Here is a 54994-nt window from a genome sequence, read left to right on the forward strand (position 1 = left end):
GTATTTCATTTTGGTGGCTAGTCTGTCATATCTTGCATCTCAGTATTTTTTTCTACCTAGAAGTTCAACAATATGTATTCAGTTTGGTGGCCAGTCTGTCATATCTTGCATATATCTCAGTATTTTTTTTTTTTCACCTAGAAATTAAACAATATGAGATATGTCATGTAAGTTATACATGTACATTACTACATGATGTATTTTACCTTAAAGGCATTATATAGCATTTGCAGATAAAACAGACTCGGGTTCAGTGCTTCAAAATAGTTCTCAAATGTGAGTTACGGATAGAAACAACCAATGCAAAAAAAGTTAATCAGTGTAATCAATGTTCATAAAATGTGAACAATATTTTTCTAGAACAAACCATCTACAATAATGGTAACATGGTTTGTGAAAAAAAGTGATACTCCCTTATGAGCTTTTTAGGCTTTATCACAAAATGTTTTATATGGTACACAACTGACCTACACTGTATAATCTAGGCCTACACACATGCAGGCCTACATGTATGCATCAAATGTGATAAATAACTCGAATATTTTTTAAATCACTGCTCCAAACGGTAAATAACTTTTTTCCACTGTTTTCAGCATGCCATCTACTGTATGCTGACCAGTGGTAGACTGCTTTGTTCATTCTGAATAAGAATATGCAGACTATAAATAACTCTTGTCTCTGGCTAGCTACCAAAGCAAGTTTTGTTCTGTCTCCAAACAATCACTTGAAGTTTGAACCTTTCTGTTTTACTCTAAGTCCAATCAATTAAAACAGGTCAAACACTCCAAAACAAAAGGTTTTCATTTCAACCAAATAAAAAACAAATTACATAGGGTTCGTACAGTAGCCCTAACACAGTCAGATCTAACAGTTACTGTAAAGACCCTGGATTAGATGTTCTAAATTCAATTCAATTCAATTTATTTGTTCAATTCCACCAAGAAAACAAAGTACAGAAATTGTAATACCTCAGTATTGGGTGAAGACAAGAAATCAATGATTACTAGACACATGATGTAAATCAAATGCATGAAATAATCTTTGTGTCTGTGTGAGTGTGTGTGTCTATGAGTATTATACACGTCTATAAATATAATAATCATTCTGAAGATGGAAAAAATGCAAAGGGTTACTGACATAATTTAAACAAAAGATTCTGTCCGGAATGCCTGTGTAGTTGGCTGAATACACATCACGCTTCTATACGCTGTGCACTGTCACTTGCACACACACACACACACACACAAAATGCCACGCCATGGCATGGGCATGTCGACGAACACGAGAATAAAATTTACACTTAGAGGTCTAGTTTTTTTGGTTATGCTCTACAGCATATTTGGAAGACTGGCATTTAAAACTTCTGATCCACGTTTGTGAGAGCGAAACTGAATAGCACAAAGTATTTTTTACACACGTAACATTGATTCATTGCTCAACACAATGACTTCGTAAAATTGAAGATCGGGACGGACGTAGGACATACGCGCACAAACACCGCTGCTGAGACACAGAAGAGAGCTTTAGAAACACAAAATATACATTTTGTTAAGTCAGCTTGATTCAAACAAATAAGAATAAGATAGCAAATAAATAGTTACCCTGAATTTTCTGCCATTGTTGAGTTTCAAATTAGCCTGAATGAGTGATCCAGAGGAATGTGATCACAGTCTTTCGATACCCTTCGCTCTGGATGCTTACTTCAAGCTTTATGGTGTCGTGTATAATTTCAGTACAGTGTGTGTAGAAGTGTGTGTGCAGCAAGTGAGCACTCGCGATCCGCGATGAACGGCACGTTTTGACCCGTTGTTCTCTATGGCTAGATACTTAGTAGCTGTTGCTCGTGATCCGGGTAGTAACAGGCCGCACGTATGTGCGTGGAAGTGTGTGCGTCTTGCATACTAGTATTGCACAATACCGTACCCGCAGCGGAAAAGGAGATCATTGGTCACTAGACACAGAACACAGTCAGTAGAACAGCGCCATCTCTCGTGCCAGTCAATATAACTGCATTGATACACGTGGATTAAAAATGTTAGTACAGTTACTGTACTTTATTGTAATACATGAGTACCGGATCCGGCCAATAAGTAACTCGATACTCTTTCACAAGAGCCAACCTTGACACAGTTGAATATTATGGCAATCACTTATTATACCTTGGATGTCATAGTATAGGCTTTCCCGCCAAATTTCATCAGATTTGCATTCGAACTACTGAAAAGTTGTTCAAATTCAAGCAATTTTGGTCACTTATCTGATACCACGGTTCATTTTTATTCTGTGAGCATTCAAATTCGTTTCATGTCATTCCTTTTAGATTCTATTTCATTCAATTAAGAGGGAAGTTCATTCAAAGTTGAGTTTCACGGCAGCTGGATAGACGTTCAATTTCTTCCCAAGTACGAATTTCAATTTCACTTATACAGGAACACAATAAATTTCGCACACTGAGCGCTCAAATTCAATTTACATAAACAAGTACATGTATAATCATACAAACGCGTTTTCATCGGTCCTTTTTTCCCCTGTGATATGCTGGATTATATAATTTCATTTCCATTTCAAAGTTTCATTTCATCTATACTAATTCTAATTGTATTGTGGGTATTTCTTTCCTGTCGACCTCTACTTCACTTTCAATCTATTCCCTATCAGTATGGATTTAACATTATTTTGTAGGGAAAGGCCATATCTCAGTATGTCCACATTTGTATTATATTTTAAATTTTGGATTGCATTCCTGCCTTCCCCGTGTCCATCATAAGTTACCACAATCGGTTCAGCTGCGTAGTCCTATTTCACCCAAGGGTATCGCCAGTGGTATTGCCTTGCTTGTTATCAAAAAGACTATGCTTCACTCGCTATATTCTCTCCTTATTCGAGATATTCTGCTCTATAGCAGCCGCTCAAGCCGTGTATGAAAAATGTATAAAATTTATGTTTAAAGTGGAGTTATTCTAGCTATTAGCTTTTATCAGGCAAAAGTCCCATTTTAAGGTACATGCATATTCAAGCATATGAGTAACTACAAAGAATATAAGCAGAGACGAAAAACACTGCCCATAATAGTGTTTGCCTTTCTTCATGGCCGAGCTGATGGGAATTTGAATGCGTTGCACGCGCATTTTTAATTTGGACGCCCCTTTTACACGTTTATTTGAGAAACTCATGAAATCGCATGCTGACGACATTAAATTGAATGAACAATAAGTTATCTTTTTGAATGTTGATCTCGGTGATCATTCAAATTCACTCGAACTTGAATGATCGCATTGTTAAATTTAATGCAAATCTGATAAAATAGACCGGGAAAACCTATAAATGAGAGGGTATTAAAAAAATGCAATGATTAAAAAAAACTGGCTCAGTTGTTATATTTCTTAACTTAATAATGAATTCAATATGCTCATAATTTTCCCCATCAGTATCAGTCATGAAACAATTACCAAGCTGTATTTTTTTTTTATGCCACTCCTCCTTCACTATACATATTTGTCATGCATTGAATAGTAAATGAATTTTCACTGTAATGATTTGGTTGTCAGTGCTCAATATCCCCATGTTCACACACTGGACTCGAAATGAATGAAGTGGATGTGGAAACTTAAGATATATGCACTGAAAATGCCTTCATACTTCTGCTTTGAATTCATCTGTTTTGTTTGTTTCCCTCAACATTTTGGTCATTTTATCATCAGACTTTATAAAAATGACTTTGCCTTTTGAATGGATCTGTATATTGAATCTTTATGCTTATGCCTGACCGATCCGGGACACGGTCACAAGGGTCGTCTTTTTATTTTATTTTCTTAACCCCTTAAGTCACATTATAAGGGCTATATACAACACCCCGTCCCCTGGTTCAACGGACAATCAATGTGTATTGATCTCATAATGTAAATAATTATCATCTATATAATTTCAGAGTTTGAAAATAAAAAGTATAGAAAAGAGTGAGAAAAAGAAGTAAAGAACCTATTATGGAGTTAAAATACAAGAACAGATGTAACATTTTTTAATCAACTTGAAATATTTGACATTGAATTTCCTAAAAAGAAAAGAAAATTCTTAAGATTAATATTTGTGATAATTTTCATACCTTCCTAAAAAAATACTCCTTGCCATGTGACGATAGCAGTACCATTTTATTATTTTTCCGTATTAAACATGTGCTGATGACCCATCTTTATAAACTTTCTAGACGGCGATTATCTGTTTTGGAATTCAAACTCTTCAATAATACGATGCAACAGTTATACCGGGTGTCCCAAAAAAAGCGGAACGGTGGATTTTAAGTACCTTGCGGTCTAAAAGTTATATATCTTTTGACATCATTAGAAAGAGCATCTTCCGCAAAAGACTATGATACCAAAAACATTAAATTTGGTTCATTACTTTTTATTCTACGCCAATTTCTGAAAATGCAGTCATTGTCAAATTTCGCCGGATTTTTGCGACTTATGAGATAATAATTTGAGCGCGACACGCGATCCATACGGTGAACATTGTGTAAGCTCGGTGATCCATGTCAACAAAAGATACAGCTTTCACATTGGGCACGGGCCAGGAAAAAAACAGTGTGTGTGTGTGTGTGTGTGTGTGTGTGTGTGTGTGTGTGCGCGCGCGCCCAATATGAAAGCGTTATATCTTTTGTTGACATGGATCAACGAGCTTACACAATTCACCGTATCTATGGAACGCGTTTCGCACCCAAATTATTATCTCATAAGTCGCAAAAAATTGAAAATGACTGCATTTACAGAAATTGGCGTAGAATAAAAAGTACTGAACCAAATTTAATGATTTTGGTATTATAGTCTTCTGCGGAAGATGTTCTTTCTAATGATGTCAAAAAATATATCACTTTTAGAACGCAAGGTACTGAAAATCCACCGTTCCGCTTTTTTTGGGACACCCGGTATATGCAGGGCCGGCGGAACGGGGGAGGAAGGGGGGGGGGGGGGGGGGGGTGGTGGGGCCGGAGGGAGGGGGGCTCGGGGCCACCCGAGCACCATACAAAGGAATACATAAGGTGTCACCACTTTGGGCCCCATGCACTTTTTTAACCCCGGAAGTGCGTAAGTCATGGCACTAGAAATTAATAGATAGAAACCTTGTAGTATGTGCATGCGAGCGCGGTAAGTCTTTGTTTTTTGCGCTGAAGACCTTTTTTTTTAAATTATTATTGCTTGTCAGCTGATGAAACCCGGAAGTGGCGCCAGAAATCTGAAGTGCCCCCCCCCCCCTACCCACTTTTGAAAACGTGATGGCACCGGCCATGATAATTATGAGCTTATTTCACAATAATGTCATGGATACCATACTTTGATTAAATCCAGGACTTATGCCATAACCAAATAGCAGACAAAAAAAAAAAACCACAACAATGCTTCCTTTGTATGCTACTTGCTGACGAATTACGCCCTTGAAGGACCGGTTGGACCAGATAAGCATCACTTCCGGAAGCATACAATGTGATTACCAATCATTGTTACCACTGCTCGTGCCAATCGATTCATACAATCATCTTACATCGTAGAATAGACTTTGTATTTTATCATGTTTCCAAATCTAAGGACGATTTAAACGTATATTGGGAGAAGGCGAAATTCAGAGAAAATGACGACTATCGGCATAAAAGTGGCGGCTGCTGAAAAGATGTAGGCCAATAGTAATAGGCCATGTATTGCATCAATCACAAACGTTTTAGCAAAACCATGGAAAAGAGAAGCTATGGAAAGAGGAGGATCAGGTAATGACGTTGGGATACAGTTCACAGCCATAATATTTAAGATACAGGCCAGGTCAAACTAGGCACGATAGTGCCAGAAAACTTAACCATGCATCGTTGGCCAAGTGCAACGTGCAAAAATCATGTTGTACACAAAGGAAACGCATGCTGGGTTGGTAGAGATAATTACCGCAGAGATTAAATCGTATTTAACTCAGGCCGTCTCAGGGATATGATACACGACAGAGGAGACCGTCAAGAATAGAAAAGAATAGATTTTTTCCCCTCCTATACCAAGTTATTATAAATTGAGTATATGAAGAACGACCCAAGTCGGGGGGGGGGGGAGGGTCTGGGGGGTGTCCCCCCTCCGACGGTAAGAACTTTTTGCATTTTGATGTTGTAAATGGTGCAATTTGATGCATGTTTTTGCGCGTTTTATCGACGTGAAACAGTCCCACTTGTTTATGGTAGCAGTTTATTTTGATGTAGATTATTATTGAACAATTTGCCTATAAAATGGTATAATTTAGATACACTTCTTGTATTAATTCTTTTCACTGAATATCATGAACGCGACTGAACCCGAGCGAGCGGAGCGAGCGAGGGGGCAGGGGAGGGTGTGGGAGGGGGGTGTCCCCCCTCCCACAGTAAGAACTTTTTGCATTTTGATGTTGCAAATGGTGCAATTTGATGCATGTTTTTGCGCGTTTTATCGACGTGAAACAGTCCCACTTGTTTAAGGTATATAGCAGTATATTTTAGTGTAGATTATTATTGAAGAATTTGCCTATAAAATGGTATAATTTAAATACACTTCTTGTATTAAGTCTTTTCATTGAATATCATGAAGGCAACTGAACCCTAGCGAGCGGAGCGAGCGAGGGGGGAGGGGAAAGTGTGGGAGGGGGGTGTCCCCCCTCCCACGGTAAGAACTTTTTGCATTTTGATGTTGCAATGGTGCAATTTGATGTATGTTTTTGCGCGTTTTATCGACGTGAAACAGTCCCACTTGTTTATGGTAGCAGTATATTTTAGTGTAGATTATTGTTGAACAATTTGCCTATAAAATGGTGTAATTTAAACACACTTCTTGTATTAATTCTTTTCACTGAATATCATGAACGCGACTGAACCCGGGCGAACGGAGCGAGCGAAGGGGGAGGGGAGGGTGTGGGAGGGGGGTGTCCCCCTCCCACGGTAAGAACTTTTTGCATTTTGATGTTGTAAATGGTGCAATTTGATGCATGTTTTTGCGCGTTTTATCGACGTGAAACAGTCCCACTTGTTTATGGTAGCAGTTTATTTTGATGTAGATTATTATTGAACAATTTGCCTATGAAATGGAATAATTTAGATACACTTCTTGTATTAATTCTTTTCACTGAATATCATGAACGCGACGGAACCCGAGCGAGCGGAGCGAGCGAGGGGGTAGGGGAGGGTGTGGGAGGGGGGTGTCCCCCCTCCCACAGTAAGAACTTTTTGCATTTTGATGTTGCAAATGGTGCAATTTGATGCATGTTTTTGCGCGTTTTATCGACGTGAAACAGTCCCACTTGTTTAAGGTATATAGCAGTATATTCTAGTGTAGATTATTATTGAAGAATTTGCCTATAAAATGGTATAATCTAAATACACTTCTTGTATTAAGTCTTTTCGTTGAATATCATGAAGGCGACTGAACCCTAGCGAGCGGAGCGAGCGAGGGGGGAGGGGAGGGTGTGGGAGGGGGGGGGGGTGTCCCCCTCCCTCGGTAAGAACTTTTTGCATTTTGATGTTGCAATGGTGCAATTTGATGCATGTTTTTGCGCGTTTTATCGACGTGAAACAGTCCCACTTGTTTAAGGTAGGTTTTAGTGTAGATTATTATTGAACAATTAACCTATAAAATAGTGTAATTTAAACACACTTCTTGTATTAATTCTTTTCACTGAATACCATGAACGCGACTGAACCCGGGCGAGCGGAGCGAGCGAGGGGGGGGGGGGGGGAGGGGAGGGTGTGGGAGGGGGTGTCCCCCCACCCATGGCAAGAACTTTTTGCATTTTGATATTGCAAATGGTGCAATTTGATGCATGTCTTTGCGCGTTTTATCGACGTGAAACAGTCCCACTTGTTTAAGGTAGCAGTATATTTTAGTGTAGATTATTATGGAACAATTTGCCTATAAAATGGTATAATTTTAATACACTATAGTCTTCTTGTATTAATTCTTACACTGAATATAATGAACGCTGTCTGTTCAGCAATCAAGCAGAAAAAGCATGCACACGAGGGTGTAGATAGGGGCATATCCCCTGCCACACGAAGCTGATTTTGCTTTTTCAGACCTGAAATTCAGCGATCTGGTGCAAATTTTTGGTGCAATACTTTTTCATCGAAGTGTTAAAATCACGGAATTTAGCTCTTATTCCGAATGTGCACCATCTGTGTGTATGTAGAAAGTCTAGTGAGGTAGAGCTTAGGGGAAGGGGGATTCCCCCTCCCGCTCGCGGAGCTTTTGCGTTTTTAGAATTGAAATAAAGCGATCTGGGTATAGCCACAGTCTACTTCTATGCATGGCGGGGGGGGGGGGGGGGCAAGCAGGGAGAAGGCGTGGGCGAGTGTTATCTCCACCCTTCCCTTCCGATGGAGCTTTTGCCTTTTTAAGGTTGAAATTGAGATATCTCGTATACGCATATTTGATGGAATCAACATTTGGGAAATCACCAAAAAAAAAAAAAAAAATGGGGGGGGGGGCTGAGGGAGGAAAGGGTCGATTTAAAGGGGAAATTCCCCTTATACATGCGGGAACCTTGAGTTTTCGGAATATAAGTGATAAGTCTTGTGCTCTCAGAATTATTCATATTTTTTTGTAAATCTAAAAAGTGTACTTAGCTAGGGAAAGAGGCACAGAGGAGGAGGGTTTGGGAGGGGGATATCCCCTCCGAAGCACAAGTGATTTTGCATATTTTGAATTGAAATTCAACGATCTGGTGCACACTTTGAGTGAAATATTAAAAAAAAAAATATCTTATTTGATGAAAGGTTGCAAAGGAGACCCGCTTCATGTGCATGCATACAGTATACACGCATTTTTTTTCCCGCCTCCCAAATCCCCGGTCCAAATCTTAGGGGGGGGGGGGGGGGGGCGACCGCCCCCATCGCCCCCCCCCCCCCCGGCTACACCAGTGACTATAGCTACGCCATAATCTTTTAGCAAATGGGAAAATCCTCAAAATTTGAAAATTATGGAAGAACCGGGAGCCAAATGGCCACAGGTATAACAGGGAGCTAAGGTGGAATGGGAGAGGTAAAGAAACTAGTGGGAAGGGTGGGATTGGGCTCCGGGGAGGGGTGGTGGTGCATGCATTGCCCCCATCATAGCTTATCTAATGGGGAGGAGAAACAAAGTATTTCTTAATTGAATGTGTTGTTTGCTGAATGAGCTAGAATAATGATTTCATCGATTATGATTATGTAATGCTGATTTGCGTTGATTTGGGTACACGTATTTTGATTTTTATGTGTTCATTTGATAGGAATCAATATTACGGAAACGGGCCCCTTAGTCTTCTGTACAGTACTGGTATACTATGTTTACATCTTCGCAAGAGCGTTCGGTGCACTTGATTTTATGACTCGGAACGTACCATCACGAGGTACCCTTTTCACTTCCGGGTTAAATTGTCCTGAAGCAAAACAAGATGGCAGGGATCAAGAGTAAGTATGCTGTGGCGTTCAATCGTATTTATACGATTTATCATTTAATTTTATCGACGGTATATGTGTATTCTGAAAGAAATTTTAGGGCTTTAAGGCCTGTCCGCACACCACACCAAGGACCTGCGCAAGCTGTTACAACTTGGCTGTTTAAATGTTGGATGTTGTCAGCGACCATGTCATGTTGCTGTAGAAATTCAATGGTCATTGCCAATGCACGCAGCAGCGCGCGGCAGATACCGCCTGGTGCGGGTGACGGCGTCGCCGAGCCGAGCGGTGCGGTGCGGTGTACGTGTAAAGCTATTTACGATACATTTTACGTAGCGTAACTTTATTCTCTACAGACTACGGGTACAATAATGTACATACAGGTATCAAGTTCTAAATAAACCAATGTAGGGTTCAACCAGTTGCAGTACCAGCATAACAAACCGCATCGTTATGACTGCAGACTGGTGTTATGTGATATGTGGTAATGAAATTAAATTACGGTATTTGTAGGTCAATGAATAGATTCTATGTAGAACCCCGCGTCTAACTAACGTTAAGTTCTATAGTCTAGACTAGGTCTAATCATCATTCATGGACACATAGTGATGTTTTTATTTTTTTCTGGATCTGCTCTAGGTCTATCGTTGACGTTAGAAAGAATCCTGTCTCTGGTACTAGGCTGCCAATGCAATACAGAGTACAAGATTACTACAAGTTCAACAGAAGACAAACTGACCTAAATCTAGCAAAACTCACTAGTCCCCTCGACGCTACGTTCAGAGTGATGGATCCTGTCGAGTACCGAAGTAGAAGTAGAAGTAGAAGTAGAAGTACAGTGTAGCAGTGAAGCACTTTTTAGTCTCTAAACTACCGAGTGTAATACCAGCTAGGAAAGTACTGAAAGAACTGAAGTCCTGGTAGTAGAATCAAGTGCAGTTTTGCATTGGTGTAAAATTCAATCTTCAACTCAAAACGATATGCGAAGAACATGTTTTCCCCTCTCTCACTGAGCTTGTTGCCTTTGTTATTAATCCTCAAAATGATGAATACTCAATGCTGACAATGGCAACATTCCATGTGATACAGCTGATGCCTGGTTGGATCTGACTGTCGTATAGTGTTAGCGATCACAAATCGATCACAGCGAGTTTTTCTATGGACTAGTATACAAGTGTATCCTTTAAGAGGAAGTCCACCTTGAAAATAAATACACTTGTACATTTCAAAAGAAAGAAAAATACAACTGTATGCCCTACAGAACAATACGACAAAAATCTGATAGGAAATAAGGAAGATATTACATTTTCAAATTTCAAATTTTTTCGAAAATAGTTCTTGACCAGTGAGTCCTTATGAATATTCAGATGAGTGAGTTGATAATGTCATACCCTCAATGATTTCATTGCCATGTCCACAGCAGTTTAAAGGGACTGTGCAGTACTGGTTGAGGTGGGGATTCATGTTTTGAACATTCCTAAGTGAGATAATGAAAAGCTTCTTATGAAATATGAAAGAGCATGTAATCTTAAGAAGGAATCAACGTTTATTTGATGAAAATTGGTTTTCAAATGGCTGAGATATCCCAAAAAGTGACAATAATAAAAGTGGACATGCCACAACTTTATTAGGATCTCCTTGTTTCACCTTGTTTTTGGATATCTCAGCCATTTCAAAACCGATTTTCATCAAATAAACTTTTGATACCCCTTAGAACTGCATGCTCTTTGACATCTCATAGAGTGATTTCTGAATATCTCGCAAAATGTTAAAAGCTAAATCCTCACCTCGACCAGAACTGTACACACCCTTTAAGACGGAAATCTGTATGCTATTTGCCGAAACTGAACACCAACAATCAAAATTGTAAATCATAGTTACTATTTTACTATTTTGATCGTTGATGTTCCAGTTTTTAACTTCAAATTTGATTGTTGATGTTCTGATTTTGAATATCATTTATATTGCGGTTTACTGTGAAATGAGTGTAACCACTTCAGAACCACACTTGATGAAATTCCACTCTGAGCAAACATTTGTGGCCAGACTTTGGGGAAAACAATTGTGTAGATCTAGAGAAACTATGCTAATCTAATGTCATAAAATATGGCTTCAGAAAAATACACATTGTACTGTATATATGTTAGTACAAGTAGACCTCTGTATTTTTCTCAGGTCAACAAAAATGTGAGATTTAGTATAAGGTTACAAAAATAACACCATTAATGGCTTCATTTTCACAGGGTTAAATCTTCACCCATAGCAGCTCAAAGACATACAGTGTACTCACATGTTCTGAACTGAATTGCGCTGTGCAGTTGCTTAGTATGTTTTCATCCAATTAACCAAAAAAAAAAAAAAAAAGATCATATGCATACCACAGACTTCCCAAGACCCACACCTTGTGTGTGAGACTTGCACCTCAGGAGTCTTTATCAGGCTTACTTGCCTCATAGCTTTTACTCAGGCCCAGCAGATAGGACTCCCAAAACACGAAAACGAGATTTCCAACCACACACACAAATAAATCGCTTTTTTTTTTTCATCATCAGAATAAGCCAAAATACCAGTAGCAGTTTGTGTAGTATGCACCAAATCGAAAGCTCCTTTCAGGGGAACGGGATACAACCCCCCCCCCCCCCCCCCCCCCCTTGCCATCTCTGATTTGTGTGCATCATACCTCTTTTTAGACAATCAGCACTGCACATTACAAGAATACAGACAAACAATCCATTCAAACACATGACCTGCATTGAGAGTTACCAACATATTTGTGAACACACACAAGCTCAGATGAATACTAGGACACCATACATGTTGTACACACACACATTCTTTAATACGCACATATATGTCTACTGTGGTAAATTATCAGCTGATGAACCACATAATGCAACTTGTTCAAAATGTGCATAGACAATTGTACAGATTTTTTGTGGAAACTTTATAGAATTTGTGCTAGCCAAAGGTAGCGGAAATTCACAAATTCTTACACTGCAAATATTTCTGAATCTCGGTATTAAAGACACTTGACTGAATCAGACACTAACCTCACTGTAACAAAAATTTGATATAAGCATGTATACTGGCATCATTTTATTTAAAGTTTGTTCTATACGATTGTAAGCCTGATATCATGTTTTGTTCCAATCATGACACATTTTCTCAACCTTGTGATTACATTTCATGCTCTGCATTGCCCTGGTGCTTGGACTTCCTACACATAATAGGGTAAGTGATGTTTGTAAATACAGAGGTTTGTTAAGTAATTGACATATTGTTCAAGGAGCCCTCCTCACAGTCTCAAGAAAGAAGAAGAAAAAAAAAAACAGGAAAAATGAATAGATGGCAGTGGATATCAGAGCATATCTAGCTTAAAAAGAAAAACTCCATTGAATGGTCACTATGATGAATTGAGTGTAGTTTGAACATGTGATAATGACTTTCTTTGAAACCAGATAGGTTAGCGTGTGTTCCTAATAGAATAATATTGGTTGCAGTCATGCATTCAGGTGAGAGGATTATGTAATTGTCACATAGTTCTTCTATTGGTGTGTGTACATGGAAAAGTGAAAATAGATTTAAGAAAGATGAATAATTTTTCTTTTTTTAAGTAACTGAGTGAGTCTGACTCTCCTAAATGATTCAAATAACTGCCTAATTCATTGCAACTCTTCAAAGATATTGGAAAAGACATGATATTTTCTCTTTGGTTTCATAAAAAAAAAGGAGAATTTAGTGAATATTCATGTGGTGGCTGTGGGAGAGCATCATCACCTGTACCAGTGTAATTTGCATGTGAACTGTGGTCAGCACTGACAGCACGCTTAATACAATGTAGATAGTTTGATTTTGTGATTTGATGAACTGTGACTTCCATACTATCTCCGACTTTTTTAAAAGGAAACTTTCAACTTTCTTTTTGAGTATTAATTACTCTGTTAATTAAAGTAGTACAATAATGATTATTATTTATCATCATTACTGTTAGTTATTATTTGATCTGCAGTTATAGAAAAAAAAAAGTGTATTCTGTATCAATAACCTGCATCACCATTGGAAAGTGATTACAATGAAAGTGATTGCTATGCAGTAGTACTTACGTCAACAATATTTTCTCATTTCTGTGCTTTCAGCTTAGTTGGTTTGGCCTTCTCGGCCTCCATGGGGATTCTCATGAATGTCCTGGCCTGTGCAATCCCTGGACTTGGACAGTAAGTAGTATCCTCAGATTTGATCCATGTGGTGACACACAAACACACAAAGAAGTGTTTATTGTGTTTGTTTGTTTGTTTGTTTTTTGGAGGTGGATGTTAGTTCAATCTCCCTCAGCATAGTACAGATCCCAGAGGCTTTCCAATTAAAGGGAAAATCCTTATCGATTCCTGTGTGTGCAAAATTACTGTTGGCAATTATAACATTTTTTTTTTTTTCATACTAGATTATTTCAAGAAATATCAGCTGGGTGAGTACAAAATGCTGTACTAAATGTCTACAGTGGTCCCGACAGAGATCACTTTTTTTTTTTTTTTTTAAATGTGAAAGTATTAAAGATATTTCCTTTATGTACTCAATTATCATTTGGAGACAAAGTTTTTTATTTTCTTTGGTGATATTAAATTAAGTTATAGACATTGTCATAGTATTCATGTGGGAGTTTCTCATCACTTGATACAGAAGCAGCTCATGTGACAATATCATTTTATCACCATATTGTTACTGACTCTGGAGCCTGAATAGAAGAAATGTAAGATATCCATGATAAAATATTTGCTGACTGTTGACTATAATGCTTGTACAGTGCATCTTGAATGCACTAGTGGCACTGTTACAATTGCAATGAACATTTCTTTCAAGTCTGCACTTGTTTTCATATATCCAACAGGGTGTGGTGGCCAATGTTTGTGATTGTATTCTACGTCATGTGCCCACTTCCCATCATGATCGGCAACAGGCTTGCCAGCTCTGACAGCATTGGAGCCACTAGTAGTGCGTTGCAGGAACTCTGCTACTTCCTCACTTCTGGTATCGTTCTCTCAGCATACGGTCTGCCCCTCGTTCTCTTACATGCCGGGACGGTGAGTCATTTACATACATACCATCTCTTGTTTTCTCCTTCTCCATAGCAGTAACCAAGGAAGTTTAAGAGATGGAGTTCCAACTGGCTGTAATTATTCAAACAGTTGTCACTTTTCTATCGTTGTACAAAAGAATTCCACAGGTGCATCTGTGCCTTTGGTGACGGGTTTGATGCCGCCGTCTTGCTGAGCAATCTGAAGATTCATTTTGAACGTTAACTTAATGTTGGCTATCTTTTGCTTGTTTATCTATTAAATGAAACGAAATCTCACATAATGATAAAGCTCATTAAACAAAGGCCAATCCCTTCAAGAAATGTGTGCAAAAGTGTAAATCAGAGCTGTATCATGTGAAAGTGTTTAAAATTGTACCCTCCCAGAAAGCCGGTTTTATCACTTTTCCACTTAATTCCTCCAAATAAAACTGATATGGAATAATCTTCGAGTATTTATAATTCTATATTAGTAGATATATCAGATTAGTGGCCGGGCACGGCCAGTCGAGTAATTTTCATTTTCATTTTATCATTCTTTGCGCAATTTCTATTCGCGCATCCCTGTGTCTTTACCATTATATACCACCTATCTTTTATAAGTAGGGATGGCGAAAAGTAATTACCATCAGAAAGACATATTTTCGTTAGAAAGTGGCTGATGATAATGCAATGAGACATGATTCAATTGTCTTCCTATCTGCGCGGCAGATCCAGTTTGCCACATGCTTCAAATATTTTTGAGTGTCGGCATCAAACGTGACTTCAAAGGAAATACGACAGTTGTGACTCCACTCTCTTGAACCTCCCTGCAGTAACTGAACTAAGTAGTAGTCTCTCTGGCATGTTGCATTCCTTATGAATGAACCTGATGCGTGACTCATAAGATGATCAAAGAGGCGGATTAGCCACAATGCAACAAATTTCTTCATCACAGCAAGATGAATACAGAGCATCCCAACTACCATGCTACTTGAATTTGTGTGAAGTCAAGTTTTGAATCTGTGCAGTCTGTATTTCTTGCAAATAGCATTATGTCATTTCATGTGAAAATAAGTCACAAATTCCTTTCATGATTTAATTATTGCCTTAACAGAATTTTTCATACTTTGCTTTATCATACTTGTATATCTGATACCAAACTTACAAATGGTATTTGCTTGTTTAAAAATTCACTCAAAATCAAATCTATGGATGCCGCAGCAGAGGTGCTATCTTCACAATAAGAATCCTGTCTCATACTTAGGATCATTGGATTATTTATCTTCTGGGAGATGCTTAATCTGTAATCTCACTGTTACCTTCTAGTGGCACGTGAATAATGACTGGAACCAACAACTTGGCCATAAGCTATGGCTTGAGAAATGATGCTAAACATGCAAAATTCCTGTGTATTGCTGAAAATCAATGCTTAAGTTCCCTGCCGATATCTAGAAGTAATGCTGTGTGATGCTAAATGTAGGAGGTTCCTGTTAAGAGAAGGTCAATTATTGATACATTGCCCTGATTGACTTTCTGTGTATATCTCTGTTCAGATAACGTGGGCGGCTCTTCTTCTGATAATTTTTGGCAACACATGGTGCTTCATCACCATCCTCGTCTTCTTCAGAGTGTTCAAGCAGGACGATGACTTTGAGTTCCAAGTCTGGTGATCTCCTAATGCCTACTTCGTCCCTTTCCATAGGGTATCAGCCCCTCCCCCCCCCCCCCCCCCCCCCATCCCCCCTCCATCCCCCACATCAATCTTAGCTTGGTATTGATGTACCATGTTCACTTCATTCACATTTGCATTTACACATATTATGGTAAAACCATGAAGCTGGTCAATATTTAGCAATAGGACATTTTGGCAGAACGCGTAAATTGGATCCCTTTGATTTGGTATCATATGAAACCTAATTTCTGTTACGCTAGAGATAGATACAGATCTAGACATTTTGATTTCCATTAGAAAAAAATTTCTGCAAGCATTCAAAGTATGCAACTAGTTGTTTTCCAGTGTTGTTTTTATGGTGTTTATCTACACCGAAGTAAATATAGTCACAAGAAATCTAACAGGAATCACTTCAGTTTGCTTGGATGCACCTAGTTGAAGGATGCACCACTATCAGCAGTTGCATAAGAGTTGCAGACATAGCAGCAATGCAAAGCTTTGCTATAACTTCAGTGATGACTGGTTTTTGTTCAGATTTACTTTGGTTACATGCAGTGACAAGAGCATGGAGAAAGTGTTTTGTATTGGGAGGTCAGGGGAGGATACAACGTATGGGACCAGGCTCAAAAGAGTGCAGTCAATCACCATCATATCTGAGCACAAACTGCTCATATTTATTAATCTTAGGAACTTTCATATCATAATTATTTGTAAAGGCATCTCAAAGGAGAATTTGTTGCCTTAGATATGAAAGGATTAATGATTTAATGTTTGATTCTGCTCATACCTGTGTAGCGAAGGATGTGTTAGACCAGCTCTGAGCAAACAAACTATTAAAAAAAACACCTACTGAACGCCATTATAAACTCAAGTCACAAACACATTTATGAATGTGAGAGACAAGTCATGTTGAGTCAGTGTATTTCAGCCACTTGGTAACTGACACTTTTCGTCGAATCCTTGCCATGTATGATTTATCATGACTTCTTCATTATGGACTACTTTGAAACAAAAAAACAACCTTTGCATCAGAGTTTCAGGTATGCTCCCCTACTAAAATTTAGCCTAAACAATACACCATGAACTTTCATGTATTAATAATTTATTACATCTTCATATGCACGTCAGTGCTGGACAATTCCAATGCATAACATGGAAAGCCACAAAATTGTAAGTGTGGAGACCTTGATGAAATTATTCTACTCTTTGTTTTTTCTGTGCAATTACAATGATATATATAATATAAAACTTGTGTGTATCTGCCCATTGGCAACTAATGCCGTGTTTGCATTGTTTGACTAGCTGTCTTTGTTCAGGCACACAAAACAAATAATAATCTTTCTTCTTTGTTTTTTTGCATATGCTTTTCTACATTTAGTTATAGCCATTGCAATATATATTTCATCAAGGTTCCTTGATGAGGCAAGTTTTTAACCCTTTAGCAACTGAAGATTCTGTACATAAAGGCCTATGGTTCACTGGAAGGTACAACAATATTGCTCTTATTTCATCAACTTTCTAAATGATGTGAAATAGCTCACTGCATGTTTATTTTTGTCTATTTTAAGTTTATTTGAAAGCCTATCAAGACTTTACCCAGAGAATGATGTGTCGCAGAAATAATTCTGACATACTTTTGTTGACCTTTGACCTCTTTCAAATTGCATATTCTAAATTATATATTTTATAAAAACAAAAAAAAAATGGTTAAGCATAAAACTATTTGGGAAAAAAAACTAGGAGGTTTTGTGCGTTTTAGGAAGTAATGAGATGGGCAGTTTGGGGCATTTCAGTTGCTAATAGGTGAACTAGTCTGCCATTTTTTGTATATTTGATATGTTGATTTCCAAATAATGTCATGTTCTGCATCACATTGCATGTTCTTCACAATTCATAATTCAATGTTTATAGCTGTAGGTGGGTAGTAGTAGTAGCTTTTTTGTCTCAGTCGATCAAGACCACTTCATAAAGTTCCAAGTATGAAGTAAAAAAAGCAATTACAGTCAACTCGAATCTCGTAGGACAGCAGGAAAAGCTGTGACTTACATGCAGTTTATCACAAACCATGCCCTTCCATATTGTATTTTGAGGTTTGTTATCGACGAAGACAGATACTCGCCGCTATCTTCTACTACTTCAACTCATAAAGAATTGACTATGTTTAAAATCAGGATATATATACTTTGAAGATGTATTCATTACTTCATTGTTGTTTGTAGTTAAAATTCTTTGAAATGCAACTTTCACACGCACTTTACATTTTTGCGCCAACCTGTCCATATTCGGGTAATTTTGAATATTGAAAATCAAATATTAAATTTTGGAAATGGCAAACATTTTGGGTGGTAAAAGAGAGAGTATAGGGCTGACTCTCAAAAATCTGAAGAGTCAGATTTTTTTTTAGAGACAGCCCTGCATGAAATTAAGTAGGAAGAACTGTTGTCCTGTTATTGCATCAACCCACGATGTAGATGCGTATGTCCTTCCCCTGTAAAATGTGTATTTGGTAGCCAGGGTAGATTGTGAGGTTTAGTTTACTTGTACAGTAACATCACTTGTCCATTGTCTGCAAGGCTTGAAATGTGGGGCTTTATAACACTGTGCTCAAACCAAAATTTACCAACTCACAGCTGCATGTACTGTACTCTAAAAGTGGATATTTTTGCACAAGTAATTTTTTTCACTCTGTTGGTAAAATGAATTTTGCATATTTTTGATTCCATGGATTGAAGACATGAAATAGTGGCACATATGAGAAGCACACATATTTGAGTGCTTTTGTTTTGGGGCTAGTTTCTGGTTGCGCAGAAAGTGCAGAAATTTCCACTTTTACAGTATGTTCATGATTGCCCATTGCAGAGCATGACAAATTTTTATTTCTATTGCAGTTCCCTAGACAAGCAACTATTGCAGTCTTGTCTTTGATGTGGAGGAAAATAATTTGATATGTTAGAAATGTTAATGTTAATTGAATCATCACTTTTAAGTGACTCTTTTTCTTATTGCTGATGTTGACCTCAAACATGTCTCTAATTCAAACCTTTAATGAATAACTACTCCAATTGCACATTTTTTTTATAGAAGATATTGCGCAATTTTTCTGTGACCTGAATTTTCTACAGTGACAGCGACAGTGCGTTAATTTCTACAATGACAGTGCGTTAATTAATGCCTGTTTGCAAAGCAGATTACTACTCATTTTAACATTCTTTATTTCATTATTTGCTAAAGGACCCAAATGTGAAATGTTCCTTCTCCCCCCCCCAAAAAAAAAAAAAAAAAAATGATAATGATAATAATGAAAAAAAAAATTGAAATAAGTTTGTGAAGACATTGGAAAAGATGCAAAATATACGCATGGAAAATGATAGAAAAGTAAAGATTTAAAAAAGACATTTTCATTAGTTATCTGATATATCAAGGCATGATCACTGTGCGAATGTCAAAGCTGCCAAAGAAAGAGAATCAACTTTAAAAAAAAAGAAAGAATTTAAGCTGCATCAAACAGGTATTTGCCTGTGAAAGCTACAATTGTTACTTTGCTTTGACAGTAGATCAACAAAGAAACAATGATTCTCTCAAATAGCACTAGTGTGACAAGATCTGTAAAAACTACTGTATGCAGAAGATACACATACCCGGTACTACTCCATGCTTAGGAGAAGTTTTAGTCTTTAAGAATGTGCCGTACATTGTGTACATGATGGACTGTAAATGGAGAAAATGGAGAGGTGCATGATCTGGCTTGCCAAAGACTTATAACATGTTTGCATCATTCAAGAATCAAGATAGAAATAAAGTAGAAATCTCAGCAAACTACAATTTGCACAATAAATGTTGTAACTACACTTTGACTCTGCTGTTACATAATGTAAGTACACATAGCTGCATAACATATGATATGTAGTGCCATTGAAGACTCTTTTATCCATTTCCTTTTCTGTCAAGTTGAATGAGTATGATGGTGTTTTGCACATGATGTGCTTTACAAGCCCTATTCCTTTCTTTTCCAGCTTCTGCAATGAACTGTACATAAACAGATCAAATATGTATTATACAAATATAATCACCGCCATGTATATAAAGTTGGGCAGTAAGTTTGAGGCTAGAGTCTATTATAAAGCCCATCAACTCTGTAAATAGTTCCCAACAGATCAGTTCTAAGCTGACAAAAAAAAAAAAAAATTTGAAGGGATATGCAGTGTAAGAAGCAAACTGTCAAAACTAAGTCAGCCTCTGGTTCTTTGTATGTTGTTATGACATAAATACTCAGCCAGTGATATTCGGGTGTAGTCTGTAGCTGCAAATAAACCAGAATTTTGTATTGAATGGAATAAGTGCAGTAGTTGCCACTGCTAGAACAAATCAGAGACCCCCATCAATATTGTGCTTCGTCATCAAACCAGTCATTTGTGTGTGAGCACCACAGAAAAATAGATTTCCTGCCACTCAGTCCTTTTTCATTGTGGGGCAGGGATAATTTGTGTGAATGTGGTATTGGAGCAAGTTATTGATTTAAATGCACTTTTCACATGAAGTAATAAGGTTCATGGTATGCACCAGCCTAGTAGCTGCTAGGACAAACTGAGCAACTCTGAGCTTTTTCCTTTCTCATGCAAGATAATGATAACATTAGCAACATTCAACACTTCTTTTTATATAGCAAAGACATTCAAATCTGTCAAAATGGTCCACCTGTCTTCTTAGAGTTGAAAGTCCCCCTCAATAGAATTATTCTATAGAATATGGCTAAAGTAATTGCTTGTCCTGTTTATATCTTTTTTTCTTTTTCAATCTCTTACAGTCCATGTACACTGTAGCATCCCACCTCATGATTCAAGAGTTTAATAGACTTTCAAAATACAAGAAACGTATACACAAGTACTGCATAAGAATGAAGTTCAGCACAGACATACTTGTCTGAAAGAACATTGCATGCTTGTACAAGTACAGTGTATTGATGATGAACAATTACTTATTTTTTCCATTTTTTGTGATAGGTGGCATGGACAGCTCTGTCTCTAAACTGATTTGAATTTGCAGTAAATGAACGAAATCAAGCAAACATTCTTAGATATATATTAGTAATATGTTGATGAGTAGCTGGATTTCATGCCACGTATGGTTAAGATCTGCATGATGCAAACTCTACAATTTATTGTTTTGGAACAATATTGTGTATGTAGGCATATCATTCGGCAGTGAAATACATCACTAAGTAATGCAATACTGATTTTTTTTTTTTTTTTTGGAATAGATTTTTTTAGTTAATAATTTGGAAATGTAGTCACATCAAAATGTTTAAATTCCCCAAAAGTACAACATATTAATTTGTAATCCTGTTGTTTGTGTGTGCAAGGTGATACTATTCCAAAAATCCAGTTGGGGAAAAAAGATACTGTATATACATGTAAAACGAAGAAATATGCTAGCATAGGCCGAATAGGGGAGAGAAAATGTATGTGGGGTGAACTAGATATGTAAAGTTGTTTATGGAGGAAAGTATCACCCACCCATTAGAAGAACATCTTTTATAATTTGAAGTATCATTCTGTTGTACATAAAAAAAGATTAAATGTATGTACAGTATGTATTCAAATGATTAGAACATGTATATGTTGGATGTCTATGGTTACTTAGTGTAAGTTATGTTGTATGTAATGTCAAGTGAATGATCCTGAACGGTTTAATTAAATTGTGGTAGATTCTTATGCTGGACTTCATATGTCTGTGTTAAAGCGACAGTCATTTAGAATGTGGTTTGAATTGGTTGTCTGTGCATGGTATATCTAAAGTCGTGTGAGCAAAGTTCAGTACTTTCAATATGATAATGAACTTGGTTTAGTACATGTATCAGCAAAAACACCAGGGCCAAAATTCACAAAGGTAGTTTCAAATCAAATGCATTGTTTGAAATTCATGGACTAGTCTAAAACAAGCACAAGATAGATATACATTGCACATTCATGTGTCAGCATGCATTTATTATTAGATGTGTGTTGGAGTATACCATGTTTCAAGTGCATTTTTGCAATAGCAATTTGCATAGTCTACAGACTGCAAATTAAATACCGTTGTGAATTCCAGCCCGAGAGGGTCAAGAAGAAATTGTACTAGTATTTAGTTGCACAGGAGTTTCCAGCATGTTTCAGTTTTCTGTGTGAGTGTACCCACACGTATGATGGAGTTTATATGTGTGTGTTTGTGTGCGTGTGTGTGTGTGTGTGTGTGTGTTGTGTGTGTGTGCGTAAGAAGAGGTTGCATAACTATGAGCACTGCGACTCATATTACTGGTACATTCCACACATGTATTCTTTCTTCCTTTGAGTGGAGATGGTATATTTGCAACATTTTAGTACCTTTTCTTATATATCCCTTGAGTAAAGAGTTATGTGAATTGTATGGAGTGTTTGGACTTAATGCAATGGCCAGCATTGAATGACAAAAATGAGATATGGCATTTGATCATTCATAGGTGGAAAGTAACATCAGATACAGTATATACCTGATAAAGCTGAAAACAAACTTTAATTAGAAACGGCCACCCATGGTGTATGAAGATAAGAGTCTTATAGCACCTAGTATATCACAACAAATTTGTGTTCGTTCTTTCTCCTTGTTTTTTTTTTTTTTTCTTCTTCTTGTGCGTGTGTGTGTGCATGTATGTGTGATGAATGCTATGTTTTATGTTAGTTAGCACAAGAACCATTTCAGTGAGATTATAGATGAATCTTTTTAATTGAAAACGATTGTGATGTACACCGCACCATGGGTCCGTTTCATGAAGTTATCACATAAAAGTCTCTACATGAATCTCGGAATGGCCAAAGCTGCTCATATATGAGGGACTTTTAAAGAGAAGTAAATTTATTTCATTTCATGTAGACTCTCATAAGCGTGCTCTGTCATAATATGAGTGAAAAGCCTCTCATTAGACTTTCACAAACTGGACCCCATGTTTTCTACATTTAAGCAAACTCACAGTAACTTTTAAGTTTCAATGAAAACTCTCCCATTTCCAAACTACATTCCCATAATGACAGAATAATGAATTTATCCGTAATGTAGCTTTTTGATAGGAAACCATCAAAATGGCACTCATCGACCCATAAAATATTTAACTACTGATCCGCTCGTATTGGGGATAAGACGTGGAAACTTACTGGATTTCTACTTCAAAGATCAGTGGTAAAACCCATTGATCTCGAATTACACGTCCAAAAGAGATTAGTAGGTGAAACCCAATTTGGTGTAGATGGAAATAGGTAAGGGCGTCCCCAACGACAGGACACCGGATTAATACTTGTGCTTCCTCTTTCCTGCAGTACCTCTCTCCCTATTTCTCCCCCTCTCATATCTCTCTCCCTCCATATATATCTCTCTCCCTCTCTCTCTCCCATACCCTGGTCTTTATCCTCTCTCTGTATATTTCTGTGCCTTGGGTTTGTTTAATCATGGGGGAGCCTGGGCTTTCCATGTTACATTGTGATGTAATAAAGATGTAATTTCAACACGGCACATGATTCAGCCAACGGCTGTTCTTCCTCATGTCCGAAGTATACCATCTATCCATCCGTGTCAATATACCCACCTGTTTTTGTGTATGTGTAATCTATGTGCTTCTCTCTATTGTCTTGTAGTTACCGTAACACTTTGACTTATGCTCTCGTCTTATGCAGAGTAGATATACCACTGACATTAAAAGGATTGAATAGGCAATTGACCATACATTCTTAGAATTATCCGTGTCGAATTCTTTCTTTCGATGGCAGCAACAATCTGAATTTTTCGTAGAATAGAAAAACGTCTTATTCCAAGTATTGGTAGTCATAATATGATTCTGATGAAGCACGCCAGAACTTTATTTACCTTTGTCTGTTATTATTATTGTTATTGTTATTATTATTATTATTATTATTATTATTATTATTAACTATTATTATTATTATTATTACTATTATTATTATTATTATTATTATTATTATTAAATTTTTTATTATTGTTATTATTATTATTATTATTATTATCATTATTATTATCATCATTATTATTATTATCATCATCATCATCATAATCATTATCATCAATATATTGTTGTTATTATCAATGTTGTTTTTTGTAGATGTATGTGTGTGTGTGTGTCTATGTCGAGTAATATGCATTCCTCACACTGTACTGATAGTGTTTTGTTTTTCTTTGATTTTTTTTTCTTCAGAAAATGTCGCAACTATAGTCATCCTCAAAATTTCCACTTATAACACAGGACAAACTTTTACAAACGTATATATATAAAACACGTGTCATGAGTTGACTGGGAGATCTGGTCTGATTTGATGTTACACGCAAAAGTAACAAGATTATTGGTAAAGCTGAAGACGGTTAGAGAAAAGATATGCTCATTTTGTGCCACTGCAACGTCGAAGTTGTGCATGCACATGATGTGTTTTAGTTACAGAGACGGAAACTGAGTATGAGTCCTTGTCTTTTGATCAATTGCATTTCTTGTCAGTCTGGTTTTTCAGTGTATCTGAGTTAAAAAATGATTTTAGGTCTCAGAGAATCATCATGTTTGATGTATTTTCACCAGACAGTGAGTGCCTTACATGATATGTAACTTTCCATTACTTCAACCTTCCTCTTTTACACAAAAATGCTAATTTTGCCATGAAACAAATTTTTAGGGAACTGTACTTGATTCGTATAATTCATATGTTCAATACCGAGAATTTGATGTACCATACCCTTAATAGATATGAACCGTAAACGCGTTCGTATATAGTAATATACTCTGAGATATGAACAGAGTTTGCGTGAAATGTATGGAGTGCAGAAGGACTGGTCACTGACTTTTAAACAGCGGCTTATTTTCTCTTTCAGGGCCTGATAGCACATTCGTTTTTTAGCTTGAGGATAGATAGTCACAAGTATTCTCTGATTCACTTCTATCGTCTGGCCGTTATCATATTTCTCCTTGTCGTACTACCTTGCTCTTTTTTTCCCTTTTTTATTCATTTTTTTTTTCATGTACGGGATGCTAATAGTGGCCAGGTATTCCTCTGTAACGTACGACGCTTCGTTAGCCCTGCCTCCTGTAATTAAACCCATGATATGAACATCTACTCGAGGTCATTGTGGTTGCCATCCTGGTGTCAGTGGAAGCAATGAATCAATTCTAATTAAATTTGTCAAAAAACGAGTAATCTTCCTCGCTATGCGCTCACGGATAGCGTGTTTAAGGGGAAGATGTTCGTGAGACCATAATAGAATCCGGAATAATAACAATAAAAAGGAATGCCAACTGGCATCGGGATATCTGTTGCAGCGCCCATGACAGGAGTTTTGCGGAGTTCAGTAAATTGTTCTTTTACCAACCGGTTGGCTGCTTTTAGACATTTTGTTGTTGTTGTTCATATTTTGTGCACAAATAGTTGGAGCTTTTAAAAGGCTGTGCGACTATACTTTGCACTACTATTAATTGAAAAATTGTTTCCATCTCACTTAGTTGTAGTAGAGCTTCTTACAATAGTATTATATCATAGACAGTATAATTTGTTCACGGTAATTAATTTGCGCCTTTGAGCATAAAGCAAATGAATTATAAACGCCATTTTGTACTTTCTACTCTCTGTGAATTCTTTTAGTATCCACATCAAGAAACATTATCTTTCTTTTGCCATCCCTGTAAACACCATGCATAGTAAATCCTCATGATTATTTTACAGATAAATCAGCTAATATCAAAGTTGCGTAAGCACAGATGTATCCTGCATAAAATGATGTCAAGTCCAGCAAAGGCAACCAAAACTCAAAGAACTTTAAAAATTCGTAACTTTTGCATTGATTGTCCGATTTTCCTCAAAATTTCACTGATGTGTTCTACTAATGTTGCTGCTTTCACTCAATCCACATTTCTCTTTGGGTTTTGGTTTCCTTTGACACATTTCAGACATCGCTGTGAGATCACATTAATTGAATAATTCCTCGTCTGCCGTCAATATCTTCACGTCTAAGGTTAGAGAGATGCGACCACACCGAACTGAAAATGTTCCAGGCATCAACCACATCCACAGAGCTAATATCAAGGCGGATTTCTCCTTCACAGCTCTTCTTGTGTGTCACAGCTGAATGTGGTAGCAAATTCTGGAATGCTCTGGTGATCGAGCCCTCACGCTGGCTGGAAAAGTTTTCTATGACGAGATACAACATTTAGTTTAACGACTGAAACCCCCTTGTGCCTGCCAGATGTTGCAAGATTCACATGAATTGCCACGCCCACCATGAAAGATTGCCAACGCATTGGCTGCAGATTGATGACGTCAGAAGAGGGACAAAAACGTATCAGTGATGGTCATAATGTGTTTTGATGAAGATGGGCATGGCATTAGGAACGCCATGAGTGTCAGTTTGTCTTGTTTTAAATCGACTTGGTTAACACCTGCAAATGTCACGAGGCAATCTGTCCGTGCCAGCGTCACGGTTAATTGTAAATTTCGTTGTTATGCATAAAATAATAATCATCGATATTCAGAGGATCCATCCATCCAAACATCTTATCTCTCTTCTTGTTCCCTCTGTCCCTTTCTTAGTATGTTGATATGATAACATATCATATATATCATATATATATATATATATATATATATATATACATACACACACACACACACACACACATATATAGTATCATATAAGTGTGTGTGTGTGTGTGTGTATGTGTGTGTGTGTGCGTGTGTGTGTGTGTGTGCGTGCGTGTGTGTGTGTGTGTGTGTGTGTGTGTGTGTGTGTTGGAAGTGGACATGAAAGTGAAATTCAGAGTGGTAATTCCATGGGATATTTTGAAGTCTTTAACTGTTGTTCTGTGTGATAAAAATCATCAGCTTGCTAGCTTTCTCGTATGAAATACAGATACAATTCAGAAAGCTCTGGCCAACAGAGCTGAAAATTCCTCTAGATCCTAGAAAGAGAGAGATATTAAACTGTTTTTGGTCATGTCAAAAGTAGGACGCAGTTATCCAAGGCCGTGCTATTTGAGGCATATATAAAGAGAGACAGAGAGAGGGGGAGAGAAAGAGAGATATAAAGTAGAGTTCACTCTTGCTGTGTTCAGAAGTTTAGCACCACTGATCCACATCGGAATAGCGATATACAGTGGCGAGAGCACGCCCTCGTGCTTGCGGATGCGGAAGACGAGTCAAATTAATAAAGAGCGAGCCAGCTACCTTCGCGAGCGATCAAGCGGATATTTCAAGAATCTCAGAACTTTTAGCTGTGAAACAGAGCGTTTGACACGCTGCGTTCAGCTCATGCTGGAGATTTTGTAGCGATTTTTAGCGATTTCCTTCTCCTTTGTATATCTTTATCAGAAGTAGGCCTGCTGTGAAACAATGCACCCATTACACATTCTTGTACGAAAAGAGCTGCACGATTACACAATACCATGCTATCTGGGTATCATGCATTATTTTGTCACATGGCTTTTGTTTAAAAATGAAGCTGTGAACTAAAAAAATGCGGTTTATGACTGATCTTGAAATGCTTAAGAAAAGTGAACATTAGTCATTTGCTACTTGCGGAAATGTTTGCATGGTTAGAATAAACCATTTCAAAAGCAATGTATTATCGATATTCCATTTGCAAATTTCTTGATAGTGACAGAGTAATAAAATTGTTGTCATCCATTTGAAAATCATGACACATTTCGGGCAGCAAAGTTTGATTGTCTTTTTCTTAATTGAGCCACCACTATATCATCACAGGGTTTATAAGCTGACAAAGTATGCTTAATATATACATTAAACTAAATCGAATACTGCAAAAAAAAAATAGTTTGAAAAAAAAACACCATCTCTCACTCCTTGTAGGTCGCCTTCTTCTATCTCTATTTTGGTATCCTGCGGTAATCAATCAAAATTCCGTGAAGCCTATTAGCTGAAATGGAGGTTATAGACATAATTGTTATGTTACAGGGATGCAATGATGAAAGATTGATATTGATTATTTCATTACATGGTATTATATACTGCTGATTTCGAGAAGCTTGGTGACAATCAAATCCTTTAGATAGCAGTTTCTCCAGAAAAAAAATTAGAACAATAGTTGATATATATGTCATTCATTTTCAAAAGGAAATCTCCATTTCCAAGCTCTAGGCTTTTGTGTGATTTCCTCCTTTGACTCACACATCGATGTAGATATTTTGAATGTAATTTTATGAAATGAATAAATTGAATTGAAAATCGAATGGAATTGAACAAGGAATTAGCATACAAAGAACAGTACACCGTTTCACATATTTTTGAAAGAATATGAACAAACCTGCACAGTGAGAGATTGAAGAGATGGTACGGAAGACAAACATGACTAGAAATGTACGAATGTTTGGACAGAAGTTAAGTAAAGATTAAAATTATCCAAAAAAACCCCCAACATTTTGATATGCCTTTTGCATCAGACAAAATTAATATACGTGTTGCCTGTCATTTAGTGAATGTACATTTGTATAACTATAAAACAGTTGTGATGGTACGAGATATCACAATGATACAAACAATCTGAGTCTAGGGAAAGTGTGATGAATGAGATTGATAATTGAATCAAAGAGTAATATTTATTGTATGCGTTAAAAGACGTATCATTTTTCGCAAAATGATCTTTCCTGTTCGGGTGCATTTCATAATACTTCTGCCTATCAATGACACTCCTTGAGCAGGCAATTTCCAATCATTGTGTTAGGTGTGTGTCCATTCTCTCCCACCAATCACCATTAGTCTCATGGTTGGATGTCATGGAACACGGCATGTTCGTTTATTCATTGGCTCGTGCAGCATGTCACGTGCCAGTGTAGCGTGCAATACAAGTGACTTATCCCCCTGACCACGCCCACAACAGCTGTGCGCTACTGCAAACACTGTATACCAGCTTCTTCTGCATTAGTGCAATTTCCATTCTAGGTTAAAACTGTTTTAGCTACATGAGAAGATAAAAAAAAAAATAAAGAAAGAAAGTGGAGAGTGGGGGAGAGGGTTAGATGAAATTAGTGCAGGTTTTTAATGGAAGAGGAGAGGAACGAAGATGAGGGGCATAAAGAAGTATGGAGAGTGACTCTGTATCTCTCTGTGTGGGTTTGTGTGTGTATGTGTGCGCGCGCCATGTTCTGCTTAGACGTAGTGTGTTTCCAATTCCTCCATTTTGAGAAAAGACATAATTACGTATACTGAAAGTAACAGTCCACCTTCCATTGAAATCATGAATTAACATGTTAAATGACATCTTTACGGGTCAGGAGAGCATTAAACTGCTTCACAGCCGAATCAACTTTTAATCAAGAAAAAAAAATGGTAATTTTCTTTATATGATCGTCTTGGTATACGACCTGACGTTTGATATGATACTTTATAATGCTTAACATTGATTAGACTACATGGAGCCTTTTTTTTAATAACGATAATAGCAGTCGATTAATGAATCGGGCGACCCAATTTCCATTAGCTGGAGATGAAGGTCTGAGGGCGTGCTATCCTTACAATCTGCACAACCCACTGATCACTGTGTAGGCCCATATATATTTCCATAGAGAGCAGTGGCATAACCCCAGAGATAAGAGGAGTTTAAAATTTTCAGATTTTTGTGATTGTGATGATTTATAAAACAAAAAGAAAAATAATTTATACTGATGTTGGTCTGAAATTAGTAGCTGTTCTTGTTTTTTTTACAAAGACGTGGTTTTTGAGAGATAAGTAATAAGAAAAGAAAAACAGTGTCAACGCAAATCATCTAAAACCACAAAAACAACAACAAAAATAGCCTTCTAAACAAAGTTGTCAGCCATTTTCCTTTCGCTTCAGCTATTCCAGTAGCGCGATGAGCACGAAATCAAGATTAAGATAGTGTTTTAAATCGAAATTCATTAAGTGACTTTACTGTACAGTTTAATCAGCGTGTATCAGCTATACAGTTCTTTCTGACCCACTTAGTGGAGGTGGCAAATAATTGCCCCATATTGATACTACACTGTAAAAACATCGGTGTTAGATTTAACACCACGGGTGTTAAATCTAACACCGATCAAACTTCAATAAAGGACCACACCCACAGGTGTTAAAAATGCACTGTGATGGTGTTCACCTGACACTTCGTGGTGTTAATTTGACACTGTACCTGGTGTTATTTTGACACTGTACTGGTGTTAATTCAAAAATGACATCACATGGTGTTGATTTGATATTTGTTGGTGTTAATATCAATGGTTTAACACCCGTCCAGCTTCAATAAGAGACTACACCAGCTGGTGTTACTTTGGCGTAAATTTATTTTCACATTTTTTCAAAAATATAGTATTTTAATGTAAAATTCTTGATCGTCTTGTTTAAATAAAAAATCAACAAGAAGTGCAGTTACTAAGAAACTCTTCAAAAAACAGTTTAAGATTTGGAAATGACACCCGGGGGTGTTAATTTAACACCATAAATGAGCACCGAAAATTTAACACCAGCTCGGTGTTCACTATTTAACACCGGACTTTTTGCAGTGTACTTTTCAGTTTCCGCCCGCCCCAATGCCTCCCCTGTATAAAATCCACTGTGTGCAAAATAAATATTTGTCGCTATAAATATGTAAACCATAACATAGATGAGAATAACATAGACACTTTCTTGTCTTTGCGGGCCACACCTCAATCACACGCATAACATTGCGAAATTGTATACATCCATACATATAATAATTATGTAACAGCTATAGTCATGATGATAGTGATCGTGTGTACATGACAATGTGCATGCGTGTGTATGTTATCCTTAAATTCTCTCCCCATCTCTCCATGTTCTCACAATTTTCTGTACTCTCATCTTTGGCTAAAATCAAAGTTTCTTGTCTAGGTTGGAACTGAATTAGATTAATAGATTTTTTTCATGGTTCATGGCAACCAAATATGATACATGTTACAGGAAAATACTATATCAAATCTCCAAACAATCGCCAAATGCAGTGATAAATGAACAGATATGTAACACAAGGCTATTATTCTTTTCTCAGTAAATGACGGAACCAATTCCATAACGAATAAGAGTGTGAAATATTACGGAATCAACTCAAAAAAATTCTTGTGAACTTATACTCGTCGGTTCCTACAGTAGAATGCGTTTCATAGGATAAGAAAAACAGTCATGTTCATATACTCCATGCACTCGTCAGCAAAACTTGTTCCATGTAACTCATGCACGCACCGCATCTTTGCACAAAAGACTGTTATTTATTCCTGTCCTAAGATGTGAAATGATCTGTCAGCTGATATTAAATCTGCCCCCAGTTTATCTGTATACCAGCAAAGCCTTAAAAACACCTCCTTGCATCCTAAAGATGTTGATTGATGATAATTATGTGACCTTTAATTTATGGTCAATATGTGTATTTTGTACTCATAAATGCAGTTATTACTGCGGCTGTAGGCAATTGTGTAGCATTTTAATCATGCGAAACGTGCACTGTCCTCTGAATATCCAATACTCCATTTCACAATTCCCTCTTTTTTCCCTTCCCCACTTTCCTCTTGGTTACACAACTCAGCCTTTCCTTCTGCAATATTTTCACTTATCTGCATGATATATAGTATTCTGTATGGGGGGGGGGGGGGCTTCTGTAACAATCTACGCTTGTTTTTCCTTTTTTTTAAGGTCCCAAACAACATTTCCCATGTATGCATAAACCTGCTTCAATTTCGTATAATGGATGTACGTTATAATACTATAGATACGTGTTCCCACGTCAGGTTTGTATTATATATGCGTATTTGTGAAATAAATTGATATTGAACTAAATACATACTTTTAGGTTATGGTAGTAAATGCTTGTGGAAACGTATTGAAAGGGTATCCATAAGTTCTACCACATAATTTTAATTTTGTATTGATTCCTCGTGTTTTGGAAGTTATAGCACCCAAAAGTTACTGAGTCATAATGATTGGCAAATGTCTTCAAAAATTGATCACATTTTCAGATGTAGTAATACGTGATTCATTTCATCATGATTCTTGTTGCATACACTGCCCATATTATGATAGGTTTATATCATTGTACGTAGGATATCACGACAGTATCGATATCAAGCATATTACTTGATTTCTTCTCCAGATCTTTCTGCCCTTGTGACCTTTTCTGTCGGCATCATGTAAAATATTGAAACCAAATTGTGCGTCATTCCACGCAGTGACAGGTCGGCTGTAATTAATGTCATGTTTCGAAACAAATTGTCGAAATGAAACAATTAGAAAAATACTTAAAACGGTGTAGCATTCTAAACTCTATTTGTATATTTCGCGATAGAGTTTTTACTCATAAGACTAGCAATCTATGAAATGATATTTAAGGTGACAGATGTGTTTGTTTTTATCATGCTGTTACGCAAACATACTTTTAAACAATATAAAGGTATTACTAGTAAAACAAACAATGACAGAAAAAAAGACACCATGGTTGACTGGTATGTTTAAGGTGACAATTTATTTAACACCAATGCAACTGATACTGGTCAAAATCCATTGCTATGGTTACCATAAGAATAAATGGTGGCCGAGATGATTTCTAATAACCTTATGGGTGCACAAAAAAATTGTCTACCTAATATTGAGTAGAAATAGAAGTGATGCAGTTAACCATCTTAAATTTCGCAGTGTTGATCATCACTCTCCTTGCAACCAAATATGTGGGTCAATTACCTCAAGTTAAAATCTCACAAGAATAATTTTTAGATTAGTTGTGACAATATCTAATTACATTCCTGAAGAATGATCCTCCGCCCTTTCACATTCCAATGAAGGATAGCCGGCAAGGTGAAATCATAATGTGCGACTTTGTACCCAAGTTCAAGACTTACCATGGCCACATTCAATCAGTGTTTCCGGGGAGAAGCCCGGCCATCAATCTAGTTATTAAAAGATACGAATGGGTGGCGGCGGGATGAGCTTACAAGAGACGAATTTTACGGACAATTTCCTCCTGGTGCAAATTTCTTAGTTTCCTCTTTTTTCTGTTCTTCTCCGCGAGAACATACCCTTGAGAAAAAGCATTACCCCTTTTACGCTCAGTCACCTACGATATTTCAACCTATCGCATCGCGTCACAAAATTTGCATAGTTACATAAAATATTACAGGTCCCTCCGAAAATAAGGAAATTAATGACGGAATGGGAACCTATAAAAGTGGAAGAGTTTCTCTGAGTTGCCATCAGATCGCAGTCCAGAAGATCATTTGGTAAGCAGAATCAGTGTTTCTTATTACATCTTCTGTCTTTTGCTCATTTCACAATTTCATTGCGGATGGTGCAATTTATTCCTTTGTCTCAGTTTGAAATAACGACTATCAACCTTTGAATTTCAAAATTTCGTAGTTTGAAAATTCTGCAAATTTGGTTTGGTGTCGAGTTATGCTTAGCAAATGCTTAATTTCTCCATGATCTGTTTTGACTTAATAGACCATATTGTAGACAAATTGATGTTGTCATATAGTTAATGTAAAAGGGAGAAAAGGAATGAAATTTCCTAAATATTTGAGAAAACAGCTTTGTTGTTTTTGCTTCTCGACAACGCGAGATCCTTTTGCAGATACGATATTTTGCAAGTCTTTGCAAGTAGAGTCAATTCAATCTAATAAGCAGTGTAATGACGGACACAAAGCTGGAAGAAACACAAAATTCCCATTCAACTTGCAGACAAAACTTACAAGAGCTGAGTTGACTCCGTTTCTTTTTGTTTGGTGGTAGTTCTGCATACTCTCTCTTTTTCCCGCGGTAACCGAATAGCCTATTCCTAATGTACCGCTATGACCAAGGCCCTTTGGAATCCCACTTAGTTCGATCTGAAGAGTAATCTTATTCTTAGATAAAATTCAGTTATGCCAATGTTGTAAAGAACAAAAACAGACAACTAAGTCTTAACCCTTTCCTTCTTCTAGTTCATTCCCATCGCCAGCTGTATAAGCCAAACCCAAATCTACCACAATGGCCAAGGCTCTGTTCTTCGCTCTCGCTGCCATCCTCTTCGTCGCCGCCCTGGCCGACTTCGAGGAAGAGACCCAAGGCGACATCGAGTTCCTCAAGAGGGACCCCGAGATGCAGGACTACTTCATGGCCGAGAAGAGGGGAAGGAACATGAAGAAGTACAAGTGTAAGCAAAACCAAGTTTAGAAGGAGTTTCGAAAAGAGAAACTGCTTGTGTCTGTATAAACAGAAGTATTTTCATTTAGTCACAACGGGCTGAATTACCCCATTCTTTTCCAAAGTCTTCATGGCATGTCACCTGTCGACGGTAAAATGATTGAACCCGTTTTGACATAAAAAAGAGGAGCAAACTCTTTGCATTAAAAAATGCAAGAAAGAGGAGTCCTACATTGACTTCAAGACCGCCATTTAACTGGACACTCATAGGACTCCTAACGGAAGTGAGACAAATGTATAAAAACTTCCGAATGTTCGCATTTGATAGTGAATTAGACAATTCAGTCTTGGTGCAGTGGCAATCTGTATTCTTGGCAACACAAGGACTGACATGGACATCATTTGAATCTCTTTACTTTGCACCTGTGCTGCCAGTATCAAGAAAACAGTCAAATTCATCCTTGATAAGGTTTCTTTTCCTTCAGCACTAAAAATCAGTAGTGTAACTATCTATTCTAAACAAATGGATCCACTTGCCTCATTGTCACGTCTTCCTGAATCTTGGACAAACAATAACAAACAAGACAGAGAGAATTTCACGTCCATGTTGCTTCATTTATTTGCAAGGCATCTATTTGCAAAGATATTAAACGGGTTATGTTGGTTATTCCGAAGGTTTGTTAGTGAAAAAAAAGAAGAAGAAGAAGAAAGAAATAAGGTTCGTTATTTCGAAGATTCGTTGTTCCGAATATAGATATACAAGTTTCATATATACCTTGATGTTCGGTAAACCGAAAATGAAAAAGGATTCTTCAATCGAAGCATTTGTGGCGTTGTTCCGAAGGATCATCACTCCGAAGGTTCGGTAATTTAAAAATGAAATCAGGTTCGTTAATCCGAGAATGAAATAAGGTTCGCTTTTTCGAAGGTTCGGTAATCCGAAAATGTAATCAGGTTCGTTATTCCGAAAATGAGATAATGTTCATACATCAAAAAATGAAAAGAAGGAGCGTAATAAGCACTCTTCGGAAATGCAAACCTCACTTCGTTTTCGGATTTAAGAACCTTTTGAATAAAGAACCTTATTTCATTTTCGGATTAACGAATCCTCAGAATAACAAACCTCATTTCATTCACTCGGACTTACAAACTATTGGAACAACGAATCTTCGGAATAATGAACTGTAACTATCTAAAACAACGCATTCTCTGACCTCTGATGTTCTCTGTTTTATTCCATTCCAAACAGACTGCGCCATGTTCAACCAGGACTGCTGGTGCTCAAGGAGGACCAGCAAGGTTGTCTTCTGCAACGGTGAGCCCATTAGACCATTTCGATCCTGGTCATTGTTTTTTTTTTTTCTAGTTTGACTTTCTTTAGGGAGAATTTTGAAGGTGATAACATATCGATTAATTTGCTATAACGCAGAACGACAGGTGGGGATTCCTTTTACATTCATTAAAGACGCGACATCAGAAAGAAAGTACGGTGTATTGCCTAACGAGGAGCAGAGAAACAGAACAAACAGAAAATTAAGAGACCATGTGAATGAAATTGCATCGTCTTAAAAGACCTTTGTAACGAGACACTATCATCATCTTCCGTCTATAGATGTCTGATAGTAAACGTGAGTGATTTTTATTACTTTACGATAATACTTTATTTCACTGAATTGGGATCATGCAGACTATTATCTGTTGCTTTGATAATGATTATCCGTCACTTACACCTTCAGACTATACGACGGACATCTCTTATTGCGTGGATCACTTCCACCAATTTTTGTTTTTTTGTTTTTGTGGCCCCCTCTGAAACTTAGGTAGAATCCAGAACCACATCAAATTCAGAATTTGGATTTCTGTATGCATTTCTTGCTTCGTTTATTACTTCGCAAATATAATAATAATTATGATAATAATTGTAATCTTTTGATAAATGCCTGGAGAATAAGCAAGGGGCTTACCAACTTCTAGGTTGCAAACCAATGAAAAAAGGCAAATCATCTCATTAAAACAATTTAACTCACTTATGTTATCACTGTGGGCACATTTCACATGTCGAAACTCTTCCCCCCCCCCCTCCTTTAACCCTGAAGTCATTCTGTATTTGGATTCTCCAACTTGAATTCTGCAAAGCTTTGCATTTTCATAAGCGAAACAAGAACGCGATCCTCATACATCATCAGTTTTAATGTGCATTTTTTTTTTCGTTCCTTCCCACCATACAATGACCATTGAAGTTAGAAAACAAAGTGGTTTCATACAACCATGGATTTACGGCTTCACTAAAATTCAAACCTTTTGTACATTGTGTACCAGCTCTTTGCTGGGACACAGTTTATTAGATTCGGTATGGATGGATTCAAATTGCCAAACGTAATTTTCCCTTAAAATGCCCTTTTTGTGAGACAGAAGAATGGAGATACTACGAAAGCTAGTCAGTAATCAAATTACGGTACGTCTGTGATCCAGTAGCAGAGTGAAATACGTGCTTTCACATGGTACTTACATTGTTTAAATCGGTAACTCGCCTCCTGATCATGAGGGTGACTCCAATGACTGGTCCGTCTGTTCTTTCCACAGGTGCTGGCAACGGTGGCGACATCGCTGGACTCTAAACGGGCACCCAAGCACGTGACTGATCAACTGGCTTATGATTTTGACCCTGTTCTTAGACACCGGATCCTGACGTCACAGCAAAGTCGACCGAGCTGTTTTCTCAGATGAGACCTAGACCTCAACACGTTTTACTTCCACAATGCCGACTTTTGTAGACTATACTTTTTGAAAAATTGTGTATGAACCACGTAGACACCTGCCGACAAAGTGTTTCATACCCAATAAATGCAATAAACTCTATGTTTCTCAAGTACCTGATGTTTTAAAAGTATTTGTTACGTCCATGAATTGGAATAGATTTTGGTTGGCCTATGCCGGTATGCTTGGTTTGTAGCTAGTATGTGACATGTTAATGGATAATGACTGCCTGTGATTTGATGAGCCCCTATCTTTGCGTTGACATGAGGGTAATGATTTACTTGTGCGCGTGAGTATACTTTTAATCAGCAAGAGTGCTTCCGGCGTGTGTGTGTGTGTGTGTGTGTGTGTGTGTGTTAGTGTGTGCGAGAGTGTCTGCTTTCGTTTGCTGGGAAAGGAGAAAGCTGTATCAACAGTTTGAAAGGTACACATTCCAAGACTGAAGGGACACTAAAGTTTACGAATTTATTATAAAAATATCAGAATGAACAGAATGAGACGGTGCTGTCAGAATAATTATTCAAACGCTGATTTGGCTCTACCCAAGCAAACCGCATACGATTCAATGTCATCATCTAACAAACACGACACAAGTACGCACCAGTTAGACAGAAAAATAAAAGAACAATTGAAAACGCTTTGGTTCAGTAAAAAACTACCTGCACTATTATGATCATCAGGAAATCGTAAAGTGGTAACATAGAAGACTTTTAAAAGAAACAGGAGGATAAGAAGGAGCAGAATTGAAAAAAATAGAAATAAAAAGAATAAGCAGGAGAGGGGGACAAAGAATGGCAAAAAAAGGAAGAAATTATCCGATTAAAAAACAGATAACTTCAACATTTCATAGTATCTAGAGCAATCATCACCGAAGATAATGCAATGAGATACGTACAAATCATAAAAAGAAATAAAATTCGCCACACTTATACAGGACATAATTTATATATCAAAAGGCAGCAGGACAACAACAACAACAACAACAAAACATGCATTGAAAAAAAAAGTATATTCCAATTTAATACCAATGTAATAAATTCAGCCAGAGGAAGTGCACTTCAAGCAAATTCATTTCTAAATGTTATCTTTGAACACAGGAAGAAAAAAAAAAGGAGGACTATGCAAGACACGTCAAGTTCACTTCCGGTTGCCCATCTTTCTTCACTCGAGGGCTCTAAATTCTAGAAATCCCCCCTTTTTTCTATTCTTGTTTTTAATGATAAACCTCTAAAACAAAACATACACCAGATAATGAACAAAAAAAAAATCTCTTTGACCCCAAGTATTTTATCAAAATGTTCAATTTGCTACTTCTCTGTCATTTATGAGCCAATTTTGATTCTGTTTGCTTTATATGATAGCACTACATGGGAGCTTTAAAACTTCTACACAGAATTTCAGTTGTGACCTTTGACCTTGACCTTTGACCTATATTGTACATTTTGCTACAAAATGCTACTCCTTCGCCATTTCTAACCCGATTTCGATTCCGTTTGCTTTATGTGATGGCACTAGGTGAGGGCTTCAAAACTTCTACACAGAATTTTGACCTTTGACTTCTTTGACCTTTGACCTTGATTTTTGACCTATATTGTACATTTTGCTACAAAATGCTACTCCTTCGCCATTTCTAACCCGATTTCGATTCCGTTTGATTTATATGAGGGCACTAGTTGAGGGCTTCAAAACTTCTACACAGAATTTTGACCTTTGACTTCTTTGACCTTTGACCTTGATTTTTGACCTATATTGTGCATTTTGCTACAAAATGCTACTCCTTCGACATTTCTAACCCGATTTCGATTCCGTTTGCTTTATGCTATAGCACTAGGTGAGGGCTTCAAAACTTCTACACAGAATTGTGACCTTTGTCTTTGACCTTTAACCTTGATTTTTGACCTATATTGTACATTGGCTACAAAATGCTACTCCTTCGCCATTTCTAACCCAATTTCGATTCCATTTGCTTTATGTGATGGCACTAGGTGAGGGCTTCAAAACTTCTACACAGAATTTTGACCTTTGACTTCTTTGACCTTGATTTTTGACCTATATTGCACATTTTGTTACAAAATGCTACTTCCGGCGGGGACATATATTACGCACCGCGTAATTTCTACTTTTCCTTGTCTCACTTAACATGCTTTCACAGGTGCGTTGACAATGTCTGCATTTTGATGGTCATTAATATATCTTGGTACGCAAGCAGACAGCTGACAATTTGCAAAGATTAGTAGAACAGTTTTCTGAATTTGTGGCTGATTAAGTCAGGTCAGTCATAAGCGCTACCATGGTTGTGCTTAAAGTTGTATAGGCTGTCTCATGCTGTCATGAGTTACCTTGCTATCTTTACTACCGTATGTCCCAAACAAATACAACGGGACCCTCCGCAATGATATCTTTGAAAATAGTGAATCAATCTAAATACAAATTCAGGGTATGAAACTATAAGTCATTGCCCACAACTTACAGAAAACCCCATTCGATTTGCTTCAGTGGTCAAAGAGAAATGAGGAATTTTGTTGAGCATGTCAGAAATCTCTTCCCTCCAAGTTCTGTCTAACGTATTCACACACAAGAGCATGGAAGTGCTAAACTTGGAAGAATCAGACTCATGACATGCTTTACAACAATCCATATTTCTCTGTGACCGCTGAACGAAATTGAATGGGGTTTTCTGCAAAATAGAGTTAAGATGTCATATTTTAAGACCTTGAAGTAGCATTCAGACAGTTTAATCATATTGGGTGTTATCAATGCGAAAATCTGATTGTATTTTTTTTTTGAGGGGGGAACATACTGTATAAGTAGTCCATACTGCATGCTACAAGAAGAATCTCAGAGGAAATTTTTAACTGGGTTAGCAAAATTTGATATATTAAAGTAAACCTTAAAAAGTCAGGTAGTCAAAACATATCATCAGGGATTCTCCTGGACATTTTGTACAGTCAAATTTGTAATACGAGTCCATACGTAAGAAAAATGAGGCCGTATGAGGCCGTTGTCCAAGTCAAGCGATTTGCTTATTGATAACGGTCTCCCCCACCTGTACACTTAAAGATCTGTAATAGAATTCATGTGTTATTTCACATGATTATATACTTGTCATGTGAAATCTTGTTTGTATTTTCATGACTTGTGAATATTATGTTTGATATTGTTATACTTATTTCCTGTTATGTACAAAACCAGTGGAGAAATAAAACTTACTGAAACTGAAACTGACAAAAAAACTGCTCATGTCGACTACATGTAAAGTTCTGGGCTAAGAACCAAAAACGAGATGCAAAGCCCCGCGGGCCTAAAAATTTGTTGTGAACTAATACCTAGAGTGGTGGGCATATCTGGAATGTTCAGAAAACATATTTCCATGTCGGAAATAGATTGCGTGTACCAAGCATTAATCGATCAGCCCGCATCCGTCATGCAGTTCTTCCGACATAACCGTTACAATTTGATTATATGCAACGTTGTACAGTAAAGTCTTAAATGTTAGATTAGAATACTGAGAGCTGCAATTCTGCAACCCGATTCTCTTAAAGTGTACCAAAGTGGAGGTGTATATATAAATATATCATTTTTAAAAATCTGAACTGTGCGCAGAAGTAACAAATCTGTGAGTGACTGTTTGCAATCTATCTAGATTTAATTTAATTTATTCCACCTTATTTCAAGAGTACAATAAAAAGACACACAAATCTCTATACAAACTAATAAAAAGAAAGAAAAAAAAGAGATGAACTTGATGGTAGCATGGACCTACTACACATGGACTATGAACGAGGTCTTTCTTTGATCCCGTCATCACCGCCGCCACCTGATTATGTGCATCTTAACGAGAGTATACATTCAGATGTTTGGACAATGACAGTTGTGTACGCATCGTCATTTCGATCTTATTTGGCTGAGGTGCCTTTTCAGACTCTACTGCCTTTGAATAAACACCAATGATGGGGAGCAGCAAACGTCCTATGTTAAATTTTGTGTCACAAAATGAGTAATTAAGGAAGTGGACACTTGTGTACACGCATTTAACATTACTTACTGGTGAGACATATATGTATCTACCGTGACTGTTCATGTTTTTTTGAAATAATGTGCGAAAGCCGGATAGGAAAAATTAGATTACAAATCACAATGAACTTGCCAAAATATTTGCTTTCTGTCATAAAGTACGTGCGTTTCGCAAATGAAATTGGCTGAGCGATGATTTCCAAATTCACACTACAACTGCACTTGCATTTTTCTTGATTTGATAAAGTCATTTTCTTCTGCGCATAGTTTTTAGATTTCTCAAAGCGCCGTTTTGTTTTCATCCAGGCTGACAGTCGGCGGTCGTGATGAGATCAAAGCACGAAAGCATGTGTAAAATGTTATTGTGAAGCTTTTGATAGAAACAGGTGTTTGAATTAATTAACGAGCGATGTATGTCCATGTGTGGTAGGTCCATGATGGTAGGAATCATACGAGAAACAGTGCTTATAGATATAGGGGCCCCAATAAAATCATACTTAGATATTGATGTAATATTAACAAGCAAGTTGATTTGGTGGGGAAAATATAACAAAATATGTTAATTATATGTATATATATATATGTATGTATATCTTTGATGGTATATCTTACATGTAAGGCATTATAGATATACCTTTATAGTGGGGACACATTTTCCAAAAGTTTTATATGCTCGTACTTTGGTTTCTTTGTTTTTTGTTCGCGTTTTTATTAAAAATGATCACACAGCTCAAACAGCATAGCTCGACGATAGTTGAAATTGAGCCATGACAGTATTACTGCATTATACGATGTCGTAAACCCTGTGTATTCAAAACCTGTAAGTGAAAAGTAAAACTGCGACGGATGAACAATATTGAAGAGCTTGCTTCCAAAAGGCGCTAAATCTATTAATAGATTTAGCGCCTTTTGGAAGCAAGCTCTTCAATTATTAGTAATCTCTTTAACTTCTACAGAATCTGAACAGATCCATGATTTAGTTTATACATTGTTCGGTGGTTATATTACTTAAGAAAACAGTAGAAGCCGTTGAAAATCAACGAGCAGATCATTATGCACTACCATGGTCTTCCACTGCATAACGTGTGTGCATTCATATTTCTAATGGAAGCAAAACGCCAACACATATTGATCAGATAAGACATCGGTTGTAATATGGTCTCTGACTTACGCGTTCTACGGGGTTTATTTTGCCGTTTGTTGTATACTTCATCCCAGAGTCATCAGGACACCTTTACATGGAAGACATTTATGTGTCTATCTGGAAATATACAGAACATGTAAGGTTTGCCGCATTGACCATTCTATGCTGTTTTGATAATGAGACAATATTTTTGCGCCTTGCAGACCCAGAAGGAGGAGGTGATCTTCAGCTTGTAAGTAAATCTTTGACAATTCATACTAGTCACATAAGCATTATAAAAGAAATCAATTATGAGTTTATCTCTTGAACGTTGAATAGACAAACAACATACTGCAGATGCATTCATATTGATATCGCTGCCCTATTTATCGTCGTAGAGTGGCAGTATATCCAAAAGGCAATAGGTCTTTAGAATATACCTCACATCTTCTCCTGTGTCCTGAAACATGCAAACTACAAAATACAAAAGTGTCAACATTTAGTTATATTTTACACATCGTCAGAGTTTATTGTGTTTTCTTTGACTGCCTGAAAAGGCAACTCAGAAATGAGACTGATATCGAGTTCTCCTCAGTCGAATATGACCCTGTGTGTGCATGAGTAGTCTGTTTGTGAAACTGACCCTTTCAGCCATCATAATATATGGATCTTTGTGTCTTGTTTTTTTTTTTTGATAGGGAACATACTGATATCCGTCAAATATCCGTAATTCAATAATTTCATACATGAAATAAACATACACAAACATATACATTTAACAAACAATCTAAAGTAGTTTGAAATTTCTAAGAGCCGAATATCAGTGAGTGATACAATATTTCGATATAAGTGTTCAACGGCAATTATGAATTATGTGCCAAAGATACTGATGAAATGAATGACGAATATTGTGCTCATTTCTATTCTTAAGACCGTGTATTTCTACATATTGTGGTGGGTTACTTTAAGACTTTCTACATCCGGACACAGAGGTACAATATTAACGATAATAAAATCCGAGGAAGCAGTTGACCGTCATGTCACAATATTGATTTGACATTGATGAGTCATAAATGATATAAAATATGTCCAACCGTACAGGCACGTTGCAATCGTGTTCAACGAAGCCTTTAATTGGTTTCACAGTTTCTGGGGGGCGAAATTTAAAGCGACATACTGAGAGACAGTGTGCAAAGTCTTTAATTAAAATGTCTAGCCTACGGTGATAATGACTGTACAGTCAACTTTGTGATTTGAGGCAGGTTATTATCAGAACATGTGTTAACTTCAAGCTGTCTCGCTGTCTCGAAAAATTGAGAGTCATATTCAATCTGCTTGCTTGTACAATCATCCTTTTTGACACGTCAATGAGATAACCTTTTTAGTTATGTTATTAAATATGTATTAGATATCATTTTTTTTTTCTCTATCTATCCATCTATCTATCTCTTTCACTGCCCTTTTCCTATCTCTCCCTATTTTCTGTCATGGCATGTGTGGGTATATGGATGGATGTGTGTGTGTATGTGTGTCTGTGTGTGTGTGTGAGTGTGTGTGTGTGTGTGTGTGTGTGTGTGTGTGTGTGTGTGTGTGTGTGTGTGTTGTACGGAACACACTTAAAGAAGACAAAAAGAGGTGGTAGCTTTCTTTGAATTGATACCTCTTGAGACTGCTGCCTAAATGTTCATCTATAAAACCTGAGAATGGAAAGAGCAGACTATCTTTATTTCAATCTTCACATATCATAAGGAACCAATGAGTTTGTTATGACTTCAAAAGCACTTGACATACTCAACAGTTGAATCTACATTTGTTTCCAAGATAACATACTTTCTCCTTGAACTTCTTTTACTTCCATTTCAGTGAAACTGCGTCCAATAGTTCATTTCGTTATACATGAATTTTCTTATAACTTGAAATATAATTATTTTATGTTAGATTAAATCCATGATTTTTACTTTAACTTTGGTAATGAATATGGGTATCTCGAGAATCTATGCCTGTCTTCCACACCGAATAAACTCAACATCCTGTTGACTAACAGGTAATGCCAAACATTTCAGGCATCATTAACTCTTGTTACGGATCCTTGATATTGGCGGCAAATTGGTGAATAACAAGGATCGAGTACACCTGTTTAGAAGACACCAGCAATTAGAATTGATTCAAGTCACGTGTCTTCCGCTATTCCACTTTTATCAGCTTTTGATTAAATTCTGTATTGTTGTAAACTACTCCCGGTGGTAAAGAGGTTCAAAATGTATAAAAGCAGTTGGTTGTCTCGGCATCACCATCAGATTGCCGACCTGCAGATCCAGAGGTGAGTTGAACACAATTTTCTTCTGTTGTTATCAGCATTACGTGTGATTTAGCAGTCCTCTTCATATAATATTTTCATATACTACACAATATACCATAATGGTACACTTCTCATACAGAGTGTCAACGCCATCTCCACATGATTGTCTTTCTGACTGAAATCTTGATTAATATTTCCACGTTATCAGATTCTACTCCGACGTTTTCCTTCAGTGTAAACCCTTCAGATCCCTTTCATTTTAAAAGTAATCTTAATCTCAGTTAAGAGACTGCACTTCTATACATATAGCCTACATTGATTTTGTCCATGTTGTACACACACACACACACACGCACACACACACACACACAAAACCGAACTTAAATGAGCCAACAGCAAATACTTTGCCCTTTTCTTTCTTCCATTTTTCCCACCTCAAGCTGTATAAGCCAAACCCAAATCTACCACAATGGCCAAGGCTCTGTTCTTCGCTCTCGCTGCCATCCTCTTCGTCGCCGCCCTGGCAGAATTCGAGGAAGAGACCCAAGGCGACATCGAGTTCCTCAAGAGAGACCCCGAGATGCAGGACTACTTCATGGCCGAGAAGAGGGGAAGGAACATGAAGAAGTACAAGTGTAAGTATGCAAAAACACGTTAGGCTGCACGGGCGTCGTGATAATCAAATTATTTTATCATTCGAAATCCATATTAATGTCGGTATCATTCTTTTTATATTGATTGATACAAGTTAAGTGTATGCCAAAAATCCTACATGGTATCAACGAAATACCCGTTTTACCAACGTGTATGTTGTTGTATGCCCTTCCCATAGATATTTGTCTTCATTACGCGAGCACACGCACACACACACACTCACACACACACACACGCACGCACACACACACACACACACACACACATATAATGTTGCCATGCATCTTGATAAACAATGAAATTATGAGTGGATTTATATGAAAATCTCAGTAATAAACAGGCTGGACCTATGCTTGAAGAAGAAAAAAAAATCAACTTTGCACGAGATGACTACACCTATTTAGAAATAGCGTATAGGCAAGGCGACATGAACTAAGCAAAATATAATATGTTGATGAAAGTGTTATGGTCCATTCAGTAGGCCTACTTTGCTAGGCTACCCCGTTTCACAAAGAACAGGACTTACGCCACTCAAGAGTCATATGCATACTGTAACAATGTTATCAACTCAGACCACGGATGTTCTATATTTCATTTCATTCCAAACAGACTGTGCCATGTTCAACCAGGACTGCTGGTGCTCAAGGAGGACCAGCAAGGTTGTCTTCTGCAACGGTGAGTTGCCATAGCAACATAGTGTCTTATAAAGAACATGCTAACTTTAACATTGCGGTGGGTTCCTATAGTGCTAATCATGAATCAATGGCCAGATTTATGGGTGAATTTTCATGAAAAAGTGTCATCTTCACACGGTCTCAGACCTTTACGAACACATGTGATAAGCAAGATTTAATGACGTCAGGATAACAATGAAATACTTATAAAGGCATTCCCTAACAAGGTGTGTTTCGTCAACTGTGCCGTTTGGATATGGAGGTATGAGTGTAACACTGAGAAGTGTTGGTAGGCAATGATCCTGAATATACATGCGGTTACATTATGAATTGTTCTGACTTCTGACAGGCGCCGGAAATGGTGGTGATATCGGCGGACTGTAAAACTCCTATCCGAGTCACGTGCCTGAGAAGCTGCTCCGGGATTGGACACCCCCACGAATTGAAATCCTTCCGTCATCGCAAAGACCTCTAGAGTGATACCATGTGGACATGGTTGCAAACCGCAACGACAGAACTGATATTGAACTGCCATCTACTCATGGCCAATCACCACCTCAGAACATATCTTACTGAAAAGTCTGTGAATGTATACAAATCTTTTGGATGATGAATGTAGACAAGAATAAACGAAACTTCATGTGACAATGGCATTCATGATTCAAGATGTCATTTTTTTTCCAGAATCGAGTTTAACATGACTGTTTTGAGCGCACTAGTTTGTGTGGTTGAGCCAACAAATAGTTCATGTTTGTGTTAGTGTGACATGTATCATGTGTGTGTGAGTGTGTGTGTGTGTGTGTGTGTGTGTGTGTATGTGTGTGTGTGCATCCGCCTTTCTTTGAGTATATGTATGAGTTTATGATTGTTATCTAAAGGCCATATGAATACGTAAAGCTCCATGGTAACCGATATTCAAGGCAAGCACTAATCATAAACACGAGTTGGCATTGCCCTTCAGTGGCGCCAAATCTTCTCTTCTCTCCTTGCAAAATTGAGTTTCGATAATATCCAACAAAGTAATTTACAGAAAGAGAGGGAGAAAAAGAGTTTCTTAATTATAAAGTAATAAACTCCTCACAAATTAGTATCGTCATTAAGCATAACTGGATCATTTCAAATTCTTTAGATTAAGAGAAGACTAGATGAAATGTTGAAATCTTTTCTGATATTGGGGGAAGAGAGTCATAGGGATGAATCATGTTTAGATGACATTGACGTACATCAATATCAATTTGACAATCATCATTTCCATGTACGATCGACAACCACAATCGATTTTAATGAGATCGCGATTATTTCGTTTATTCTAGACGCAATCGATATCACTTGTCTGACTCGACGTCCATGTCGTCTGCAAATGATATAAATACCAGGTTCTCTCGGTCTGATTATCAAAATACCCGCTACGTCGACAGGTTCCACTTTTGCACGCTGACATTTTCTTCTGCCTGTTTAACAGTTCGAGAGGTTCGTATTTTTGTTGAAAAATCCACCAACACTCTGTTGACTGTGTATAATGTTGACTTCTTTTGCCCATAACTTGTTTGAAATTAGCAAAATAACCGACAGAGATGTACAGGTACATGTAACCTTACTCTGCTAACCTGTTCCTATATACGTCCGTATATCTTCTCTTGCAGGTTGTCTTATGGTAACATTTTTCTCGTATACACGGCTAAGTAGTGTCTGTGCCATACTATTGCTATGTTATGATTTATATTCTATAAGCATTCTAAACTATTGTAAGTATTGTTGATAGTCTGCATGTATTTTCAGCATCATATATCAATGATTAAATGTATACAATGCTATATAGATGGATTTGATTTTAATATATTTTATTGGTAAATTGATGTTGCTGTTGTTTGCATTCCATTGTTAGTTCCAATTTTAGTGGAATATTCTCTTTTCCATCGTTATTATTACTTCTTCTTTTTGTTACCATGACAAAGTGTGCGTTGCTTCTTTTGTGTGTAAGATATCATTCGTGAATATATGTATATATATATATATATATATATATATATATGTCCAATGAACTGTCCCTATATATATAAAGATATGTATATATATATATATATATATATATATATATATATATATATTGTGTCCAATGAACTGTCCCTATCAGTTGAATGGAAGTTATATTGAGGCATGTACCGCTTTGAATTTTTTTTTAATGGAAATAAATAAACTATTGAATTGAATCCATTCACAGCGACACACTTGTTCTTATCATGGCGCTGAAGCTAATGTCCCTGTTACTGGCATTTGCCCTGGTCGTTGCCGTCGTCGCTGACTTCGAAGATCTCGACGATGAGACACTGGCTGACATCGACTTCATCAAGCGAGACCAGGAATTGCAGGACCTCTTCATGGCCGAGAAAAGGGGTGCCAATTTGAGGAAGTACCGATGTAAGTTCAACTATGTAAATTATTCTATAAAGGTTTGCAGCCAATGTACTCAGAATCTTAGCAAAGTACATTCATGTTAATATTAAAAGCTTAACATAACATTCCAATAAAATATTTGAAAAAAAAGTGGCTCTCCAATTATATTTCTTTGTGGTTACTAAATAATAAGTACTCGTCAAATTGAATGAATGTGTAAAAGATGTAATCTAACCGAATACAAAATTTGCTTAGAATATACTGCTACAGTTATGTAACGAGAACAGACAATGTGGTGACGAAAACAGGTAAGATACTGTCTGTGAGGAAATGTTTTCTTCATTGACTTTATCTACATTTCTTACAACGGCTGTAATTGTCTTATGGGTATCCTTTGGTTAAAGTTCGAATATACGGTCAATTTATCAATTTTTCATATATTCTTTCTATACCTTCAGTCATTCGGTGTTGCTACATTGTAACACATAGTATAAGATCCTGAGAGTAGCATGTATTCTAAATTTCTCTAACTGTCTATTCCGTGTATAAGGCAATTGGCTCTGCTGGTGAAAAATCATGACAAAAGAAAACTCGCGCCACAAGGTAGTGCTAGGGTAACAATGGTAAATGCATTTTACGGTCTGTCAGTACTTACATGAAAGAAAGGGTGTATCCAGCTAGGCAGGCAAATTTTGGGTTATGGTGCTACCAGACAATCTGTTCGAATCTGTTTATTTTACTGATTTCATGTTGAAACAACCGTACACTGTCCTAAACACCAGCAGAAACATTACTATGCAATCGCACACCAGATTTTGTGATTTTTGCGTAAAGTTAATTATGACATTTTGAAATAAGAACACTACCGAAAAAAAAGTACTTGTGTATATTAATCATCTGGTCATGCTGGTGGTGTCCGTTATTTCTAAGGTTCGTTATTCCGAAACACATTTTCATGTACCAAGTGGTGTTTTTTTTTTTTTAAATCCGAAAGTGCTAAGGGTTCCAAAATTTGTGGCGCTATTCCGAAGGTTCGTTATTCAGGAGGTTTGTTAATCCAAAATGAAATAAATTTCGTTTAATCGAAAATGAAATAAGGCTTGCAATAAAATACAAACAAACAAACAAACAAACAAAAATATTTGCGAATCTTCGGAGTTACAAACATTATTGCATTTTCGAAATTAAAGAACCTTCGGAATAACGAGCTGTAACCGACATTGGATTATCGATTCATTAAATCTTGAGACACATCAAGAAAACTTGACATACGTGAAAAAGAAACGAATGTATTCTAAAATATTCATTCAATGTCACAGATATCAAGACATGTACAAACGCATGCAGGAGATAAGGCAGTTGAATTGGGGTCATCCCACGAGACCAACACCAACAAGTCATACGCCTATGAGTTCGAAACTGAAAAAAAGGTCCATGAATCATACGACCTACGAGTCATACAGCCTATGACACTATAGGCAAATGTTAGGCCCACGAGTTTGATAGTAGGCAAATAAGACCCATGAGCTGACACTATAGAAGCCCACGATTTCGACATTACATCACGGTGCTTAACGGTCGGTCACGTGGGCCTTTTTCGTTTTGGTTTGTTTAGTGTAGAACTCGTGGGCCTTGTTTACCTAGTCTTATTTGCCTAGTGTCAAGCTCATGGGCTATATGACGCGTATGTGTCGAAATTGTGACGTGCATCTGATGGTTTACATTGAGAAGAAAGCAAGAAATGCTTTTCAAGCCTATTTTGTTAGTTTCATGCTGATCAAGCTTTGACCTTGTTCGAGAACAGCAACAAGCAGAAACTATACGTCTGGACCAGTATTTTACAAGTACATACACTAATTCTAGTATATTGTGTAATATCCCCATGTTATCATCACGTTTTTTTATTTCATCTGCAGTCTGCCCAACCTACACCCAGGACTGTTGGTGTAACAGAAAGACAAGCCGAGTCGTCTACTGCAGCGGTTAGTGTCAATACTCTTCTTTTGTTTTCTTCTTCTTTTAAAGAGGCATAAGTAATTGGAATAGATTCGGAGAGCACCTTAGAGGAGTGTCTCCAGAGATAGAATAGTTCATGCGGAGAAGAGAATGGTGACACGTTGAATTGGGCGTGAAAAGATCAGCGGACAGATGAAAAAACATTTCACAATGTTAATCAGAAGAAATGAATAAAAATTATATAAAGGAAAGCAAAAACTGGCTACTATACGTGTATAAACGCTTATCTTTGGAAAATGTTACGACTTCTTTGTCAGTATCACACGTCATGTTTCCGCTTGGTAATCATTATTAACGGGTTTCATTGTCTCAGAATGGCCCGGTGGTACAAATGAAACCATGGTTTAAACCATGGACAAAAACCATGGAACGCCAAGTGCTGCGCGGAATATTTCGTTCCGAAATTGGTCATTTCGTCGACAAAATGACCGTTTCGTTAACGAAATTATCATTTTGTGGACGAAATGTTCATTTAGTTACAAAATGTCATTTCATTACAAAATAATAATTTCATCGACGAAATGACAGATTTCGTAACGAAATATTCCATGCTACACTTGGCACTCCATGGTTTTTGTCCATGGTTTAAACCATGGTTTCATTTGTACCACCTTTGTGAATTCGAGCCAATGAGTATATTTCATCAAAATTACTTCAAAGTGTTCAGACACGGTAAACCTAACACTGCGACAGATGCACCGTAATGCGCAGAGTATTTGTTACCTGCATGTGCAGAAGCTCTGTTGATGTGACACACTCCATTGGATACGGATGACGTACGAATGACTGATTGGATGATATTTCCTTTTTCCTCCTAGGAAGCGGGAAAGGCAACGGCGTGTAAAGCTGCATGTCAGTGGAAGCATCGTCTGAGCAACGTAAAACATACTGCACTCTAAATATCTGAATTTTTCATGCAACTTATTTATTTCTGTAATTGAAATCTTATCCGGTATCCATGCATCACAAACAATTCAGTCAAATTTCTAGTCTTACTGCTTTGGAAAAATGAGATGTAATTATGTTTTTTTTCTATGTTTCCTTGCATAGTTGTTTCATTCCCTATTTTTCTCTTGTTTTCCGTCCTTCACTGTCAAGGAAAAACTTTATTGTATTTGATATAAGTCAACTAAGGCCATAGGCCCTCGTTAGGAAAATGGCATAAGTGTATTTACCTTGTAATCGTTCGTAAGAGTTGACTATGTAAGACGATTGCCCAATCCTCGTATTTATGGACGTTTATTCCCAAGCAAATGACCTTGAATTACAAAAAGAAACATGATAATATCCCAAGAACTCTGCTGGCAATATTTCAAAAGGAAGCTATTGACACAAACATATGATTTCAAACTTAGTGATAGAAATTCGCAACAGATACCAAAATTGACTTCATAATAAGGAAAAGATAATGTGTTTGCAGTCTCAAAATATAGATTTGTGCGTGTGTGTTTGAGCTTGATTTTAAACTTGCTCTTTTACCCACTTTTGTCCTTAATCATATTAGCTTTAGATATGCTAAGTTTGATTGAATTTATTGGTTCACTTCGGACACTGTCGGAGACTTTATTCACTTTTTCTAGACGGCTGTTATGGAAGGTTAACGCATAATTTCATTGTGTGGCATTGTCGGCAAAAAGATGAAGAAAAAGTCATGGATTGTTACAGCTAAGTTTCACTATATATTGGCAATAATTAAGATGCATCGGATGTATGTATAGTCGGTTAGGCAGTGCAATAAAGGTATGACCTTCTGCATTTCATTTGCTCGTAATTGTCTGTATGCGTCGTCAATATTTTCTGCCATTCCAATAAGAATAAATACTATCCCAAAAAATCAATGTCATCTTTGCTGTTAATAAACTCAGACGCAAAGTTCATTTCATTGTCTGATTCTTTGATTATCTGATTGTATCGACCAAAGCTTTATTAGCAATGAGTATTAAACAATCATTTAAGAAAAGGCTTTATGAAGGGAGCGTATTCAATTCTGAACATTTATGTTTATATGCGTCACCGTTGCGATGTGACTTGCGTGAATTTTAATTAATTGATACCTTTTTCCTATTGACTCAGTTGAAGACAGTAATGAAACAGAAATACTGTAATATCGCTCTTGTGCATCATACTTGTATGGATGTGAGATGATGACGATCAATACGAAAGCTCATTAGTGGAAAGGTCGAATATAATAATGTTACTTTGATCCAGGACTATGCGGCAATACAAATAGAATGTAAGACACAATAACTATGCACCGTTTTTAATGGTTTTTTTTTAATCAACATTAATTATGTTCTAAATATCGAGATCTTCTTCGTGCGTCCTCATTTGGGAGATACCAAAATAAGGCAACACTTCCACTGCTGTAGACTAGGTGATGCCTATGTAGACAAGATGTTTTTATTTTCTTAGCATGTTTGACGAAGTTAAAGCACGTGAATTATCAAATATTACGAGATTGATGTAACACAGGAATACTGTGTTACATCAAGAGTCTCTGTATCATGACTCATGAGATAAGACACGACCACACACACACACACGCACACGCACACACACACACACACACACACACACATACACAAACCGAACAGGCAAGGGCCCTTTTCATAAAACTCGTTATCAGTGACAACTGCCACATTTCTATGACAATTGCCATAAATTTGCTCTCAGCCAATCAGATGCAAGGATTTCAGTAGCTTGTCACATCTATGACAACTTGTTACTGATGACAAGTTTTATGAAACGGGCCCCTATTAAACATTTTCACGGTAATCTAACAACAGATAAGGAGACATGGGGTAAGAATAAGAAAGCTTAGGAAATATTTTGGACAGGAAGGTGTCAAATTAATGATTGTGATGATATTAATGAATGTGAGTGTGTGTGCTGTGAATGAAAAACAGCGCTGGTTCTGATTATATCGATGATGTCGGTGAAATATTGACAAAGAGATATCAACTATGTCAATTACTACAAAGTACGATTGATAACGTATAGAAGTTGTTCGTCTTGGTATGGTATGTTATCTGTCGTGATTTCACATTCATTAATTTTTTCCTTTAAAATCCTCAATCATTACCTCAAACATCATTTTGGTAACTTAATAAATACCAACGCGAAGCGAATTTTGCTAGAAATTGATATCAAAGTGATGAAGCTCAATCTGTCTTATTTTTTTTTCATTTCATTCAACATGCTCATTCAATGATTTCAATTATGTTTATGACTTCTTCGTGGATTCTTGATTATTTTATAACTTAAGATTGGAGTAACCCAGAGACAAAAAAAAAGCCTTTTGTCGAGGTTTATGTGTACAATAGGCTTGAAGATTCACTTTTATGTCAATGACAATGTCAATTTCAATTTATTTCTTCAACTTTTTACGTAAAACAATCTATAAGCCATGATGCAACAATGACAATAAACAAAGGATTTTTGTTGATATCAAGTTTAAATTAAAAAAAATCATAATTTCATGAACATTTAATGAAATTTCATAAATTCTATTTCTATGAAAGATATAGAAGATTTTTTTTAGAAGTAGAAGGTTCTTCTCTCTTTCATTGCTAAGCTGAAAGCTATAGAAGGTTCTTTTCTCTTTCATTGCTAAGCTGAAAGCTATAGAAGGTTCTTTTCTCTTTCATTGCTAAGCTGAAAGCTTGTGTAGGGGTCGTACCAATAAAGCGTACATAACATTGCCTGATGAAAACAGACAACCCTTTCCTAATAACAAAACAACTGCAAAATTTTCTTTATGATCTACGTACAAATGTCTTCTTCCATTAAGAGACTGATGGGAAGGTAATGCTATCCTGCCGAGGAGAATATGATTGATGTCTCAATATCATGATCAATGTCTCACTGCACGCAATTGCACAGTTTGATAATTTGGACTCCATATGCTTATTGTCATTAACCGGACAGACATCTGCTCCATAGTTCTTTAGATATGACTAATTCTGGTATATTCATTATGGAAACTGTTTTATACAGCTTTTAATTTTTGTCTCTTTTTTTTTTAGTTGTAATCATTTTTTTTTCAAATCTTGGAAGAGCTCTTCATGATTATTGCAACAAATCAAAATTTGCACAGAAATTTTCTATAAATACAGCGAATTCAGTCTAGACGATACCAGTAGTGTGCTTAATCCGAATCCTACATCTACTATTCCACAGCATAAGGTAAGAATTTGTTTTTTGCAATATTTCTATTTGTTTGTATTTCATATTTCATATTTCGTACGGACATTATAGGGCATTAAGTGTCAAAAACAGTGAATATCTTCTTGTATGATCAAGTTATTTTGAATTAACAACTTCAACCATATCTTCATTTCTAGAAATAAAAGCATGATCATAAAAACAAAAATGAGTTCAATATTATGGCTTTGCAGTCATGCGCCACGTGTGACATTTCCAATGATATAATCCGCAAAGCAAAGCATTGACAATACACAGTAAACCAATATTAAAAGTGATCGAAATTCGTTGCTTCACTGACGAATCATTGGCTGCCTATAGGAAAAAAAAAAGTTATTTTGAAGATTTTTTTGTTACTAGTACATCACTCTGTTCATTCTCTTCCCCGTCCCCTCGTATACCTACCGACTGTATTACCCAAATACAATCCGCCGCGAAGTCTACATGGTCTACATCATTCCTCATCAGATGCATTGTTACTCAAAACTCCCAGAGTAAGACATGGATGGAGTGATCGTGCTTTCTCCATTATGGGACGTAAATTGTGGAATCAGTTACC

At 37.0% G+C, this 54994-nt stretch overlaps 4 protein-coding genes across 5 annotated transcripts in view; 3 read left to right on the plus strand and 1 right to left on the minus strand.

The window, feature by feature from the left end:
- LOC139741467 (transitional endoplasmic reticulum ATPase) overlaps window positions 1–1751 on the minus strand; it is a 24607-nt gene extending 22856 nt beyond the window's left edge. The window contains exon 1 of the mRNA XM_071652055.1: window positions 1602–1751. Within this exon, the coding sequence (XP_071508156.1) occupies window positions 1602–1618 (17 nt within the window). The 5' untranslated portion in view covers window positions 1619–1751. The remainder of the gene's footprint in view (window positions 1–1601) is intronic.
- Window positions 1752–9418: 7667 nt separating this feature from the next.
- LOC139741226 (leptin receptor gene-related protein-like) lies at window positions 9419–16188 on the plus strand. 2 transcript variants are annotated; one of them, XM_071651831.1, is made up of 4 exons: window positions 9419–9438; window positions 13562–13641; window positions 14313–14505; window positions 16034–16188. In XM_071651831.1, exons 1-4 carry the CDS (start codon window positions 9424–9426, stop codon window positions 16148–16150), a joined length of 405 nt encoding a protein of 134 aa, XP_071507932.1. In that variant the 5' UTR covers window positions 9419–9423; the 3' UTR covers window positions 16151–16188. The 2 variants fall into 2 exon arrangements, with proteins under 2 accessions (XP_071507932.1, XP_071507924.1); XM_071651823.1 differs by lacking the exon at window positions 9419–9438 and adding an exon at window positions 12399–12658 and having other exon boundaries at window positions 13564–13641.
- A 17184-nt stretch (window positions 16189–33372) lies between these two features.
- On the plus strand, window positions 33373–37123 carry LOC139741241 (uncharacterized). Its single transcript, XM_071651841.1, has 4 exons — window positions 33373–33400; window positions 34100–34311; window positions 35551–35616; window positions 36885–37123. The coding sequence occupies exons 2-4, from the start codon at window positions 34146–34148 to the stop codon at window positions 36917–36919; spliced, it is 267 nt and encodes an 88-aa protein (XP_071507942.1). The 5' UTR covers window positions 33373–33400; window positions 34100–34145; the 3' UTR covers window positions 36920–37123.
- Window positions 37124–44925: 7802 nt separating this feature from the next.
- Window positions 44926–46332, plus strand: LOC139741252 (uncharacterized). The gene is made up of 3 exons (XM_071651852.1): window positions 44926–45129; window positions 45758–45823; window positions 46172–46332. Exons 1-3 carry the CDS (start codon window positions 44964–44966, stop codon window positions 46204–46206), a joined length of 267 nt encoding a protein of 88 aa, XP_071507953.1. The 5' UTR covers window positions 44926–44963; the 3' UTR covers window positions 46207–46332.
- Window positions 46333–54994: the final 8662 nt, after the last annotated feature.

This window comes from Diadema antillarum, unplaced genomic scaffold (assembly GCF_040938485.1).
Source record: "Diadema antillarum isolate AM-2024a unplaced genomic scaffold, OU_Dant_1.0 scf00000031, whole genome shotgun sequence".
In the NCBI taxonomy this organism is placed as follows: domain Eukaryota; kingdom Metazoa; phylum Echinodermata; class Echinoidea; order Diadematoida; family Diadematidae; genus Diadema; species Diadema antillarum.

Bases quoted from the DNA above. Each gene is read 5' to 3' on its own strand.
- LOC139741226 (XM_071651823.1), top strand. From the start codon at position 12,564: ATGTTTTGTTCCAATCATGACACATTTTCTCAACCTTGTGATTACATT. The intron at 12,659-13,563 runs GTAAGTGATGTT...CTGTGCTTTCAG, and splicing joins GACTTCCTACACATAATAGG to CTTAGTTGGTTTGGCCTTCT. The intron at 13,642-14,312 runs GTAAGTAGTATC...TATATCCAACAG, and splicing joins GCAATCCCTGGACTTGGACA to GGTGTGGTGGCCAATGTTTG.
- LOC139741241 (XM_071651841.1), top strand. From the start codon at position 34,146: ATGGCCAAGGCTCTGTTCTTCGCTCTCGCTGCCATCCTCTTCGTCGCC. The intron at 34,312-35,550 runs GTAAGCAAAACC...CATTCCAAACAG, and splicing joins GAACATGAAGAAGTACAAGT to ACTGCGCCATGTTCAACCAG. The intron at 35,617-36,884 runs GTGAGCCCATTA...TTCTTTCCACAG, and splicing joins CAAGGTTGTCTTCTGCAACG to GTGCTGGCAACGGTGGCGAC.
- LOC139741252 (XM_071651852.1), top strand. From the start codon at position 44,964: ATGGCCAAGGCTCTGTTCTTCGCTCTCGCTGCCATCCTCTTCGTCGCC. The intron at 45,130-45,757 runs GTAAGTATGCAA...CATTCCAAACAG, and splicing joins GAACATGAAGAAGTACAAGT to ACTGTGCCATGTTCAACCAG. The intron at 45,824-46,171 runs GTGAGTTGCCAT...GACTTCTGACAG, and splicing joins CAAGGTTGTCTTCTGCAACG to GCGCCGGAAATGGTGGTGAT.